Raw genomic sequence first — 72,089 nt, 5'->3', positions numbered from 1 at the left:
TGCATGATTTTATAGTTGATCTGATTTGCTTTAAACTGTACCTGTGTACTAAACCCAAGTTTCAGTTGGCCTTGTATTTATATTTTCGTCTTGTTTGTCGTTCTGCTAGTTTCACTACAGTTAGCTCTAACAACCCAGTTCAGTATTTTAATTACGGAGTGGCCTGTCCTATGCCGTGTCCTGCCACTCAAACGTATTTTGGGGGCATGAAGTGGACACCATATTCCTGTTTAAATGCACCAGGAATAATTTGTTTCATCATGTCCTGGTTTATCCATGCCAGATTCGTTGCTTCCGGAACTCTTGGTCCTTCATATCTAAAGTTTACATGTACTATAGAAGCTCTACTTTATTCTAATACCTGCTTGTGTAACATTTTGCATGGTATACTTCTAGATGGACATGTACATGCGGCATCCATCATCAACAATGATGCAGACTGATGTTCAACGGTAGAACCATCGATCATATCAACACAAAGTCAGGTATGTTCTTATCTTGTTGAACAGATAAGGGCATGATGCTTGATGGCCTTATGCTTGATGCATGTATCATTTGACACACACATTAGTAAATCTGAATTAATTTTGACATAGTTGCTTACTGATTGAATATGAGTATTGTTCCTTATACTTAAATGGAACTTTGATCTGCTGTAACTTTGAATGATTGTTTTTAAACCTTGTCGTGTATGTGAAACATTCAATGCTTATTTCTTGCTAAGTTTGTCATATGTGCCAATTTAATTCCCAGTTTTGACGAATATGCCTATTTCAGATAAGTAGAATGATCTTGTTACAATTATAATAAGTAGAATGATAAAATACTGGTGTGTCTTTAGTGCACAGTTGGCGGAACTCTAATCTTTGCTTGTTTTTACAGTTTGGTGCTACAGTTTAAACCATCACCTAATCTGTGCCTTATCTAGAAATTTTGGCATGAAATTAAATCTGGCTGCTTGTTTACATTCAAAGTCCATATATATGATGCTGAAATAAATGAACACCATATATAGAGAACTAGTACTAATTTATGTTCTGAACATGCATGGTTTGAAATGTCTAAATCAAAGTCATCTTGTATTGTTTCTGGTTGATTTTGTTGTGCTGACTGCTCACAAAAAATATATATCTTTCAGACTCGATACATAAAGGACCGCAAGAGATTATATGGCAGGATACTGGACAGTAACCGTGTCAAGTCCTCCATTCAAGCAAAGTCCAAGGATCGGTCTGAGATGGAGTAGTTTGTCCTGCCTGTGCAATGTTCTTTCCAGCATCTCAGCTGTGTACTCTAATTACTGGAGTATTCTGTAGATTCTTTTCAATTAAACTACTCCAGAGATGAGTCTTTTCCATTAACTAAATCTAAATGAAACATTAGATGAAACTTGCCAGAGATTATTTAAATATTGCAGTAACTATTTGACACACATATTGTCATGCATCAGTAGTAGCATTAGTTGAAACTTTTATAGTAGGACTTGCTGTTATAGTGGGACTTATCTCTGTAATTTAGCCAAACTTCATGTCACATGTACTAGTGTGCTAAAACTACTACTTTGTTTTAAACAAGTACTAATGTTTTGGTAGGACAAGAAGTTTCAAATTCTTATGCTGGTTTATGTTCTCTTTTTAGGTTATGAGAAGATATGCTGCTGGAAATAACTTTGGCTGATAATCCTTTGTTTTAAACAAGTACTAATGTTTTGGTAGGACAAGAAGTTTCAAATTCTTATGCTGGTTTATGTTCTCTTTCTAGGTTATGAGAAGATATGCTGCTGGAAAGATGCTCTTAGCAAACTGGAAGGGTTGCAACCAAATCCAATTGACAACATGGCAGTGGTCTCTGAATATCTAAGCTAGTGATCATCTTTTCAGCGATTCCTTTTCTGTTTGGCCTTCTCGGAGGTAGTGTACATTAGTTGTCTGTTGGAGTTATGATGGCAGTATATCTTCTTTATTGCTTCGCTGTCGTTTGATATAGATGGCATTCTTTTAGTTGCTATTGCTTATGTATAGATAATCTGATGAAGATGTACATATGATATATGATTGTACGGCGAAACAAATATTGCTTTGATAGCAAACTAAAAAAAACTCATATATTTCTCTGTTGTCCAGTCCTATGAATTAGCGGGCTCAAAATATTGATGGGTTGGAAGAGGCTTTGGCCCAAACAATGCTGGACAAAGATGCAACAAAAAAAGTCTCAAAAATAGAAAATGGACAGCAAAAAGGCTGAGGCCCAGAAAATGGAAAAGGCTTAGAAAACAAAAAACGCCATGTTGGGCTAGGCCCATGTAGCTAGCGAAAATTAACTGAAAAAAACATAAAATGGGCTGAATTAATGGGCTCGGCCCATGTAAAACCCCCAATTGGACCGGGCTGATTTTAACCAACGACCTTTTCAATTCGTCGCAATTTTGCCACGTCAGATTGCCACGTCGGATCCGACATGGCCTGGGGAGAGAGCTAGCGACCAAAACAGAAGGTCATAGGATCAACGACCTTTTGTTAAAGGTCGCTATAGTCAGTTTACGACGCCCAGCTTTTGACCTTATGTTTTTGGTCACAAAAAGGTCATAAATGGAAATTTGTGACCATTCAGTGACCAATAGTGGTGGTCATAATTTGACATATTTCTTGTAGTGTGTTCCGGGTGGCGTGAGTTGCGAAACTATTCCGTTTTGTTTCAAATGAAGACCAAACTCGTAACTCAAATATTCTCCTCCACGATCAGATCGTAGAAACTTTATTTTCTTGTTACGATGATTTTCCACTTCACTTTGAAATTCTTTGAACTTTTGAAATGTTTCAGACTTATGTTTCATTAAGTAGATATACCCACATGTGCTCAAATCATCTATGAAGGTGAGAAAATAATGATATCCGCCGCGAGCCTCAATGTTCATTGGAACACATACATCAGTATGTACGATTTCCAATAACTCTGTTGCTCGCTCCATTGTTCCGGAGAACGGAGTTTTAGTCATCTTGCCCATGAGGCATGGTTCGCAAGTACCAAGTGATTCATAATCAAGTGATTCCAGAAGTCCATCAGAATGGAGTTTCTTCATGCGCTTTACAGCAATATGACCCAAATGGCAGTGCCACAAATAAGTTACACTATCATTGTCAACTCTGCATCTTTTGTCTTCAATACTATGAACATGTGTATCACTACTATCAAGATTTAGTAAAAATTAGACCACTCATCAAGGGTGCATGAACATAGAAGATATTACTCATATATATAGAACAACCATTATTCTCCAATTTAAATGAATAACCATCTCGCATCAAACAAGATCCAGATATAATGTGCATGCTCAACGCTGACACCAAATAACAATTATTTAGGTCTAAAACTAATCCCGAAGGTAGATGTAGAGGTAGTGTGCCGACGGCGATCACATCGACTTTGGAACCATTTCCCACGCACATCATCACCTCATCCGTAGCCAATCTTCGCTTAATCCGTAGCCCCTGTTTCGAGTTGCAAATGTTAGCAACATAACCAGTATAAAATACCCAGGCACTATTGTGAGCATTAGTAAGGTACACATCAATAACATGTATATCAAATATACCTTTCACTTTGCCATCCTTCTTCTCCGCCAAATACTTAGGGAAGTTCCGCTTCAAGTGACCAGTTCCTTTGCAGTAGAAGCACTCAGTCCCAGGCTTAGGTCCAGACTTAGGTTTCTTCACTTGAGCTGCAACTGGCGTCTGTTCTTCTTGAAGTTCCCCTTCTTCCCTTTACCCTTTTTCTTGAAACTGGTGGTCTTGTTGACCATCAACACTTGATGCTCCTTCTTGATTTCTACCACCTCAGCCTTTAGCATTGCGAAGAGCTCAGGAATCGTCTTATCCATCCCTTGCATAGTATAGTTCATCACAAAGATCTTGTAGCTTGGTGGCAATGATTGAAGAACTCTGTCAATAACACTATCATCAGGGAGATTAACTCCCAGCTGAGTCAAGTGGTTGTGGTACCCAGACATTCAAAGTATATGTTCACTGACAGAACTATTCTCCTCCATTTTGCACTTCTACAACTTATTGGAGACTTCATATCTCTCAATTCGGTTATTTGCTTGAAATATTAACTTCAACTCCTGGAACATCTCATATGCTCCATGACGTTCAAACCATCGTTGAAGTCCCAGTTCGAAGCCGTAAAGCATGGCACACGAAACTATCGAGTAGTCATCAGCTTTGCTCTGCCAGGTGTTCACAACATCTGGTGTTGCTCCTGCAGCGGGTTTGTCACCTAGCGGTGCTTCCAGGATGTAATTCTTATGTGCAGCAATGAGGATAATCCTCAAGTTATGGACCCAGTCCATGTAGTTGCTACCATCATCTTTCAACTTAGATTTCTCTAGGAATGCACTAAAATTCAATGAAACAACAATACGGTCCATCTATCTACAACAACATAGACATGCAAAATACTATCAGGTACTAAGTTCATGATAAATTAAAGTTCAATTAATCAAATTACTTAAGAACTCCCACTTAGATAGTCATCTCTCTAATCATCTAAGTGATCACGTGATCCATATCAACTAAACCATGTCCGGTCATCACGTGAGATGGAGTAGTCTTCAATGGTGAACATCACTATGTTGATCATGTCTACTATATGATTCACGCTCGACCTTTCGGTCTCAGTGTTCCGAGGCCATATCTGTATATGCTAGGCTCGTCAAGTTTAACCCGAGTATTCTGCTTGTGCAAAACTGGCTTGCACCCTTTGTATGTGAACTTAGAGCTTATCACACCCGATCATCATGTGGTGTCTCAGCACGACGAACTATAGCAACGATGCATACTCAGGGAGAACACTCATACCTTGAAATTTAGTGAGAGATCATCTTATAATGCTGTCGATGAAATAAACTAAGCAAAATAATATGCATAAAGGATAAACATCATATGCAATCAATATAAGTGATATGATATGGCCATCATCATCTTGTGCCTTTGATCTCCATCTCCAAAGCACCGTCATGATCACCATCGTCACCGTCTTGACACCCTGATATCCATCGAAGCATCGTTGTCGTCTCGCTAACTATTGCTTCTATGACTATTGCTACCGCTTAGTGATAAAGTAAAGGAATTACATGGTGATTGTATTGCATACAATAAAGCGACAACCATATGGCTCCTTCCAGTTGCCGATAACTGTGTTACAAAACATGATCATCTCATACAATAAAATTTAGCATCTTGTCTTGACCATATCACATCAGAACATGCCCTGCAAAAACAAGTTAGACGTCCTCTATTTTATTGTTGCATGTTTTACGTGGCTGCTACGGGCTGAGAAAGGACCGTTCTTACCTACGCATCAAAAACCACAACGCGGTATAGTGATTACTTTTTGATCTTCAGAAAGAACCCGGTTCAATGAATCCGATTCAACTAAAGTTGGAGAAACTGACACCCACTAGCCACCTGTGTGTGAAGCACGTCTGTAGATCCAGTCTTGCGTAAGCGTATGCGTAATGTCGGTCTGGGCCACGTCATCCAACAATATCGCCGAATAAAGAAACAACTAGTGACGGCAGGCAATATGTATATACCCACGCCCACAACTCCTTTGTGTTCTACTCGGGCATATAACATCTATGCATAAACCTGGCTCGGATGCCACTGTTGGGGAATGCAGTAATTTCAAAAAAAATCTACGCACATGCAAGATCTATCATGTTGATGCATAGGAATGAGAGGGGAAGAGTGTTGTCCACGTACCCTCATAGACCATAAGCGGAAGCGTTATGACAACGCGGTTGATGTAGTCGTACGTCTTCACGATCCGACCAATCCTAGTACCGAAATTACGGCACCTCTGCAATCTGCACACGTTCGGCTCGGTGACGTCCCACGAACTCTCGATCTAGCTGAGTGTCGAGGGAGAGCTTTGTCAGCATGACGGCATGATGAAGGTGATGACGAAGCTACCGTCGCAGGGCTTCACCTAAGCACTATGATGACATGACCGATGTCGATTATGGTGGAGGGGGCACCGCACACGGCTAAGGGGTCAGTGATCAACTTGTATTTCCTAGGGTGCCCCCTGTCCCCGTATATAAAGGAGCAAGGGGGGAGTCCGGCCGGTCCTTGGAGGTGTGCCAAGGAGGGGAGGAGTCCTCCTCCTTGTAGGAGTAGGACTCCCCCTTTCCTAGTCAAACTAGGAGGAGGAAGGGGGAAGGAAGGAGAGGGAGAGAAGAGAAGGAAAGGGGGCGTTGCACCCCTTCCCTAGTACAATTCGTACTAGAGGGGGAGGGGTGCGCGGCCCTGCCTTGGCCGGCCCTCTCTCTCTCTCTCTCCACTAAGGCCCATGTTGGCCCATTAGCCCCCCTGGGGGTTCCAATAACCCCCCGGCACTCTGATAATTATCCGGTGACCCCCGGAACTCATCCGGTGTCTGAATATAGTCATCCAATATATCAATCTTTATGTCTCGACCATTTCGGGACTCCTCATCATGTCCGTGATCCATCTGGGACTCTGAACTATCTTCGGTACATCAAAAGACATAAACTCATTATATCGATCGTCACCGAACGTTAAGCGTGCGGAGCCTACGAGTTCGAGAACTATGTAGACATGACCGAGACACGTCTCCGGTCAATAACCAATAGCGAAACCAAGCTATTCATATTGGCTCCCACATATTCTACGAAGATCTTTATTGGTCAAACCACATAACGATATATGTTGTTCCCTTTGTCATCGGTATGTTACTTGCCCGAGATTCGATCGTCGGTGTCTCAATACCTAGTTCAGTCTCGTTACCAGAAAGTCTCTTTACTCGTTCCGTAATGCATCATCCCGCAGCTAACTCATTAGTCATATTGCTTGCAAGGCTTATAGTGATGTCCATTACCGAGAGGGCCCAGAGATACCTCTCCGATACTCCGAGTGACAAATCCTAATCTCAATCTATGCCAACTCAACAAACACAATCGGAGACACCTGTAGAGCATCTTTATAGTCACCCAGTTACGTTGTGACGTTTTATAGCACACTAAGTGTTCCTCCTATTTTCGGGAGTTGCATGATCTCCTAGTCATAGGAACATGTATAAGTTATGGACAAAGCCATAGCAACAAACTAAATGATCATCGTGCTAAGCTAACTGATGGGTCAAGTCAATCACATCATTCTCTAATTATGTGATCCCATTAATCAAATGGCAACTCATGTCTATGGTTAGGAAACATAACCGTCATTGATTCAACGAGCTAGTCAAGTAGAGGCATACTAGTGACACTCTGTTTTTCTATGTATTCACACATGTACTAAGTTTCCGGTTAATACAATTCTAGCATGAATAATAAACATTTATCATGATATAAGGAAATATAAATAACAACTTTATTATTGCCTCTAGGGCATATTTCCTTCACCTTTCCACCTCAAAAAAGCACTCCAGCCATTTCCGGATTTGGAGCGCAGGGCAAGTGGATGGTTTCCTCCGTCAAGGAGGACATCACCAAGCTCCGGGAAGCCGGGTACTTAGCCAAGGAAATCGCCCACTAGCTTCCAGCAACGGGGCAGATCATTCCCACCCCGTAGCCTCATGAGACGGTGGTATTCATCACCCACTTCGTCCGCGGATTGGGATTCCCTCTCCACCCATTTGTCCGCGGACTCATGTTCTACTACGGCTGTATTTCCATGATCTGCCCTCAACATCTTGGCATTTATTGTCATGTGTGAGGCCTTCCTCCGCATCCCAGCCCACTTTGTATTGTGGTTAAAGATCTTCAATGTGAAGCTGAAGGTGGTGGGTGGTCAACACGCAGAGTGCGGAGGCGCTATGGTGAGCAAGATGCCAAATGTCACATGGCCCAAAGGTACCTTCGTGGAGACCGTCAAAGGGTGGAAATACCAATGGTTCTACATCACAGAGCCTCGTGATGCCACCTGGGACGCGGCTCCCGAATTCCAGTCCGGTGCCCCGATGCGGCTCACCTCCTGGCTAGAGAAGGGCCTGGACTGGTTTTCACCGGACGAGCTGACAGCGCTTTAGACACGCATCAGGAGCATGGTGGATAAGAAAATCAAGCTTGTCAATGTGATTCAGGTGATGCTTGCTCGCCGGATCCTTCTGTGCCAAAGCCAGACTTGCCATTTGTGGGAGTTTGATCCGGCCAAGCACCAGACCTTGCAACAGTTCTTCGGCACTACGCACGAAGACATCTGGAAGGTGCTCTTTAAGGCCAACGAGACTTGGCCGGCGACGACCAAGGACCGTAGGCTTGACCTAGCCCATCCCGCCAGTTTAGTAAGTTTTTCGTATTTCAAGGTGTATCCTTTACTTGCATACTCAAGGAAGATGCCTAAGCTTCCCCATTTATTTTTTCAGGGCTGGACAAAGAAGGCGAAGCGGACCCAGTGTCCGACTCCGCTGCCCGAAAACCCAGCAATCCCTCTTCTGACGAAGATGCTGGTTCCGGCGCCCTACCAAGCATCGGAGAAGAAGGCCAAGAAGAAGGCCAAGGAGACCAGGGGTGGTCTCCGCCATAATGGCACTTCGGATGTGACGTTCGAAGACGCCGAGACCCACTCCTCCCACACCGAGGACGATGAGGAGGAGGAGGAAAGCAACTCTCCCCGGGAGGGGGAGGAAGAAAAGGGCAGCCTCCACGCATCTGGAGGCAGAGGCGTCCATGAAGGGGAAGGTCTCCTCCACGGAAAACTCAGCGTGGGACATCGATAGCAGCTCCGAGTGCCGCCCCAGGAATAAGCCCCTGGCCGAATCGTATGTACTCAAAGTCGCACACATATATCCGGCTCCTTTACTACATGGTTTTAACATGTTGAATTATGCGCTGCAGTCCATCTCGTTTCAACCTCCAGCGATCCTCATCTTCAAGGAATTCGCTGGATCCGAAGGTGATGGACATCGGGTCCCTTCCGGCAGCCTCTTCTCCCAAGGCCATGGATAAAACAGAGGTGCTGTCCCGAAGGACCTCCCTAGGCCAGGAAGAGACGCATGAGGCCGTCAGGGTGGCGCCAGAAGGTGAACCCTCGGCCGCCAGACACATGGGGGAGCAAATCCCCATGGAGACCGGCGATGGGGACCATATCCAATCAGGCCCCCAGCAGAATACAATTCCAGAGACCTATACGACTCCGGAATCTGGCAAGCAGCCTCCTTCAAAAGAAGGAGGTGCATGGATTCCACCAGTGACCTCTGTCCATCCAGATGCACCGGATACTCTACTAGAAGCGCTGCGAAGCACTTCCATTGTTGAGGAACATCGTGGTTGAGAGGATTATGTCCCTGAAGAGCAGACTGGTCGAAGCCGGCACAAGGCTTCTAACAGGCTTTAAGGTACGAAAACACAATTTATGCAAAAGGAATGTCATAGTATAGACAGTAGCCCCTGAGACACTGTCCAGTGTTCGAAAAGAAAAGTCGGATAGATGATCAACTTAATTTCGCAGGAGACTAACCATATGTGTCTATGTGAATAATCAGGCGTCTTTGCTGGCTACGACCTCTCATGTTGCTGAGGTAGTAAGCTAGTGCCACGTATGTTGGGCCGCAAACTGTGTCCATTATAATTTGATTGTTACATCAAAGCATATTTGTAGAAATAGTGCAATAAGCAACAGGCCTATTTAACATGTCAAGACAAAGGGGGAGCTGCGTGCGGGTCCTGAAAACAGGTAGATTGATCGTCAAGAAGAACATCTAGAGATTCCCCCACATGTTTGTACTACTTGCCGCCTTGGTATATCTATCCTTCAAAAGGATTGATGATCAGGCCGTCGGGGAGGGGCCTGTGAAAGAAAAGACTAAAAAATAGTAAAAAGGAAAATGAAAAGTATGTGTGGGAGCCGTATGATGGACCACAATCAAGTTACGCCTCCGTCTATGCCCATGGTATTTTGAGTGCATAGTTATGTACGCGTGGTACGTACGCCGCCATTTGGTCGGGACTAAGACGGAGGCCGAATTTCTAGTCGAGCTCCTGATGGGCTGGACTGTCCTGTTGCATAGTAGTCCGGACTCGTTTGATAGTGTCCGGGAGCTTGCCCACCGAATTAAGGTTCTGCTTGATAAGGCCGCTCTGTACTTCTGCTGCTAGGGCCGTGGTGTGGTCCTCAGTACGTAGGGAGCGCTCCGTGTTTCCATTGACTGTTATAACACCGCGTGGTCCGGGAATCTTAAGTTTGAGATAAGCATAGTGTGGCACCACATTGAATCGAGCAAATGTAGTTCATCCAAGCAGTGCTTGATAGCCACTGTGGAAGGGGGCGATGTCGAAGATCAATTCTGTGGGCCTCTACACCTAGTATTACTGCTTTAAAGGTAATTTTTGTGGGCTTGATCCTTGATGGATCGATGCCCATTTTGCAGACTGTATCTTGATAGAGCAGGTTGAGGCTGCTGCCACCGTCCACGAGGACTCGCGTGAGGTGGAATCCATCAATAATTAGGTCAAGGACCAGTGCGGCTAAACCGCCGTGATGGATACTGGTCGGATGGTCCCTGCAATCGAAAGTGATCGGGCACGACGACCATTGGTTGAATTTTGGGGCGACTGGCTCTATCGCATAGACGTCCCAGAGCGCACGTTTGCGCTCCCTCTTGGGGATATGGGTAACGTATATCATGTGCACCATTTTAACCTTGGGTGGGGGGACTTCTTCTGTCCCCTCGTGTTTGGTGGACGGGGCTCCTCGTCATCATTCTTTCTTTGCGGCCCCTTCTCCTTGTGTTCGGCATTTAATTTGCCAGCCTGTTTGAAGACCCAACAAGTCTGGTGGGTATGATTGGCTGGTTTATCAAGGGTGCCATGGATCTGACATGGACGATCGAGTATGTAGTCCAGGCTGGAAGAGCCTGAATTGTTCCTTTTATATGGCTTCTTCCGCTGACCAGACTTGGAGCCACTGAATCCGGCGTTAACCGTCGTGTCATCAGTATTGTCACCATTGTTTTGACGCTTATGCCTGTTGCGTCAGGGCTTGCCATTGCTATTCTTAGCTTCGGAGGTGCCAGGTTCGCTTGCATTATGATTGCTATGGGCTAGCCAACTATCTTTGCCCACACAAAAGCGGGTCAGAAGTTCCATGAGGGCCCCCATGGACTTCGGCTTTTCATGGCCGAGGTGTCGGGCGAGCCATTCGTTGTGGATGTTGTGCTTAAAGGCCACTAGGGCCTCGGCATCTGGGCAATCGATGATCTGGTTCTTTTTAGTTAAGAACCTTGTCCAGAATTTCCTGGCTGACTCTCCGGGCTGTTGGACTATGTGACTTAAGTCACCGGCATCCGGGGGTCGAACGTATGTGCCTTGGAAGTTGTCGCGGAAGGTGTCTTCCAAGTCCTCCCAGCTGCCAATGGAGTTTTCGGGCAGGCTGTTCACCCAGTGCCGAGCTGGTACGTTGAGTTTTAGCGATAGGTATTTGATGGCATGAAGATCATCACCGCGAGCCATATGAATATGGAGAAGAAAGTCTTCAATCCATACTTCGGGATCTATTGTTCCATCTTATGATTCGATATTTACGGGTTTAAACCCTTCTGGGAATTCATGCTCCATCACTTCATCAGTAAAGTAGAGGGGGTGTGCGGAGCCTCTATATTGGGCCAAGTCGCGACGTAGTCCGGATGGAGTCCATCTGCGGCTTTCGGCCCGGGCGTGATTATGCTTGTCATGTTTGGCTTGATAGCCGTCGTCGTGCGTCGAGGCACGCTCCCGTGATCCGTAGATTGACCTGGCCGGACCTGCTCTATTCTTTAGGTCCTAATGCAGGTCATATGTGTATCCCCGAGCCGTTATGTCTCTACCTTTACGGCGAGATAGTATGGGCCGGTGATCGGCTTGATTTGCCGTTTTGTCCCGGCCATGTGGTCGGTCAGCCGCATTACGTCTTGCTGGTACGGTCTCAAGTTCCTCGTCATCGAATTGAGGTAGCAGTTTACGCTTTGGGTAACTTTTGGTTGGGCGCACGAGGACGTATTCCTCGGCTGTCAAGACATTAGTCCATCTGTCGTTGAGTAGATCTTGATCAGCTTGAAGTTGCTGTTGTTTCTTTTTCAGACACCTTGCAGTGGCTATTAGCCATTGCTTACAGCGCTCTTGCTCGAGAGATTCCTCAGGCACGATAAAGTCTTCGTCGCCGAGGCTCACCTCATCCTCAGAGAGTGGAAGGTAATTACTATCCTCTGAGTCTTCATTTGCGGCCTGTTCATCAGGGCTAACTTTCCCATCCTCCCAATCGTCTTGTTCAGAGTTTCGCTCGACGGGGTTTTCTTGGTCTTCGGCATCGTCCGGAGTATTGTTGTCACTCATGATGGTATTGCTGTCTTTGCTACGGCGTGATTTAGAACGGCGCCGTCGGCATTTTGATTGTATCTCGGGAGGATTATCCTCTACTGGATTTTTCTCATTATCGCCGTCACCCTCCTTGGGTGTATCCATCATGTACACGTCATACGAAGAGGTGGCCGTCCAGCGTCTGGTAAACGATGGATTTTGGGCCTACTCTTCTCTGGCATCGTCGTCCATACCGTCGATGTCTTTGGAGCCGTAATCGAGCATGTCAGTTATGTCCTCGACAGTGGCTATGAAGTGGGAGGTGGGTGGGGCGTAAAATTCCCTACTCTCAGCCCCTAGTCCGGGTTGGGCGTAGTTCGGACATTGCTCCTCTATAATGACGAGGGGTCGCATCAAGTCCAGAGCCTCGCTTAAAGGCAAGGTTTGTCTAGGGAGAAGAAAATATGTGGAGTATGGCGGGAAGGGGATTCCTCCGCCAAGCTCACACGATGCTGACTTTGAGAGTTTAGAGCCAGTGTCCGGGAAGAGTCTGACTCTCCCGTACTGGGCTTAGTGGCCATAGATAGTCCGGTGGGTTTAGAAATCCCGTCTTCGGACCTAGCGACGCGCTCCGGCTCTAACGCTAGAGTAGAGGTTGGGGTCATGACTCCTTGGAACATCAAGTCTCCTCGGATGTCAGCCACATAATCCAAGTTTCAAAAACTAATCTGGTGACCTGGCGCGTAGCTATCAATCTGCTCTAGATGGCCAAGCGAGTTGGTGCGCAGTGCAAAGCCGCCGAACACAAAGATCTGACTGGGGAGAAAAACCTCCCCCAGGGAAGCATTGTTGTAGATGATTGATGGAGCCATCGAACCTTCTGGTGACGACGCAGCGGTACTCTCAATGAAAGCACCAATGTCGGTGTCAAAACCAGTGGATCTCGGGTAGGGGGTCCCGAACTATGCGCCTAGGGTCGATGGTAACAGGAAACAGGGGACACGATGTTTACCTAGGTTCAGACCCTCTTTATGGAGGTAATACCCTACGTCCTTCTTGATTGATCTTGATGAGTATGAGGATTACAAGAGTTGATCTACCACGATATCGTTGTGGCAAAACCCTAGAAGTCTAGTCTGTATGATTGTGATTATGGTTGCCTCTACAAACTAAACCCTCCAGTTTATATAGACACCGGAGGGGCCTAGGGTTGTACAGAGTCGGTTTACAAAGGAAGGAATCTACATACCCAACACCAAGATTGCCATCCACGCAAATGAGAGTCACATCCGGACACGGGAGGAAGTCTTGTGTCTTGTATCTTCATAGCCCATCAGTCTGGCATATGTTACATAGCCCGGACGCCCAAGGACCCCTTAACCCAGGACTCCCTCAGCTATTCAAACGGTTGACTGACTGCGATTGGGGGGTCCTTCCCACATGACCCAGAAATCGTCGGGGATAGGGAGCCTTGATGCATACAGTTACCCCTATAAAACTATTTCAGATATCTTAAATATCCCAAACGCTTCATCCTTGCTACTCGTTTGTGCTCGCATTGCCATTGCAGTCAGAGTTCTGTGGTTTTACCTAAAACCAGGCACATTCCATGCACGGGATTTTTCCAGGCATGTACCAAACTAGCTCTATGTTTACGATGCCTGGCTCATCACAAACAGTTCATGATTGTAAATTGTGTACGATATGTCGACAATCACACAAATTTAGTTTTCCCGCACCATTTGTGATATTGTCTGACATCACACATGCTTTGCAAACGGCCACTGTGTGCATGGTTACACAAGTTTCCTCTCCGTGAACCATGTGCGATTATGATGTATATCACACACGTTGTGCTTTATAGACCGTGTGCACCGTAATGACCTGTAGACCATAATTTCACCCTAATTTAATTGTTTCTATTTAAAATTGTACCTAATTTGAATTTGAAAGTAGGCTTTAACTTTATTTATATCCATCAGGTTCAAACAACAATGCATTATTTGATTCACAGGTACATATGTTCAAGAATTACATAAGCACCAAATAAAGAATGATGAACCAGGGTTGTATACTTGTACTATCACAGATGGTAAAGAAAGAGGTGAGACATTCTGGTTGTTGAACAAGGTGAAGCGGAATGGCCCTATTTTGCTCTCCTCGATGCAGCAGGAACACATGACTCTAGTCCAACCCCTTGTGATGGCTGCCCCGCCAATCGTGTAGTTTGAGAGGTTATCTTAAGTAAACTGCTTCAGGATCCACTGCAAAGGAAAAAAGATTCAGACATTGTCATCTAACATAACTCATTACGGACAGTAAAAAGAAGACTACAGAGTTCTTACTTACCATCCTGCAGTTCACTATTGTCTTGCATAAAGTGTAAACAAATAGTTTGATTGACATCTTTTGACCGAATTTAATAACAATCTTTATCAGTTTCCTCACTTTATGTTGGTTCATGAATATCTCATTGTCTCATACGAAGAAAGGGTCGAAGTGTGGTTTTTTGGCAATGACATATGTACCTAAGAGCACCAAGTTGATTTTAGAAGCTAAACAATAATTGCAAAATGATGTAGTACAACACTCCCTCCATCCCATTATATAAGATCTTATTACATGTATATCTAGACATCATCAGAACATTAAGGTAACACTCTTGCTTGTTGCTATGTAGCCTGGGATTGCATATTTAGTCATTCAGTACAATGCATGTTGCTATGTAGCCTCAGATATACTAAATATGGCCCTAGTTAACCTATCGATAAATGGGTTACAGATATATTCACTGAAATGTCTGATTCGACGATTAATCCCTTATCATCCCCTGGGCTATATGGTACCAGCTACCGATATCTTGAACAGTGAATACATATAAGCAATGCGATGAAACTAACCTCGATCGAAAATAGCACTGTTCTCAATATTGTCATCTATGAGTACATATAAAGGCATGTTAAGCACAACAGGCTAAACATCAACCAAATATATCCATGGAAGACAACATAATCTACAAATGATGGCTTCAGTGTGCAGGTTTAAGCATGCTTGTTAAGCAAAACAAAAGGTGGAAAGGTGTGTTAACTGCAACATGCATAACTTTTAAAAACAAGGAAATATAGTCATTCAAACTGGTAGTGTGCAGGTCTAAAGTACACTAGTTATTGTTAAAAACAAAAAGGCATGTTAACTGCAACATCCTTAACAGTAACCGAATATCGTAATTCATAGTGGTATTGTTGAAACTGTTATTAATGAAATTGAACTGCACGGCAAATAGTTGCACATATATAGCATCACATTGTGAAGAACTGGAATAAACAAGGCATCGGGCAATCTCTAGCCGATCCTTTAAAAGTTAATGAACTAAAACACTTAGTGGATATATACTCAAGCAATTTTTGGCCGTTTCTAGTCAATCCCCTAAACTTCACGTTGTAAACTTCAATTTGATCAAGTTCAAAGCAGGTTCAATGCCACCTCTTGAGCATGTGTTGGTTTTCCCTTGAAGAGGAATGGGTGATGCAGCAAAGTAGCGAAAGTATTTCCCTCGGTTTTGAGAACCAAGGTATCAATACAGTAGGAGACAACGCACAAGTCACCTAGTACCTGCACAAACAATCAAGAACCGTGCAACCAACGCGATAAAGGGGTTGTCAATCCCTTCACGGTCACTCGCAAAAGTGAGATCTGATAAAGATAGTAAAGTAAATATATTGGGTGTTTTTGTTGTATAGATTGGAAAGTAAAGATTGCAACATAGTAAATGAGATGCGATGTAAATAAAAGAGATGCAATATAATAATAAAGAGACCAGGGGGCCATAGGTTTCACTAGCGGCTTCTCTCAAGATAGCATGTATTACGGTGGGTGAACAAATTACTGCCAAGCAATTGATAGAAAAGCGCATGGTTATGAAGATATCTAAGGCAATGATCATGAATATAGGCATAACGTCCATGTCAAGAAGACCGAAATGATTATGCATCTACTACTATTAATCCACACATCAAACGCTATCCAGCATGCATCTAGAGTATTAAGTTCATAAGAACAGAGTAACGCATTAAGCAAGATGACATGATGTAGAGGGATAAACTCAAGCAATATGATATAAACCCCATCTTTTTATCCTCGATGGCAACAATACAATACGTGCCTTGCTGCCCCTACTATCACTGGGGAAGGACACCGCAAGATTGAACCCAAAGCTAAGCACTTCTCCCATTGCAAGAAAGATCAATCTAGTAGGCCAAGATAAACCGATAATTCGAAGAGACTTGCAAAGATATCAAATCGTGCATATAAGAAGTGAGAGAAGAACCAAATAATATTCATAGATAATTAAGTTCATAAATCCACAATTCATCGGATCTCGGCAAACACACCGCAAAAGAGTATTACATCGAATAGATCTCCAAGAACATCAAGGAGAACTTTGAATTAAAGATCAAAGAGAGAGAAGAATCCATCTAGCTAATAACTATGGACCCGAAGGTCTGTGGTAAAATACTCACAATTCATCAGAGAGGCTATGGTGTTGATGTAGAAGCCCTTCGTGATTGATTCCCCCTCCGGCAGATCGCCGAAAAAGGCCCCAAGATGGGATCTCATGGGTAGAGAAGGTTGCAGCGGTGGAAAAGTGGTTTCGTGGCTCCCCTGATGTTTCTAGGGTATAAGAGTATATATAGGTGAAAGAAGTGCGTTAGTGGAGCTACATGGGGCCCAAGAGGGTGTGGCGCGCCTACACCCCTAGGCGCGCCCTCCTACCTCGTGGCCGCCTCATGGAGTTCCAGGGTGTGTTTGGTTTGTGCCCCAACTAGCCCCACCAATTTTTTGGCAGGACCGAAGTGAGGGCATGGCCAAACTTTTGGTTGGTTGTTCTTGTTTAGTTTAGATCCAATGTACCTACCAATTTTTTGGAAAAATCACTGAGCTGTCATTTGGTTTGCTGCCAACTAACACAGCAAACTTTGGGAATTAGGATTAATCCATGCTTCATTTTATTCCAAGTCAAAAAAATGTGACACGCCCTGAAAAAAATATGACATGATTTTTTAATAGCTACAATACATAGAAAGTAACAAAAAATGGGCATGCAAAAGCAATGTTACATTCGTCAAAACATATATCCCTTTTTTTATTTTAGGTAAAAAGAAATTCCGTGCTTTTCAAGAGTAGTTCTATGAGGTAGGGCTGCTACTCGACTGTACTAGTATAATAAACAAATTAATTACTACTTAGCGGATTAATAAACCTACACCACTCATGCTAATTTCGTGGTAATTAGGTAGCTATCTTCCTGCATGCACATGCGGGTTTGTTGAGCCAAAAAAGGAGTACCTACTACCAAACGATGAGGGAACGGGAGAAATATGCGGATCTACAAATCGCTCTCAGGGTAAATCGCGAGTTAATTGTTGCAATAATTAAGCAGGCCACATGGAGGGAGCGGGCGAGGGCACTGCTAATTTTTTGGCGGAGCTTTTTCATGCCGCGAACTCATCCGTGCGTTGGCAAGAATTGCACTGGCCAGTTGGCGGAACGTAGGGTGAGCCAAAATTTTGGCTGCTATCCAAGCGCTAGCCAAATTTCATGGGCTTGCCAATTTTTTGGTATGGCTGCTATTGGTTGCAATCCAAACGCACCCCTAGACTTCCACTCCAAGTCTCTTGGTTTGCTTTCTGTCCAAGAAAGATCATCGCCAAGGTTTCATTCCGTGTGGATTTCATTTGGTATTCCTTTTTTGCGGAACACTAAAATAGGCAAAAAAACAGAAATTGGCACTGGGCCTCCAGTTAATATGTTAGTCCCAAAAATAATATAAAATAGCATATTAAAGCCCATTAGACATCAAAAACAGATAATATAATGATGTCTACTACACAACCTTCTTCTCGTAGACGTTGTTGGGCCTCCAAGTGCATAGGTTTGTAAGACAGTAGCAAATTTCCCTCAAGTGGATGACCTAAGGTTTATCAATCCGTGGGAGGCATCAGATGAAGATGGCCTCTCTCAAACAACCCTACAACCAAATAACAAAGAGTCTCTTGTGTCCCCAACACACCCAATACAATGGTAAATTGTATAGGTGCACTAGTCTGACGAAGAGATGGTGATACAAGTGCAATATGAATGGCAGATATGGGTATTTGTAATCTGACAATATAAAAACAGCAAGGTAGCAAGCGATAAAAGTGAGCGTAAACGGTATTGCAATCCTAGGAAACAAGGCCTAGGGTTCATACTTTCAGTAGTGCAAGTTCTCTCAACAATAATAACATAATTGGATCATATAACTATCCCTCAACATGTAACAAAGAGTCACTCCAAAGTCACTAATAGCGGAGAACAAACGAAGAGATTATTGTAGGGTACAAAACCACCTCAAAGTTATCCTTTCTGATCGATCCATTCAAGATTCCGTAGTAAAATAACACGAAGCTATTCTTTCCGTTCGATCTATCATAGAGTTCGTACTAGAATAACACCTTAAGACACAAATCAACCAAAACCCTAATGTCACCTAGATACTCTAATGTCACCTCAAGTATCCGTGGGTATGATTATACGATATGCATCACAGAATCTCAGATTCATCTATTCAACCAACAAAAATAACTTCAAAGAGTGCCCCAAAGTTTCTAGCGGAGAGTCAAGACGAAAACATGTGCCAACCCCTATGCATAAGTTCACGAGGTCACGAAACTCGCAAGTTGATCACGAAAACATACATCAAGTGGATCACGTGATATCCATTGTCACCACAGATAAGGACATGCAAGACATACATCAAGTGTTCTCAAATCCTTAAAGACTTAATCCGATAAGATAATTCAAAGGGAAAACTCAATTCATTACAAGAGACTAGAGGGGGAGAAACATCATAAGATCCAACTATAATAGCAAAGCTCGCGATACATCAAGATCGTGCCACCACAAGAACACGAGAGACAGATCAAACACATAGCTAATGGTACATACCCTCAGCCCCGAGGGTGGACTAATCCCTCCTCGTCATGGAGAGCGCCAGGATGATGAAGATGGCCACCGGAGAGGGATTCCCCCCTCCGGCAGGGTGCCGAAACGGGTCTAGATTGGTTTTCGGTGGCTACGGAGGCTTCTGGCAGCGGAATTCTTGATCTATTCCATTCTCTGATGTTTCTTGGGTATATGGACATATATAGGTGAAAGAAGTCGGTCAGGGGACCCATGAGGGGCCCACAAGGGTTGGGGGGCGCACCCAGGGGGTAGGGCGTGCCTCCTTGCCTCGTGGCTTCCTTGAAGCTTCCCTGGTGTCTACTCCAAGTCTCCTGGATTGCTTCCGTTCCAAAAAAAAATCTCCCGAAGGTTTCAGTCCATTTGGACTCCGTTTGATATTCCTTTTCTTCGGAACACTAAAATAGGCAAGAAAATAGGAATTTGGGCTGGGCCTCCGGTTAATAGGTTAGTCCCAAAATAATATAAAAGTGTATAGTAAAGCCCATAAACATCCAAAGTAGATAATATAATAGCATGGAGCAATCAAAAATTATAGATACGTTGGAGACGTATCATATAATACCATGGAACAATCAAAAATTATAGATACATTGGAGACGTATCGAGCATCCCAAGCTTAATTCCTACTCGTCCTCGAGTAGGTAAATGATAAAAACAAAATTTTTTATGTGGTATGCTACCTAACATAATTATCAATGTAATTTTATTTGTTGTGGCATGAATGTTCAGATCCGAAAGATTCTAGACAAAAGTTTTATATTGACATAAAAATAATAATACTTCAAGCATACTAACAAAGTAGTTATGTCTTATCAAAATAACATGGCCAAAGAAAGTTCATCCCTACAAAATCATATAGTTTGGTTATGCTCCATCTTCGTTACACAAAATATTGAAATCATGCACAACCCCGATGACAAGCCAAGCAATTGTTTCATACATTAGTATTCTCAAACTTTTCCAACTTTCACACAATACATGAGTGTGAGCCATAGACATAGCACTATAGGTGGAATAGAGTGGTGGTTGTGGAGAAGAAAAAAAGGAGGAAGATGGTCTCACATCAACTAGGAGTATCAATGGGCTATGGAGATGCCCATCAATAGATATCAATGTGAGTGAGTAGGGATTGCCATGCAACGGATGCACTAGAGCTATAAATGTATGAAAGCTCAACAAAAGAAACTAAGTGGGTGTGCATCCAACTTTCTTGCTCACGAAGACCTAGGGAATTTGAGGAAGACCATTGTTGGAATATACAAGCCAAGTTCTATGATGAAAATTTCCCACTAGTATATGAAAGTGACAAAATAAGAGACTCTCTATCATGAAGATCATGGTGCTACTTTTCAGCACAAGTGTGGAAAATGGATAGTAGCATTGTCCCTTCTCTCTTTTTCTCTTTTTTTTGTTTGGCTTCTTTGGCCTCTTTTTTCTCTCATTTTTTTCCTCACATGGGACAATGCTCTAATAATGATGATCATCACACTTCTATTTATTTACAACTCAAATATTACAACTCGATACTTAGAACAAAAAATATGACTCTATATGCGTGCCTCCGGCGGTGTACCGGCATGTGCAATGAATCAAGAGTGACATGTATGAAAAAATTATGAATGGTGGCTTTGCCACAAATACGATGTCAACTAAATGATCATGCAAGGCAATATGACAATGATGGAGCGTGTCATAATAAATGGAATGGTGGAAATTTGCATGGCAATATATCTCGGAATGGCTATGGAAATGCCATAATAGGTAGTTACGGTGGCTGTTTTGAGGAAGGTAAATGGTGGGTTTATGGTACCAGCGAAAGTTGTGCGGTACTAGAGAGGCTAGCAACGGTGGAAGGGTGAGAGTGCGTATAATCCATGGACTCAACATTAGTCATAAAAAACTCACATACTTATGGCAAAAATCTACAAGTCATCAAAAACCAAGAACTACGCGCATGCTCCTAGGGGGATATATTGGTAGGAAAAGACCATCACTCGTCCCTGACTGCCACTCATAAGGTAGACAATCAAAGAAATACCTCATGCTTCAAATTTGTTACACAACCGTTACCATACGTGCATGCTACGGGACTTGCAAACCTCAACACAAGTATTTCTCAAATTCACAATTAATTTAATAGCATGACTCTAATATCACCATCCTCATGTCTCAAAACAATCATCAAGCATCAAACTTCTCATGGTATTAAATGCACTTTATATGAAAGTTATTATTATACCCATCTTGGATGCCCATCATATTAGGACTAGTTTTATAGCCAAAGCAAATTACCATGTTGTTCTAAAAGACTCTCAAAATGATATAAGTGAAGCATGAGAGATCAATAATTTCTATAAAATAAAACCACAACTGTGCTCTAAAAAGATATAAGTGAAGCACTAGAGCAAAATTATCTAGTTCAAAAGATATAAGTGAAGCACATAGAGTATTCTAATAAATTGCGATTCATGTGTGTCGCTCCCAAAAGGTGTGTAAGGAAAGGATGATTGTGGTAAACTAAAAAGAAAAGACTCAAATCATACAAGATGCTCCAAGCAAAACACATATCATGTGGTGAATAAAAATATAGCCTCAAGTAAAGTTACCGATAGACGAAGACGAAAAAGGGGATGCGTTCCGGGGCATCCCCAAGCTTTGGCTTTTGGTTGTCCTTAAATTTTACCTTGGGGTGCCTTGGGAATCCCCAACCTTAGGGTCTTGACACTCCTTATTCCAAAATCCATCAAATCTTTACCCAAAAACTTGAAAACTTCACAACACAAAACTTCAATAGAAAATCTCATGAGCTCCGTTAGTATAAAAAAATAAACCACCACTTTAAGTTACTGTAATGAACTCATTATTTATTTATATTGGTGTTAAACATACTGTATTCCAACTTATCTATGGTTCATACCCCCCGATACTACTCATAGATTCATCAAAATAAGCAAACAACACACGAAAAACAGAATCTGTCAAAATAGAACAGTCTGTAGCAATCTGGATGTTTCAAATATTTTTGTAACTCCAAAAATTCTGAAAAATTAGGACGACTAGGAAATTTTTTATATTGATCTACTGCAGTGGGAATTGGTATTTTAGCTCTCTATGGTAAAAAATTAAAATTATTTTCGTGAGCGCATACTTCTGTTTTTATTAGCAAGATCAAACAATAATCACCCAAGAAGATCCTAAAGGCTTTACTTGGCTCAAACAATAATTAAAACATAAAAAACACAATCATAATAGAGATTAGATAAATTATTTATTACTAAACAGGAACAAAAAGTAAAGAACAAAAATAAAATTGGGTTGCCACCCAACAAGCGCTATCATTTAACGCCCCTAACTAGGCATAAAACTAAGAATAAATCTAGTTATTGCCATCTTTGGTATGCAATCCATAAGTGGCTCTCATAATAGATTCATAAGGCAATTTAATTTTCTTCCTAGGAAAGTGTTCCATGCCTTTCCTTAATGGAAATTGGAATCTAATATTTCCTTTTTTCATGTCAATAATTGCACCAATCATTCTAAAGAAAGGTCTATCAAGAATAATAGGAAATGTGGGATTGCAATCTATATCAAGAACAATGAAATCTACATGCACATAATTCCTAGTTGCAACAATAAGAACATCATTAATCCTTCCCATAGGTTTCTTAATGGTGGAATCCGCAAGATGCAAATTTAAAGAACAATCATCAAATTCACGAAAACCTAGCACATCACACAAAGTTTTTGGAATCGTGGAAACACTATCACCCAAATGACATTAATCATAGCATTCATAATCTTTAATCTTAATTTTAATAGTAGGTTCCCACTCATTATAAAGTTTTCTAGGGATAGAAACTTCTAGTTCAAGCTTTTCTTCATGGGATTGCATTAAAGCATCAATGATATGTTTAGTAAAAGCTTTATTTTGATTATAAGCATGAGGAGAATTTAACACGGATTGCAACAAGGAAATAAAATCAATCAAAGAGCAATTGCCATAATTAAATTCCTTGAAATCGAAAATAGTGGTTTCATTGCTATGTAAAGTTTTGACCTCTTCAATCCCAATTTTATTAATTTTTGCATCAAGATCTCAAAACTCCGAACCATTGGGATGCCTTTTAACTAAAGTTGACTCATCTCCAGTCCCATTTTTATAAAGATTCATATTGGAAAACAAAGATTTAATAGGAGTCACATCAATCACATTTAGATCTTCATCATTATTATCATGAAAACTAGAAGGACACACTTTCACAAAGCAATCTTTTTAGCACGCATCCTAGCGGTTCTTTCTTTGCACTCATCAATGGAATTTCTCATTGCTTTGAGAGACTCATTGATGTCATGCTTAGGTGGAATAGATCTAAGTTTCAAAGAATCAACATCAAGAGAAATTCTATCCACGTTCCCTGCCAATTCATCAATCTTAAGCAATTTTTCTTCAACAAAAGCATTGAAATTCTTTTGCGAACTCATAAATTCTTCAACACTAATTAATCTCAAAATCAGAGGGCATCTTAATAATATTCCCATAGGAATACTTGTAGGAATTACCATAATTATTAGAGGATTCACTAGGAAATGACCTAGAATTAAGATTTCCTCTATACGCGTTGTTACCAAAATTGTTCCTACCAACAAAATTCACATCCATAGATTCATTATTATTCTCAATCAAAGTGGACAAAGGCATATCATTAACATCTGACGAAACACTTTTATTACCAAACAATTTCATAAGTTCATCCATCTTTCCACTCAAAGCATTAATCTCTTCAATCGCATGAACTTTTTTACTAGTGGATCTTTCGGTGTGCCATTGAGAATAATTAACCATAATATTGTCTAGGAGTTTAGTAGCTTCTGCTAAAGTGATTTCCACAAAATTTCCTCCCGCGACCGAATCTAAAAGATTTCTAGAAGAAAAATTCAATCCAGCATAAATTTTTTGTATAATCATCCACAAATTCAAACCATGTGTAGGGAAATTATGTATCATTAATTTCATCCTCTCCCAAGCTTGTGCAACATGCTCATGATCAAGTTTCTTAAAATTCATAATACCATTCTTAAGAGAGATGCTCTTAGTGGGAGGAAAATACTTAGAGATAAAAGCATCTTTGCACTTATTCCATGAATCAATACTATTTTTAGGCAAAGAAGAGAACCAAGTTTTAGCACGATCTCTAAGCGAAAACGGAAATAGCTTCAATTTAACAATATGATTATCCACGTCTTTCTTCTTTTGCATATCACACAAATAAACAAAGTTGTTTAGATGGGTAGTGGCATCTTCACTAGGAAGGCCAGAAAATTGATCTTTCATAACAAGATTCAACAAAGCGGTATTAATTTCACAAGATTCAGCATCAGTAGTAGGAACAATCGGAGTGCTAATAAAATCATTGTTGTTGGTATTAGAAAATTCACACAATTTAGTATTATCTTGAGCCATCGTGACAAACAATCAATCTAACACACAAGCACACCAGGAGCAAGCAAAAAGAGACGAACGGAAGAGGAGCGAAGAAAAGGCAAAGGTTTTCGAAAATTGTTTTGGAAGTGGGGGAGAGGAAAACGAGAGGCGAATGGCAAATAATGTAATGCGGGGGAGAAGAGTTTATGATGGGTATGTAACATCCCAAATTTCCAATTTGGAATGTTATACATAGGTCATCTTATGCATATCATATTTTATTTGCATTTTGGTTTTGTGATCCTAAAATCCTATGCCACTCAAGGACCCACGGCGAGAGTTGGGGATTTTATCATTTTCATATTTGAAATATTTTTTCAAATATTAAAAAATGGATCATTTTGGTTTTATTATTTTTCTCTTCGAAAATATTTCATCTTAAAAATATATGAGAGGAGATAATATGACTTCTCCAAAGTAAATAAAATATTGGAGGAAAAATGTTAAAATCAAATAAATTATTTTATTTGAATTTTGTTGCTATTTTATTTGAATTAGAAAAATATGCATTTTTTCAAAATTGCATTTTTAGGCCAAGAAAATGTTCACTTTGTTCTAAATATTTTATTTAGATGGTGAAAATTTGTTTTGGCATTTTTAGATTTTTATTTATTTAATTAGGACTTTTTCTCAGCAGAATCATTTAAAAAAAATTGAACCGACATACGGGCCGTGCCCGAGCCGGACTCCGTCCGGCCATGCCTTTATAAGGCGAGGCCCGAGGCCGCCCCCAGCCCACCAGCCGCCGCCCTAACCCTAACCCTGACCCTAGCCGTGCCGCGCCGCCGCCTTTCCCCGCCACCGCGTTGGATCTCGCCAGAGCCTCCATTGTTGACCCCATTGACCGGTCGGTTTTCTCTCGTTTAACCACGATTTTTTTTCTAGTTTGCCGGTTTATTTTCTTAGATAGGTTTTTCATCGGTTTATTTACTTAGCGGACGTTCCTCCGTTCATTCGTTTTAATGAACGTTGTTCGCCGGTTAGGTTCAGACAGTGAACGTTCGTTCGTTAGTTTTTTCTTTTTATTTTATTTTTCGGCCAGGGACCTATCCGCAATTATTTTTATCACAGATTAGCCCCTGATCTTCAAACCCTCACCGTTTCATAACCGTTTGTCCAAATTCAGTGAAACCAATGCCAAAATATTCGTCTCGAACCCCTCTTTATGTTTAATCGACTTGAACAAGGTTTTTGACAAATTAAAATTTGGTTGCAAGCAGATTTGTATTCGAAGTTCTTTTGACCGTAGTTTTAGTTTCGTACCTCCGTTTTGTTCGAATCTTTTTGCAAATTGATCCTCTTCAGTTGAACTTTTAGATTTGATCTTCTTATTTGAAGTTTTACCCTTGCATCTTTGCTTGAGTGCTTATGTATGCTATTGTTTGTTTGCGATAGAATTCTCGGAGTGCGCAACATGCTACTATGAGTCACTAGGTTTTGCGGATCATCAGCAAGGCAAGTAACACATTGGTCATGCCCCTTTATTACCCAGTTTTTATGCATTAGTTGCAACCCTCAAACATTACATGAGTAGAATTTCTTAACATGTTGGTTTGGGAAGTAGATGATGAGGTAGAACCTATTTCCCTTTTATTATCAAATCTTGGGAGTTACTTCTACTTTATGATTATATTGACATGCTATGCTCGTAGACGTGGTTTGGGTTTGAGTGTATCCGTGACAGATGTGAGATTATTAATTAATGGTTTACTTAAGGTGGCTACTTAAATACACATCTGGGTGGATTGGTTGCGGGCACCTAGAGAATCCAGTGTTGTCCTAGGATATCCCGGAGTACCCGTATGATCATCCTATGGTTCGCCACCCAGGATCAAAGGGATCATAAGATTATTCATGCTAGAAACTTCCGTGTGCAGCCACAAGCTATTATGGGCTCTAGCATAGTTGAGCATGTTGCATGAACTCTTTCAGTGGTGGGCTAGCAGATGTAGGGGAAAGTAGGTGTAACTATCCACCCAGAGTAAAGAGTAAATGTTTCTGAAAGACTGTGTCTCGGTCATCCGTTTCTCAAACATCATGTAGTGAGAGAAATCCAGTGGAGGAGATCGTGTCTTGTGGGGAAAAGTGCGCAAACCTCTGCAAAATTGGCTTTTTGCAAAAACACTACAACCATAGAGCCTCCACCAGCCATATATGCATGTAGTGATAGCATTTACTTGACTCCTCCTTGGCGCACCCTCCCCTGGACGGCCGCCTCCTCCCCATAGTCCTTTATATACGGGGGCAGGGGGCACCTCTAGACATATAGGTGGTTGGAGGGTGTCAGTTTCTCTAACTTTAGTTGAACCGAGTGTGGCTACACCCGGTCCTTGAGAAGGTTAGAACAACACTAACTTGACGAACTATCATTGTGGTTTTGATGCGTAGGTAAGAACGGTTCTTGCTCAGCCCGTAGCAGCCACGTAAAACTTGCAACAACAAAGTAGAGGACGTCTAACTTGTTGTTGTAAGGCATGTTGTGATGTGATATGGTCAAGGCATGATGCTAAATTTTATTGTATGAGATGATCATGTTTTGTAACCGAGTTATCGGCAACTGGCAGGAGCCATATGGTTGTCGCTTTATTGTATGCAATGCAATAGCCCTGTAATTGATGTACTTTATCACTAAGCGGTAGCGATAGTCATAGAAGAAATAGTTGGCGAGGCGACAACCATGCTGCGATGGATATCAAGGTGTCGCGCCAGTGACGATGGTGATCATGACGGTGCTTCGGAGATGGAGATCACAAGCACAAGATGATGATGGCCATATCATATCACTTATATTGATTGCATGTGATGTTTATCTTTTATGCATCTTATTTTTGCTTAGCTCGACGGTAGCATTATAATATGATCTCTCACTAAATTTCAAGGTATAAGTGTTCTCCCTGAGTATGCACTGTTGTGAAAGTTCTTCTAGCTGAGACACCATGTGATGATCGGGTGTGATAAGCTCTACATTCAAATACAACGGGCGTAAAACAGTTGCACATGCGGAATACTCAGCTTAAACTTGACGAGCCTAGCATATGCATATATGGCCTCGGAACACTGAGACCGAAAGGTCGAGCGTGAATCATATAGTAGATATGATCAACATAGTGATGTTCACCATTGAAACTAATCCATCTCACGTGATGATCGGACATGGTTTAGTTGATATGGATCACGTGATCACTTAGCAGATTAGAGGGATGTCTATCTAAGTGGGAGTTCTTTAAATAATTTGATTAACTGAACTTTAATTTATCATGAACTTAGTACCTGATAGTATTTTTCATGTCTATATTGTTGTAGATAGATGGCCCGTGCTATTATTCCATTGAATTTTAATGCGTTCCTTGAGAAAGCAAAGTTAAAAGATGATGGTAGCAATTACACGGACTGGGTTCGTAAATTGAGGATTATCCTCATTGCTTCACAGAAGAATTACGTCCTGGAAGCACCGCTAGGTTCCAAACCTACTACAGTATCAACACCAGATGTTATGAACATCTGGCAGATCAAAGCTGATGACTACTTGATAGTTCAGCGTGCCATGCGCATGCATTACGGCTTAGAACCGGGACTTCAACGACGTTTTGAACGTCATGGAGCATATGAGATGTTGCAGGAGTTGAAGTTAATATTTCAAGAAAATGCTCAGATTGAGAGATATGAAGTCTCTAATAAGTTCTACAGCTGCAAGATGGAGGAGAATAGTTCTGCCGGTGAACATATACTCAGAATGTCTAGGTATAACAATCACTTGATTCAAACGGGAGTTAATCTTCCGGATGATAGCGTCATTGACAGAATTCTTCAATCACTGCCACCAAGCTACAAGAGCTCCGTGATGAACTATAATATGCAAGGCATGGATAAGACAATTCCCGAGCTCTTCACAATGCTAAAGGCTCCGGAGGTAGAAATCAAGAAAGAGCATCAAGTGTTGATGGTCAACAAGTCCACTAGTTTCAAGAAAAATGGCAAATGGAAGAAGAAGGGGAACTTCAAGAAGAACAACAAACAAGTTGCTGCTCAAGAGAAGAAACCCAAGTCTGGACCTAAGCCTGAGACTGAGTGCTTCTACTGCAAGCAGACTGGTCATTGGAAACGGAACTTCCCCAAGTATTTGGCAGATAAGAAGGATGGCAAGGTGAACAAAGGTATATGTGATATACATGTTATTGATGTGTACCTTACTAATGCTCACAGTAGCACCTAGTTATTTGATACTGGTTCTGTTGCTAATATTTGCAACTCAAAACAGGGGATACATATTAAGCGAAGATTGGCTAAGGATGAGGTGACAATGCGCATGGGAAATGATTCCAAAGTCGATGTGATCGCGGTCGGCACGCTACCTCTACATCTACCTTCAGGATTAGTTTTAGACCTAAATAATTGTTATTTGGTGCCAATGTTGAGCATGAACATTATATCTGGATCTTGTTTGATGCGAGACGGTTATTCATTTAAATCCGAGAATAATGGTTGTTCAATTTATATGAGTAATATCTTTTATGGTCATGCACCCTTGAAGAGTGGTCTATTTATATTAAATCTCGATAGTAGTGATACACATATTCATTATATTGAAGCCAAAAGATGCAGAGTTGATAATGATAGTGCAACTTATTTGTGGCACTTCCGTTTAGGTCATATTGGTATAAAGCGCATGAAGAAACTCCATACTGATGGACTTTTGGAATCACTTGATTATGAATCACTTGGTACTTGCGAACCATGCCTCATGGGCAAGATGACTAAAACGCCGTTCTCCGGAACAATGGACCGAGCAACAGATTTGTTGGAGATCATACATACTGATGTATATGGTCCGATGAATATTGAAGCTTGCGGCGGGTATCGTTATTTTCTCACCTTTATAGATGATTTAAGAAAATATGGGTATACCTACTTAATGAAACATAACTCTGAAACATTTGAAAAGTTCAAAGAATTTCAGAGTGAAGTGGAAAATCATCGTAACAAGAAAATAAAGTTTCTACGATCTGATCATGGAGGAGAATATTTGAGTTACGAGTTTGGTCTACATTTGAAACAATGGGGAATAGTTTCGCAACTCACGCCACCCGGAACACCACAGCGTAATGGTGTGTCCCAACGCCGTAATCGTACTTTACTAGATATGGTGCGATCTATGATGTCTCTTAGTGATTTACCGCTATCATTTTCGGGTTATGCTTTAGAGACGGCTGCATTCACGTTAAATAGGGCACCATCAAAATCCGTTGAGACGATGCCTTATGAACTGTGGTTTGGTAAGAAACCAAAGTTGTCGTTTCTTAAAGTTTGGGGCTGTGATGCTTATGTGAAAAAACTTCAACCTGATAAGCTCGAACCCAAATCGGAGAAATGTGTCTTCATAGGATACCCAAAGGAAACTGTTGGGTACACCTTCTATCACAGATCTGAAGGCAAGACTTTTGTTGCTAAATTTGGATCCTTTCTAGAGAAGGAGTTTCTCTCGATAGAAGTGAGTGGGAGGAAAGTAGAACCTGATGAGGTAACTGTACCTGCTCCCTTATTGGAAAGTAGTTCATCACAAAAACTGGTTCTTGTGACACCTACACCGATTAGTGAGGAAGTTAATGATGATGATCATGAAACTTCAGATCAAGTTACTACCGAAACTCTTAGGTCAACCAGAGTAAGATCCACACCAGAGTGGTACGGTAATCCTGTTCTAGAGGTCATGTTACTAGACCATAACGAACCTATGAACTATGAGGAAGCGATGATGAGCCCAGATTCCGCTAAATGGCTTGAGGCCATGAAATTTGAGATGGGATCCATGTGTGAGAACAAAGTGTGGACTTTGGTTGACTTGCCCGATGATCGGCAAGCCATCGAGAATAAATGGATAATGTTACTGTCTACAAAGCTCGACTTGTTGCAAAAGTTTTTCCACAAGTTCAAGGAGTTGACTATGATGAGACCTTCTCACCCGTAGCGATGCTTAAGTCCGTCCGAATCATGTTAGCAATTGCCGCATTTTATGATTATGAAATTTGGCAAATGGATGTAAAGAATGCATTCCTGAATGGATTTCTGGAAGAAGAGTTGTATATGATGCAACCTGAAGGTTTTATCAATCCAAAGGTGCTAACAAAGTGTGCAAGCTCCAGCGATCCATTTATGGACTGGTGCAAGCCTCTCGGAGTTGGAATAAACACTTTGATAGTGTGATCAAAGGATATGGTTTTATACAAACTTTTGGAGAAGCCTGTATTTACAAGAAAGTGAGTGGGAGATCTGTAGAATTTCTAATCTTATATGTGGATGACATATTGTTGATTGGAATTTATATAGAATTTATGGATAGCATAAAAGGATACTTGAATAAGAGTTTTTCAATGAAGGACCTCGGTGAAGCTGCTTACATATTGGGCATCAAGATCTATAGAGATAGGTCAAGACGCTTAATTGGACTTTCACAAAGCACATACCTTGACAAAGTTTTGAAGAAGTTCGAAATGGATCAAGCAAAGAAACGGTTCTTGCCTGTGTTACAAGGTGTGAAATTGAGTAAGACTCAATGCCCGACCACTGCAGAAGATAGAGAAAATGAAAGATGGTCCCTATGCTTCAGCCATAGGCTCTATCATGTATGCAATGTTGTTTAACAGACCTGATGTGTGCCTGCTATTAGTTTAGCAGGGAGGTACCAAAGTAATCCAGGAGTGGATCACTGGACAGCAGTCAAGAACATCCTGAAATACCTGAAAAGGACTAAGGATATGTTTCTCGTTTATGGAGGTTACAAAGAGCTCATCGTAAATGGTTACGTTGATGCAAGCTTTGACACTGATCCGGATGATTCTAAATCGCAAACCAGATATGTGTTTATATTAAATGGTGGAGCTGTCAGTTGGAGCAGTTCTAAACAAAGTGTCGTCGTGGGATCTACGTGTGAAGCGGAGAACATTGCTGCTTCGGAAGCAGCAAATTAAGGAGTCTGGATGAAGGAGTTCATATCCGATCTAGGTGTCATACCTAATGCATCGGGACCAATGAAAATCTTTTGTGACAATACTGGAGCAATTGCCTTGGCAAAGGAATCCAGATTTCACAAGAGAACCAAGCACATCAAGAGACGCTTCAACTCCATCCGGGATCATGTCCAAGTGGGAGACCTAGAGATTTGCAAGATACATACAGATCTGAATGTTGCACACCCGTTGACTCAGCCTCTCTCACGAGCAAAACATGATCAACACCAAGACTCCATGGGTGTTAGAATCATTGTTGTGTAATCTAGATTATTGACTCTAGTGCAAGTGGGAGACTGAAGGAAATATGCCCTAGAGGCATTAATAAAGTTATTACTTATTTCCTTATATCATGATAAATGTTTATTATTCATGCTAGAATTGTATTAACCGGAAACATGATACATGTGTGAATACATAGACAAATAGAGTGTCACTAGTATGCCTCTACTTGACTAGCTCGTTAATCAAAGACGGTTATGTTTCCTAGCGATAGACATGAGTTGTCATTTGATTAACGGGATCACATCATGATGATAATGATGTGATTGACTTGACCCATTCTGGTAGCTTAGCACTTGATCGTTTAGTATGTTTCTATTGCTTTCTTCATGACTTATACATGTTCCTATGACTACGAGATTATGCAACACCCGTTTACCGAAGGAACACTTTGTGTGCTACCAAATGTCACAACGTAACTGGGTGATTATAAAGGTGCTCTACAGGTGTCTCCTATGGTACTTGTTGGGTTGGCGTATTTTGAAAATTAGGATTTGTCACTCCGATGGTCGGAGAGGTATCTCTGGGCCCACTCGGTAATGCACATCACTGTTAGCCTTGCAAGCATTGTAACTAATAAGTTAGTTGCGGTATGATGTATTATGGAATGAGTAAAGAGACTTGCCGGTAACGAGATTGAATTAGGTATTGAGATACCGACGATCGAATCTCGGGCAAGTAACATACCGATGATAAAGGGAACAACGTATGTTGTTATGCGGTTTGATCGATAAAGATCTTCGTAGAATATGTAGGAGCCAATATGAGCATCCAGGTTCCGCTATTGGTTATTGACCGGAGACATGTCTCAGTCATGTCTACATAGTTCTCGAACCCGTAGGGTCCGCACGCTTAAAGTTTCGGTGACGATTGTATTATGAGTTTTTGTATTTTGATGTACCGAAGATAGTTCGGAGTCCCAGATGTGATCATGGACAAGACGACGAGTCTCGAAATGGTCGAGACATAAATATCGATATATTGGACGACTATTTTCGGACACCGGAATGGCTTCGGGGAGTTTCGGACATATACCGGAGTACCGGGGGGTTACCGGAACCCCCCGAGGAGTTTAATGGGCCAAGATGGGCTTTTGTGGAGAAGAGGAGGGGCGGCTAGGGCAGGCCGCACGCCCCCTCCCCCTCTAGTCCGAATTGGACAAGGAGGGGGGCGGCACCCCCCTTTCCTTCCTCTCTCTCCTTCCCTTCCTTTCCCCTCTTACTCCAACTAGGAAAAGAGGGAGTCTTAGTCCCGGTGGGAGTAGGACTCCTCCCTGGCGCGCCCTCCCTTGGCCGGCTGCCTCCTCCCCCCCAGTCCTTTATATATGGGGCAGGGGCACCTCTAGACACAACAATTGATCTCCTGATATCTTAGCCGTGTGCGGTGCCGCCCTCCACCATATTCCACCTCGATCATATCGTAGCGGTGCTTAGGCGAAGCCCTGTGTCAGTAGCAACATCATCACCGTCACCACGCCGTCGTGCTGACAGAACTCTCCCGTGAAGCTCTGCTGGATCGGAGTTCATGGGACGTCATCGAGCTGAATGTGTGCTAAACTCGGAGGTGCCGTATGTTCGGTACTTGGATCGGTCGGATCGTGAAGACGTACGACTACATCAACCGTGTTGTGCTAATGCTTCCGCTTTCGGTCTACGAGGGTACGTAGACAACACTCTCCCTTTCGTTGCTATGCATCACCATGATCCTATTTGTGCGTAGGAATTTTTTTGAATTTACTACGTTCCTCAACAACATTGCCATAGGACGCATTGGCGAAGTTTATCACAAGGATCTTAAGGACACCATCTACCAAATATGTGGGCACCGAGATGAGCAATGGGAGATGATCAGCTCCAGGAAGGACAGGTCCATTGCAGCTTACATCCACGAGTTAAACCAGCACATTCGACACCAGGAAAACCAAATGTGCGCAAGCATGATAGACTTGAAGAAATTGATGACTAGGAACATGGAGCTACAAGAAGAACTCAAGTCTACCTGTGACGGATACGTGGAGGAAATCACAATACTAGTGGAGATGAATGACGACCTGACAAGGAAGCTAGGAGTATTCATGGGAGACCCTGCGCCATGAGGAGATGACGACCATCCCAAGGACTACATCATCATTGACGACACCGACTCCAACCCCAGTGATGATGATTCTGAAGACGAAGCTGGAGCAGATATCATAGAGTCTTCTACCGATCAAAATTTCTAGTAGACCACCATATTATTAGTAGTATTTTCCGCATGTACATATTAGTAGTTCGAGCACTGTAACAATAGTTAGATCGATTGTATTCCCTTGCTTGAAATTGTTTTGGAGTGATATGTTTGTGTTTGTCTCATGTGCATATGGGTAGTGTTTTCTCACTAGACCTCATTCTATTCTAATTCTCTCCCCTCTAAACCCATCAGATGCCTCCGAGACATCACCCCAGATTTGCTTTCCCACCAGAGCTCACTCAATTGATCCAACATCAGAATACACTGATGCAGTTGCTAGTTCAGAATCAAGGCAACAACAACAACAATAACAACAACCCACCTCCACCACCAGTTGACAACTTAGCCTGTTTCCTGAGGTTACAATCGCCGGTGTTTTCTAGTAGCACCGAGCCCATGGTTGCATATGACTGGCTACACAGGATTGGAAGGGAGTTGACCACTGCAGGTTGCACAGATCCTGAGAAGGTGCGTTTTTTCGGCACACCAATTGGATGGACCTGCAGACTCATGGTGGGAGAATTACACAGCCACCTTCCCTATAGCCAATGTTACTTGGGAGCAGTTTCAGCAAACATTCCGCACTGCTAATGTTTCAACTAGAGCTATGAGCATGAAGAATCATGAGTTTCGCAACTAACGCCAGGGCAACCGTACTGTAGGGAAGTATGTGGAGGAGTTTAGCAAGTTAGTTCGCTATGCCTCGGATGATGTGGCCACAGATGTCGTGACGCAAGAGAAGTTTATGGAAGGGATGAATGATGAGATGAGTGTGCAGTTGATTGTGGCAACATTTAACAACTACCAGGAATTGGTGGATAAGGCCCTCATGATTGAAGGAAAGCAGCAGCAAATTGAGAGCCGCAAAAGGAAGTATGGACAAGGGAAGTACAATTCAGGAGCTCAGCAGAAGCCTCGTTTCGCCCTGAACTTGGGAGGATTTACCCATAAACATGGAGGCCATACCCATAATGGAGGAATTTTGCATAACCACAGTGGCCCCAAAAATGGAAACGGGAATGGAGCAGGCAGCAACTAGAACCGCTCTAACCCATGCATGCACGCCAAGAAGGATTTAAGTCACATCACTTGTTTCAAGTGCGGGAAGACTGGACACTATGCCACCGAGTGTTTTGAAGCAAAGAATGGAAATGGCAATGGAAGCTCTAGGAAGAAGCCCAACCCTTTCAATAGGGGACAGGTGAACCACATGAACGTGGAGGAGGTTGAAGAGAAGCCCGATGCAGTAATAGGTAAGTTTTTGGTTAAGTCATTTACTGCAATTGTTCTTTTTGATACTATTGCATCGCATTCATACATTTCAAGGGGATTTGTGGATAAGTATAAGTTGCCCACCAAAGTTCTTAGGACACCTATGTTAGTAAGCTCGCCAGGAGCAGAGCATATGGCAAGCGAAGGATGTTTTCAGGTGCCATTAACCATATGTAGGCATATTTTCCCCTCCGACTTGATAATTTTGGAGTCACGAGGATTGGATGTGATATTGGGAATGGATTGGCTATCGATGTATGGAGGAAACATCGATTGCACCAGTAAGTCAATTCTACTTACCACAGTGGAGGGACAAAGGATTAAGTATGTATCCGGGCATACACCAAACAGGACCCACGTAAATTCTCTCACGGGAGTTGTTCAGGAGGAAGTTCCTATAGTTATGGATTACTCAGATGTATTTCTAGAGGAGCTACCAGGCATGCCGCCGGATAGAGACATTGAGTTTTTGATAGAGCTGTTGCCAGGCACTGGACCAATATCGAAGAGAACATACCAGATGCCCGCGAATGATCTGGAGGAGATTAAGAAACAGATTGAGGAGTTATTGGAGAAAGGTTACATTCACCGAAGTTCATCACCATGGGGAGCCCTAGTGCTCTTGGTTGAGAAGAAGGATAAATCCTTGAGAATGGTTGTTGACTATCGTGCATTGAATGAAGTGACGATCAAGAACAAGTACCCACTGCCGATGATCAATGATTTGTTTGACCAGCTGCAAGGAGCTAAAGTATTTTCCAAGATCGATCTTCGATCAGGATACCACCAGCTGAAGATCCGAGAACAGGATATACCTAAGAAAGCCTTCACCACAAGGTACGAGCTATATGAGTACACGGTTATGTCATTTGGATTGACTAACGCCCCTGCCTATTTCATGAGTATGATGAATAAGGTTTTCATGGAGTTCTTGGATAAATTTGTTGTGGTATTCATTGATGACATATTGGTATACTCGAAGAATGAAGAGGAACACAAGGAGCATTTGCGATTAGTTCTTGAGAAGCTCAGGGAACATCAGTTATATGCCAAGTTCAACAAATGTGAGTTTGGTTGAAGGAAGTTGGATTCCTTGGGCATGTTACATCAAGAGAAGGTATAGCTGTAGACCCTACTAAGGTTCAGTCAATCACTGAGTGGTTGGCACCCACCTCACTTGGAGAGATCCGCAGTTTTCTTGGACTCGCGGGATATTATCGGAGCTTCATTGAGAATTTCTCTAAGATTGCGAAGCCTATGACGGACTTGTTGAAGAAGGACACCAAGTTCAAATGGACAGATGAATGTGAGGCAAGTTTCCAAGAGTTGAAGAAATGTTTGGTTACAGCCCCAATACTGATTCTGCTAGATATACGCAAGGATCTCCAAGTGTATTGCGACGCATCTCGCTTAGGACTTGGAAGCGTACTTACGCAAGATGGAAGAGTTGTTTCGTATGCCTCACGTCAGCTTCGACCGCAGAAGTTGAATGATGCCACACATGATTTGGAGTTAGCAGCTATAGTTTATGCACTCAAGACCTAGAGACATTTTCTTATTGGAAATCAGTGTGATGTGTACACGGATCATAAGAGTTTGAAGTACATTTTCACACAGAAGGAGCTGAATCTCAGGCAAAGGAGATGGTTGGAGCTCATAAAGGATTATGATTTGAAGTTGCACGATCATCTAGGCAAGGCTAATGTTGTACCAGACGCCTTGAGCCGGAAGAGTTACACCAATACCCTCACAAGAGGAGGATTTCAAAAGGACTTAACCAAAGATCTCAGGGGACTATGTTTGGAGATAGTCCCTAGAGGATTTGTTGCAGCATTAGAAATTCAATCGACACTATTGGGGAAAATTCGAGAAGCTTAGAAGGATGATAAGGAAATTGTCGAGATAAAGGAGAAAATGAGCAAAGGAAAAGCAAAGAGTTTTCGTGAGGATGAGCACGGCACATTATGGTTTGAGGACCGTGTTTATGTACCCAATAATGCAGAGATCAGGAAGTTGATACTTTAGGAAGCTCATGACTCGCCATACTCGATACACGCTAGAAACAACAAGATGTATTTGGATTTGAAGGAGCGTTTCTGGTGGACTGGTATGAAGAAGGATATTGCCGAGTATGTAGTCGTATGTGATGTATTGTTAGGACCCCGATTCTAAGTCACACTGATCTAGCTTGTAACACCTCATATCACTTTGTGGCCTCACGCACGGTATTCCCACGGGTGTCGCCATACCATGGCTCGGGACCATTTGCGCCTTTTGGCTCACGTATATGATGGTGTCGCTAGCATCTATATGACAGAGAACCCGGGCTGACATGAGTAGTCATGAACCCAAAGTGGCACTAACTTATGGGGACAGGCATACATGAATCAACCTCGAGCATGTCGGTCAACAGCATATGAATCTGGGCTGTAGCAACTGGGCTAATAGGACTCGAGGAACCCGGGCTGTAGAAGGCTAACAAGACTCCGGATGTCTCCGTGTGACATTTCCCCAAAGGGACAGACACAGGAACGAAGTGAATCACATGCCGGCCAGTCAAGTGTTCCGAAGCAATAGTGCTAGGCTAGCAGGACTCCGGTGAACCGGGCTGTAGCGGACTACTATGGCTCATGAAAGCACAAGACTACATTTCCCCATAAGAGAGGCTACCAAGGATAAACAACTAGGTTGTCGGATCCCACACATACCAAGCATTTCAATCATACACACAATATGCTCGATATGTGTAAATACAACATGGCATCACAACAAAACTCTACGAATCAAAGTTATCATTCATCAGGTTCCGAGGAGTGAGATATTACAAACTTGGGTCTCATGACCCAACATTCAGAGCATACAAGTCAAAGAACATGCGGAAGTTTAACATGTCTGAGTACAGACATCTACAAATGAAAAAGGCTGAGAAGCCTAACTATCTACCAGATCCTGCCGAGGGCACAAGATCATAGTTGAGGTATTAAGCTAACCGCCGAGGTTCACACGGAACTACTAGCGAGAATGACATCTCTGAAAAACATAAAATAGGCAAACGTGAGTACAAATGTACCCAGCAAGACTTATATCAGAACTAGCTACATATGCATCAGTATCAACAAAGGGGGTGGTGGAGTTTAACTGCTGCAAGCCAACATTGACTCAGTGGCTATCCTATACTACGATTGCAAGTAACTCTTTTGAGGTGGCGCACACGAGTCCAAATATTCACCAATCAATACACCACTATGGATCCGCTCCCGTCTCCTTACGAGAACGCCATCCATAGCACTCACGCTTATCTTGCGCATTTTAGAGTATCCACTTTCACTTGTCTATGAACTGTATAGGCAACCAAGTAGTCCTTTACCGCAGACGCGGCTATTCGAATAGATGATGTTAACCCTGCATGGGTGTACTTCTTGATACACGCCCTCACTACTTACCATCGTTTACACGACATGTACTCGGTAACCTTCAAGCGGAAGCCCAATGAGGGCGTGGGCCACGGCCTACCTAAACACTCAAGTATCTAGTCCAGGTTTATCACCTTTCCAGGTTCCATCCGCAGGGAGTCCGGCTGAGGTTTCCACATACGGCCCCGAATGACGTGTACAAGGTTCCGAGACACCAAACGGGCGCCTGGTATACCTGGCCACGGTGTATCTACCGCATCATAGCCCACCCCTAGGGTCAGCGCTACGCATGGCCGCCAACACATATCCTATAAACACAAGAAACTAGTTGCATGTCCTGTACAGAAGACTAGGGTGGTTAAGAAGCCGAGAGGGTCATTGGTTCTTAAATCACACATACAGATCTCGGTGCTTAAGGACGGTTCCAATGAAACAACCCACCATGTACTCCTACATGGCCTCTCATCGATATCTTTACCAAAATCGTGTTCACACACATAGCTCACACACAGTAGGACATGTTCATCACCATTCCAATCCATCCCCGATGAATCAGACCTGACTCAACTCTAAGCAGTAGCATGCATGACAAACAAGCATGAATGAGTAGGCACATCAGGGCTCAAACAACTCCTACTCATGCTAGTGGGTTTCATCAATTTACTTTGGCAATGACAGGTCATGTAGAGGAAAAGGGTTCAACTACCGTAGCATGTAACAGTTGAATCGTTGTTGTCCTAATGCAGTAAAAGAGAGTAGGAGCGATAGAGTGGGATTGTATCGGAATGAACAAGGTGGTTTTTGCTTGCCTGGCACTTCTAAAGATAGTATAGCTCTTCAACGGTGTCATCAAACTCATCGTCGGCGCCACGTCTATCGAGAGGGGACAACCACCGGCAAACAAGACGGAACGCAATCAATGCAATGCACAACATGATGCATGATCATGACATGTCAATATGCTATGATTTGAGCTAATGCAGCTAAGAACAGAAGGGTTTGAGTTGATTTGAACCAAGGGTTCAAATTCAAAATCAAACTAAGAACTTATAAGGTGCATTATCATGTTTTGAACTAAACAGTGAGGTTAAGTTGTTTAAACTTGCATGAAACCAGTACAGATGGATAGATTGGATTTTTCTGATCATTTTTCATATATAAATCTTTTCAAACAGAGTTATAGATTATTTTCTATGATTTTTAGAAGTTTTGGTTATTTTTATGAAATAAATAAATCATTTATGATTTATTTAAATTCCAGAAATGGATTACTGCATCAGCATAGGGTCAGCATGACGTCAGCAAGTCAAAGGCGCCAGCCCAGGTCAAACTTGACGGCCGGGACCCACTTGTCAGTGAAGCAACTAATTAACAGGGTTAAGTTAATGCTAACTAAACTGTCAGTGGGGCCTGTGCCCACGAGTTAGTGACTTAGTTGGTTAACTAAAAGTAAATTAGCACTAAGCTAAAATTAGCAGGGCTCTGGGCCCATCTGTCATTGACCCAGGGGAGTCAAACAGGGGTCAAACCCTGCTCAGCGGGGTCAACCCTGCCGGCGACTCGACGCCGGCGTAAGCAGAGGCGGCGGCGTTCGTCGTTCCGGTGATTCCGGCGACGGGCGCAAGCGAGGCTGGTCCCGTTGGAACGGCCATGACGCGGCGCGTCCAACGGTGGCTGTGTCTTCAGCTAGGGTGGCCGGTAGCGACGGCGAGGAGCTCGACCGCGGTGGCCGGAACTCGGGCGTGAGCGCGGGTAGTGCCGAGGTGCGCGAGCTAGCGAGCTGAGGCGCTAGCGAGGGCCTACACAATGCGTTGAGTGTGTTGGACGCGTCGGGCGGACCATTTGGTCGCCGTAGTCGTGTAGGCGGTGAGCGCAGGCGGCGGCGGGTTCCGGCGTAGGCGGTCCGGTGGCTACGGCGGCCTACGAGGAAGAAGAGAGGGATGGACGGGGTCAGAGGCTCACGGCGAGTCGGACGAGGAGGTCAGCGAGCTCGGAGACGATACAGAGCAGTTGGGGCGGCAAGGAGGATCTCTGGCAACCCGAGGAGGAAGAAGGGGTCGGGGACGATGCTTCAAGGCGTCCTGCATTGCGTAGCTCAGCGAGGAGGTCGAGGACGACACGGCGGAGCTTCTGGACCGCTCGAGAGGACGAGGGACAGGCGATGGCCGTGGTGGGGCGAATGGCGGCGGCGGGCGTGCTCGGGTGTGCTGCAGGGAGAGAGCAGATGAGGGGAGAGGAGCACGGGGAAAGTGCGAGGCGGCCTGGGAGGTTGTGTGGCGTCTCGAGCCAGGCTCCAGCATCGGCGGAAGCAGGAGGTCGCTCGGGCGCGTGCCGGCGTGCGGCGACCACGCGCGCGGCATCCTACTGGCGCGGGGAGGAAGATGCCCCTGCCCCTGGTGGGCTGGGCTGTCTTACCGGGCCGCCAGCTGGCCAGGTAAGTGGGCTGCCAGGTCAGTTTCTCTCTCTATCTCTCTTTTATTTTCTGTTTTCTGTTTCTGTCTTTGTTTCTGGATTTAGTAAAAGATACTAAATCATTAAATATAATCCTGAAATAAATTGTGGGCACTGTTGGAATTATTTCCAGCAGCCCACAACCACTTCCAGAATTATTTGGGCATTTTAATTATTTATAGCAATTAAATGCCCAAATTCAAATACTCTATGAGTTCATTCAAAAATACAAATTGATCTAGAAAAATGTGCACCATTTTTGTCAGAGGTGCTGGACCAATTCAGAAATGATGAACATTTCTAAAGAGCATTTTGGGTTCAATGAAAAGATTTAAGTTTGAACATAGTTGAGTTTCATTTGCTACTAGGGTTTATCAGTCCCCATTTCAAATTAAAGAAGTAATTTAGACATGATGCGTGGATGCTTGTGCCACTAATTGCAAACAATGCTAGGGCTGTGACAACTCACCCCCACTAAACAAGAATCTCGACCGAGATTCAGGTGTAGGGTAAGATGAAAGGGAAACGCAAACTAACACAATTTTCACGATCCAGGTTGCATTTTGTAAGAACGTTGATTCGTCACCATCTTTGTCTCGACGTCTTGCTCTGAGAACTCCAACCAACATGACAACGAGAGGAAATTGAAAAACTCTATAAGGATCAATCTTCTCGACGATCGATCAACCGATAATCAACTCGCGGAATGAGACATTGAAACATCTCTCGAGCTGAGACATGAAACATACATCCAGGGGGGTGGAGTGTAATAGATGACTAAGGTTCACTAGGTAGACAACAATTTCATGCTTAAGAAGGTGGTGAATAGTTGTCAACGTAGTTTGGAGTTGAGTTGCCATGATACCATAACGAGACATCCCAGAGGAAGGTGACTCGAAAAAATATTCCCTTAAGTGGCAAAAAGAATTACTTTTGATTCCGAGATCATTGAAACTCTTTATACCAGCCTAAGGCAAATCACAACAATCGTTTGGTAGAGTACGAAGGGATGGCATACCCGGACTAGAATGGATGATGTGGACTACCTTGTTGAAGACAACGCAAGGGATGATTTTTTATTATCATCGGAAATGGATGGAACCCGTGGTAGGACCACTTTGAAGATGATCCTGATCAGTAATTACTGAGAAGGGTAGTCCATAGTAGGATGACACAATGGCGGTGCAAGCTGGGAAGAAAATGCAAATGCTAGGAATGATTCTAGTAACTGGGGAGAAACCCAACAGTAGAGAGAGATTCCACAATGGGAAAGGTTATAGCATAAGCAAGGAAACTGAGAGCGGATCCTAATTAATTCCGACGATAAATCCTAGTGATTGCGCATGCTCTCAAGAACTTGAGCATTCCCATATTCAACAAGTTTTAACAATATCCGTGTCAAGAATCCTGGCAACACAACATACTACCATGATGAATAATGGTGGAGGATGCAGATTTAAAGAAAGATAACACTTTCTCAGATTTCACCTTAGCCGGTAACACCTCATATCACTTTGTGGCCTCACGCACGGTATTCCCACGGGTGTCGCCTTACCATGGCCCAGGACCGTTTGCGCCTTTTGGCTCACGTATATGATAGTGTCGCTAGCATCCATATGACAGAGAACCCGGGCCGACATGGCTAGTCGCTAACCCAAAGCGGCACTAACCTAAGGGGACAGGCATACATGAATCACATCAAGCATGTCAGTCAGCAGCGTGTGAATCCGGGCTGTAGCACTGGTCTAACAGGACTCCGGGAACCCGGGCTGTAGCAGGCTAGGCAGGACTCCGGATGTCACCGTGTGACATTTCCCCAAAGGGACAGACACAGGAACACAGTGAAACACATGCCGGCTAGTCAAGTGTCTTGAGCAGTAGTGCTGGGCTAGCAGGACTCCAGTGAACCGGGCTGTAGCGGACTACTATGGCTCATGGTAGCACTAGACTACATTTCCCCATAAGAGAGGCTGCCAAGGATAAACAACTAGATTGTTGGATCCCATACATACCAAGCATTTCAATCATACACACAATATGCTCGATATGTGTAACACAACATGGCATCACAACATAACTCTACAACTCAAGTATTTATTCATTAGGCTCCGAGGAGCGAGATATTACAAACATGGGTTTCCCGACCCAACAATCATAGCATACAATTCAAGGCACAAACAGAAGCTTAACATGTCTGAGTACAGACATCTACAAAGAAAAAGGCTAAGAAGCCTGACTATCTACCAGATCCTGTTGAGGGCACAAGATCGTAGGTGAGGTATCAAGCTAAACGTCGAAGTCCACATGGAACTACTAGCGAGACTGACGTCTCTCTGCAAAACATAAAATAGGCAAACGTGAGTACAAATGTACTCAGCAAGACTTACATCAGAAGTAGCTACATATGCATCGGTATCAACAAGGGGGGGTGGTGGAGTTTAACTGCAGCAAGCCAGCTTTGACTCAGTGGCTAACCTGAACTACGACTGCAAGCAACTCTTTTGAGGTGGCGCACACTAGTCCACATATTCACCATTCAATACACCACTATGGATCCGCTCCCATCTCCCTACGAGAAGGCCATCCATAGCACTCACACTTATCTTGCGAGTTTTAGAGTATCCACTTTCACTTGTCTATGAACTGTTATAGGCAACCCAGAAGTCCATTACCGCGGACACGGCTATTCGAATAGATGATCTTAACCATGCATGGGTGTACTTCTTCACACACGCTCTCACCACTTACCGCCGTTTACACGACATGTACTCGGCAACCTTCAAGTGGAAGCCCAACGAGGGTGTCGGCCACGGCCTACCTAAACACTCAAGTCTCTAGTCCAGGTTTATCGCCTATCTAGGTTCCATCCGCAGGGAGTCCGGCCGAGGTTTCCACATACGGCCTCGGACGATGTGTACAGGGTTCCGAGACACCAAACGGGCGCCCAGCATGCCCGGCCACGGTGTATCTACCGCATCATAACCCACCCCTAGGGTCAGAGCTACGCACAGCCGCCAACACATATCCTATAAACACCAAAAACTAGCACTACTAGGGAAAAGCCTATACACAGAATTTTACCAGTAGCGCTGTACAAAATAAACCGCGCTACTGCTATGACTTTAGCAGTAGCGCGTACTAGCAAAAAGCGCTGCTGCTACGTTTGAACTGGGCGCACATGGCTAGCCCAACCTAGCAGTAGCGCGTATAATGGCCCAGCGCTACTGCTAATCTCCTTTGCTGCAACGCGCTTAAGTGTAAAGCGCTGCTGCTAACGGAAATAAAATAAAGTGAAAAAAGGCAAAAAAAGGAGAAAGTAATAGCAGTAGCGGGTTTCAGTAAATGCGCTATAGCTAACTTAGCTATAGCGCGTTTCCGGAAACGCGCTACCGTTACATTTCACTTAAACAGCGGTTTCCCTCACCCCGCCCCCCGGCCACCAATTCTTCCCCAAATCGTCCCTCACCCTCGCCGCCGTCTCCTCACCGCCGCCGCCCGAGGCCGCCCTCCGCCTCGCCGCCGCCGCCCAAGGCCGCCCTCAGCCTCACTGCCGCCGCCCGAGGCCGCCCTCAGCCTCACCGCGGCCGCCCGAGGCCGCCCTCAGCCTCACAGCCGCCGCCCAAGGCCGCCCTCCATGTCACCGTCGGCGCCCTCCACCTCACCGCCGCCCGAGCCCACCCAGGACCGCCCTTGCCCATACCCGAGCCCGCCCTCTCCGCCCCTGCCTCCATCACCGAGCACCTCCCCGCCACCGTCTCTCCCCTCTCTGTAAGTCCCCCCCCCCCCCCCCCCCCCCCTCCTTTTCTTTATTTTAGAGAAAAAAATTAGATGTTAATTAGATGTTTTTTAGTTAGGGCACTAGAGTTTTGCTAGGTTAATTAGGTTAGTAGTGCTGCTAGTAGTATTGGTACAGTAGGTTAATTAGGTGGTGTTAAATGAATAACCTAAATGAATGAAATTAGTAGTTAACTGAATTTTTTTTCCTTTCATCATTATAGAGCACTAAAGTTAACTGAATATTGTTCTATTAGTAGTTAAATGAATTTTCTTCCACACTTTGTTTTTGAATTAGCTTGCGAAATTTGGACATGTGGTTGCTCGTGTATATTTGGACACTATTTGCAGGGAATGATGCTTAGTGGCCCATGTTTTGCCGGAATGTTGATTCATTTATTTTCCGGCAAATTTCAGGTTCTCGATTTGTCCACTTTTTAGCAAAGCTCATGCTGAAATTTTCCGTCAATTTCGGCCTGACTTGTGCTACAAACTAGGACATATCGAGTGCCCGTGATTTGCCGCACCAGGAAGGAGTCAACATTCCTGCAAAACAATAGGCCTTTTTTATGTCATTATTCATTTTATTAGGTCTAGAATTAATTGACTAGATTTAGTCATAGGAAACATGGCTAGCAACGATGAAGGACAGGGTTCTGGTGATTGCGACAACGCCTACCGGGCGGCAGACGAATTTTTTAGCCTTACCGATGATCAACCGATGTTATTGCTGGGCCCACCGGTGGCATCGGGGACTGAGACCGACACGCAGACCGGTGCTGAGACTCAGACCGACATCGAGACCGGCGCTGAGACTGAGACCGGCGCTGCCTCGGGGAGCAGAGCCGGTGTAGAACCGAAAGCAAAGAGGCAACGGGTTCCTAACAAACTCAGGACTACTAGAGTGGTGGTCACGGAGGTGGATGACGACAATTTTGAGCCAACGGCGCCCGACGAAGCGCGTTGATGCTACGGCAATCAAATAGGCTGCATCGTACGGACAACCACCACCATCAACAATGAGAAACTACAGAAGATAGAAAATATGAGGAGCTCCCTCCTAAAGAAGTTTCACCAGATATTCTTATTCCCGGGCCGGAATGAGAAGGATTATAAAGATCCAGATGAGGACCCGGCAATGAAGAAGATAAACAAACACGCCATGACCAAGTTTAGCGATGCGTTGGCCGCCTGGAAAAATCGAGTGAAAGCAAGGATCATCGACAAGAAGGAACCCTACTCCAAGATTGTAAAGGATAATCCGGCAATCACGGAAGAGCAGTTTCAAATATTCAAGGAGGCTTGCGAGGCCGAAGATGCCAAAAAAAGTCTAAGTACATGAAGGGGCTTCAAGAGAGGAACATTGGGAGCCACCACCTCGGAAGTTGTGGTTACGGCGGAAAGATGTCCAAATGGGCCAAGGAGGATGCGGAAGCCGCGAGTCTGGCATCCCAGACCCCTTGGCGGAGTTCACCGTCCCGCAGGAGCGTGACGTCCTCAAGGCACGGCACCGTTGGGACCCAGTGAAAAAGGTTTACGAGACAACACCAGTCATTACGGAGTTCATGAGACTACTGGTAATTTTAGTTTCTGATCAATTCGACTGCACACATTAGTCATATTTGTAAACAATCGTTGTGCCTTTTGCCGAGAGAGCAGCACAGGATTGCGGCCGAAAGCGACTCACCGTCTGAGGCATTGGCGAGGCCCAAGTGGGACACTCCATTCAACCGGGCATTGAACATATTGAAACAACAACCGGTGGATACTCGACCATCGTATGGATGCGTGCACGGTGTCGGAGACGACGCCACGTGGAAGAAGTACTACCGTGAGACCACGGAGGAGAGAAAGGAAAGACGGAGGTTAAATGAAGAAAACTTCGACAAGAGGGTTGAGATTGTGGTTGAGAAGAAATCAACTGAGACAGTCGCAACAGCGGTAGCTGCCGCAAAACAGGTGGCTTTAGATATTTCTACTACCTTGGTTCCGGCCGTTTTCAATTGGACCAGGCAAAATCCAAAAAAAGATGCAGCGGACTTTCCCCTTGCTGACTTCTTGGCGGGGAGCATCTCGACTAGCGTTCCACCAGCACCTGCAGCTGCACCTGCTCCCGCACTGGCTCCCGCACCGACTCCCGCACTGGACGTGCTAGGCGGTGCTTCGTCTTTGGCTGAGCTCGACGCCCTCACGGTGTCTGTCACACCGGCCCCCTTCAATATAAATGTATAATCTCTCGTTTTCGTTGCCTTTCGGATGTCTCACGTCGCAGACTTTTCTTTGCAGGCCGACGAAACCCCGTGCACCATATTGTACACCATCGGCGACCAGAAGGTGGATGTGGGGAAGGCGACGATAATATAGCCGAGGGAACCATTGTTCCACAGCCGGCCGATCCCCCCGAATGTCTTCAAGGTTTTCGTGGCCAGTGTCAAACCGGGCCACGAGAATTTTCCTCCTCTAGTACTACTGGGGGATGACGATGAGACACCGGGGCGGCTTGGTGATTGTTGCAATGCTGGGTGGTTCCTGTTGTGGCCAAAGAGTCTGCTTCATCTGGAGGCGGCTGGGAGCACACCCACGAGCACGCAGCCTCAGCATGGTATGAACATCAACACCCCACCCACCCAATTATCGTCTGGTGTCGGGTTGGGTGATAGCGGACGGGGTAAGGAGGAGGCTCCATTAGTCGCTGATGACGTCGCCATGGATGAGGATGAGGACGACGATGGCGCTGCTGAATAGTATGTCTATACTGGCGCCTCCTCAGGGTTTGAGCGTCATGAGTCGGTGCCTGAATTGCCGTCTCAACATACTATGGACGACCTTCCGGTAGTAAAGAAGTTTAGGAAGAGAGCGAGGAAAGGCAAAAAAGCTGTTTCTATGATCCAGCCGCCTCAGCAGCGTCGGCTTCAGGACCGTATAGATATCCCCGGTGCGGATAAATGGCATATCCCCGGTCAACCAATCCTACCTGCAACAGCGCTACGGGCCAGATTCGGCGATCTAAAGAGACTTCGTGACGATGTGCTGCGGGTAGAGAAAGACCTCATCGCCTCGAAAGATCCAGGATACCCACTCTACGTGGTTAATGTTCCGCGGAAAATGTCATACGTCGACAGCTTCCCCGCGAATAAGTTCTTCCTCCGATTCGATTACATATTCAACATGTTTCACGTGAAGAAGATGGATTTTACGTTTGTCCGCCTTTATGCCTTGCACATGAACTACATCATCTGGGTTGAGCAGATATCTCATATCTGTGTCGCTGACCCGTACTACATGCACGAGGGCTTCTTGGGAGTCTGCGCAAATCACCGTGAATACGCGAGGGATTACATCGTCAGTTTCTTGCTCACCAATAAGGACAAGGGGGCAATTCTCGTGCCTTATCATCCCGTGTAAGTCATTTGCGCTGCTATCCTTCCTTCGCTTTCAATCATTCATTTGCACGGTGGAGGCTAATTAATTTGAGGACTTATTTTGTGCAGCGGCGGGCGCGCCGTCCTCATCATCCTCTACCCCCGATTCTCCCACGCTCTTTACTTGGACACGTCAAAGAACATTCACAAAAAGGATTACACCCACATCAAGGATGTTCTCGACAGTGCTATGTATCACTACCAATCACTGGGCGGAGAGGTCAGGGACAAGAAGATGAGGGGCGGCAGGGTCGCCTTCGGCCATAAGACCAACTTCTGTTGCATCCAGCAACCGGACGATTCTCTTAATGATGGATTCTATGTCCTACACCACATGCTGGAGTATAGACGGGATCACCAGAACCTTTGCATGGCACATTCTTCCAGCGATGCCCATATTCTGCAATGGGCAAAGGACATAGGAGATATCGAGGATCATCGACTTCGAGTTGAGTTCTATAACATCCAGCGCGAACTTGACCAAATCATCATGAAGGAGGTCGTCGGAAAAATAGGGATGTTCTACGGAGAAGGACAAATGTTGCGGGAAGATGTCCGAACATGGATAGCCTCTCAGTGTCTCGACCTGAAGCCTTTCACTAGGCTCGGGGACTATCTCCCTGACCTGGATGGATGGAACGACATGTTGGAGTGATTGTCGATATATGACAATGTGTCCGTTTAGTCCATACTTTCTGTATGACAAAACTTTGAGTTATGCACGGTGAAACTTTATTTGTGATGTAATTAAACCGTCCTCCTCCTCGACTAGCGAAAATCACTCTAGTTAGGGCATTTTGGGGTACGATGAACTTTGTTAGTTATGCTTATGATATGTTGTTTTTATTTTTGCCAAGTCTGTCTCTTTCTGTTGCTCAACTATATATGTTGCATATCATCGACTGATGTGATGATGCAGGTGCATAGATCATAGATGGCGAAGAAGTGCTATGCCAGGAGTATATATACGACAAGTGGCCGGAGTGTCAGGCCCTTCCGGTTTCCGAGCGACAGGCAGTAGTTAGTTTAGAGGTTCACGCTAATGCGAAAGAGGGATACGAAATCATGTTCTCAAAGTGATAGCTCTTCTCGCGTATATCATTGTTTAGATGGATGACGATGTATTTGCATATCATTCGAGACTTGTATCGCTATTTTCGAGATGATGACGAGAGACCACTTTGTGTTGGATGATGATTATGATGATGACATGATTTGATGAGACTAATTGTATGTATATGCTATGATTACATTGGTATGTGTATGATATGCTAAAGATTATTGTATAAAGCATATTCAAATACAAAACAAATACAAAACAAATATGCAGGAAAAAACTAATAAATAAACTAGTAGTAGCAAGGGGGGAAATTTAGCAGTAGCGCCGCATTGTCAGTACCGTGTCCCAGCAAACAGCGCTGCAGATAATATGAGTAGCGCCCTTCCCCAAAGAGCGCTACAGCTATTCATGTATAGCAGTAGCGTGGGACAACCAGCGCTACTGCTATACGTTAGTTGTAGCGCCTTATTAGTAGCGCCGGTGCCCGCGCTACTGCGAGGCCCAAAACCCTCGTTGCTGGTAGGCTTTTCCCTAGTAGTGTAGTTGCAACTCCTGGACAGAGGACAAGGGTGATCAAGAAGCCGAGAGGGTCCATTGGTTTCGGGCCCAATGCGTGGTAGTAACTATTTCATGGATCACAAACACAGAACTCAATTCCTGAGTACGGTTTCAATGAGACAACCCACCATGTACTCCTACATGGCCTCTCACCGCTACCTTTACCAAATCATGTTCACACACTTAGCTCTCAACAGTAGGACATGTTTACACACCTCCGATTCATCCCCGATGAATCAGACCTGACTCAACTCTAAGCAGTAGCAGGCATGACAAACAAACATGAATGAGTAGGCACATCAGGGCTCAAACAACTCCTACTCATGCTAGTGGGTTTCATCTATTTACTGTGGCAATGACAGGTCATGCAGAGGAAAGGGGTTCAACTACCGCAGCATGTAACAGTTGAATCGCTGTTGTCCTAAAGCAGTAAAAGAGAGCAGGAGCGAGAGAGTCAGATTGTATCAGAATGAACAAGGGGGTTTTCCTTGCCTGGCACTTCTGAAGATAGCATTGAGTCTTCATCAGTGTCAACGACCACAACGTCGAAACAACGTCTATCGAGAGGGGACAAAAACCGGCAACAGAGAAAGAAACACAATCAATGCAATGCACAATATGATGCATGATCATGACATGCCAATATGCTGTGGTTTGAGCTAATGCAACTAGCAACATGTTAAATGGAGTTGGTTTGAACCCTAGGTTCAAATTCAAACTCCATATGTGAGAGTTTAAATTCCATTTATGTGAATTGGCCTAAACAGCAGCCATAAGTTGTTCTAACATGCATGAAAATGCCATAAACAGATTCCTTGAATTTTTCTGATAATTTTTCATATATAAATTATTTCATTTGGAGTTACGGTTTAATTTCTATGTTTTTTTAAGTTAAAGTCATTTTCTGGAATTTCCTGAATTGTTTTAAAATAGAAATTAATTACTGCGTCTGCATGACATCGTCATGACGTCAGCAGGTCAACGGGGCACGATCCAGGTGAAACCTGACCAGTGGGACCCACTGGTCAGTGACCCAATGACATTTAGTGTCACAGACAGGTGGGTCCGGTCAACGGCCATGTCAGCGAGGTCAACGGTGACGCGTGGGGCCACTGCGTTTAGATTAATCTTAATCTATTTTTGTTAGCTGGTTAGTTAGGCAGCGGGGCCCGCATGTCAGTGAGCCGGGGGGTTAGTTAGTGGTTCAAATAGCCGCTAATGACGCGTCCACGTCATCATCGCCGGCGTTATAACCACCGGCGTAAACAGAGCATGGCGAGGTTGCTCGTCCGGCCAACTCCAACAACAAGAGGTCGCGTGGCCAGGCGCGTTGGAAGTGGCGCAACGAGGCGCGTCCGTTGGTGGCCTCGGGCGGCTCTCGGGTGGCGTGCAACGGCGGGGACGGAGAGTTGGGCGGCGGCCAGAGTACGGCGTCGATGGGGATCAGGTCTAGGGGATGAAATTAATAGAGAGGAGAGAGGGGAAATGACGGCGGCCTCACAGGGAGTAGAACTGGGGCTCGAAGAGCTCGGGGACGTTCGGCAGGCGACAGATCGATGGCGGCTCCCTCCGGTGGCTGACGTTGAAGACGAAGACGATGGCGAAGGAGCAGCGTGTCCCGAGCTCGCTTGCTTCGACGGATAGGCCCGCGACGTCTTGGCGGAGCGGTTTGACGGCTAGGGAGGCAAGGGGTGGCCTGTGGCCGCGAGGGCAGCGAGGGGCAGCGATGGTGGCGCTCGGCCGGTGAGAGAGAGAGAGAGAGCCAGGGGAGGGGAGAGGTTGCGGGTGAGGGAGAGAGAGAGGTCAGGGGGTCTTTGGGCGTCTCCAAACGTGGGATCAGGGAGAAGGACGGGCCTCCAGCGCAAAGCAGGAGTTGGCCGTAGCTGCGCGTGCGTCGACAAGCACCTGCTCCTACTGGCAGGAGGAAGACGACGCGGTGGGGGTAGGTGGGCTGGACCAGGTAGATGCGGGTAAGAGGCCCGATGGGCTTCCATTCTTCTTTTGTTTCTGTTTTGTTTTGTTTAATTGCCACTGAATTCAAATTCAAACAAATTTGAAAATAGTGCCAAAACTCCCCTGGATAATTTTATGTCACTTAAGGTCTACTCCTCATATACATAAAATGTCTCAGGGCATTTGAAAATATATTCATTATACATTATGAATATAACTCCAAATTCAAATAGAATATTGATTTAAAATCAGAGCCCAAATAATCCCTTAGAAATGTTCCAAAATTTTGGTTTGATTTATAACTCTTGCCAAAATTGTCAGAGCTATTTCTAGGGCATTTTGGATTTACTGATTGCAATTTTAGGGTTTCTTGCCCTTTTATTAAAATGATTTCTGAGGCTTTCAATTTCCTCATTTCAACTTTCGGAATATAGACATGATGCACACATGAAGCTAGCCTAGAGCATTACCAGAAGCTAGGGATGTGACAGCTCACCCCTACTAAACAAGAATCTCGTCCCGAGATTCAAGCGTAGGGTAAGATGATGCGGGAATGCAACTAACGCAATCCTCACAATCCAGGTTGCACTTCAAATGAACGCTGATTCAATCACCATCTTTGTCTCAATGTCTTGCCCCGAAAACTCCAACTAACATGACAATGAGAGGAGAAGGAAAACTCGAGAGGGATCGATCTTATCGAAGGTCGAACAACTCAGGATCAACTCACGGAGTGAGACATTGAAACATCTCTCGAGCTGAGACATAAAACACATATCGAGAGGGGAGGAAAGAAACAAATGACGAGGTTTCAATTTGGCAGGTTAGAATTCCACACTTGACTAAGATGGAGCATGAATTTCAAGTACCAAGGAGATAATTTCCATGATTTCGTAACGTGATACCTTAAGGAAGGTGACTCGTGGAATTATCCCTTAACTGGCAAAAAGAATTACTTTTGATACAGAGATCATTGGAACTCTCTATACCATCCTAAGGCAATTTACGAGCGATCGTTTAACGGAGTTCGGGAGAGTGACACACTCGGGTTAGAATGGATGATGTGAACTACCTTGTTGAAGACAACGCAAGGGATGATTTTGCTTGCGCGTGCTCTCAAGAACTTGAGCATTTCCATATTCATCAAGTTTCTACCAACATCCGAGTCGAGGATCCTGGCAACACATCTTACTACCTTGACGAATAGTGATGGACAATGCAGATGCATAGAAAGACAACCCTTTCTCAGATTTCACCTTAGCGAGGCCAAGGGAATGAAATCTGGATGATCGACCGAGAGACATTTAGCACTCCGCTTCTACTATTCTCCTTGATGTACTAGTTACCACGGTCATGCTTTAAAGCATCAGCATAGCCATCAAGTAGTGGTCGGACTTCGGAATACAATAGATCCATAAGGAACAACTTCTGGAGTAAATCCTATGAAATCCTTATGGGGAGGTGGCCAACTTCCTCAATCAAGATACTACAATAATAGGTCTTCCGGCTGGGTGTATTGGCCACGACATCCACTTTACCGGTTACAAAGAGACCAATATTATAGTTCTTGGAGTGTGTTCCAACCATCATATCTGCCTGAGATTCAGATCTTGTTGGTGTCAGGATATTCCAGACTCATCAAGTCTAGAAAGAAAAATGAAAGTTTGCAACACAAATCGACGAGATGATGTTGCGAGACTCTCGGGGAAATGAACTACGGTAGTAAGCTCCAAAACATGAGCTGGTTCTGCTAAACACATGTGAACACGCTGTCCCAGACAAGCATGACCACATAGTAGTCTTATGATAAAACACTACCGAGTTCAGGTTGGGAACCATCATCGAGGATATCGAAGTCTTGTGCATTAGCATGGATTAGCACTTAACTCCTTCTCCTTGAACAAATCAGTCAGTGGCTTGGTGTGCTAGGGAGACATATGGACTGGAGGTAGCGAGCCTATCAAACCATAGAATACTTCACACATGCATGACTAACTTGGGATGATTCCAAGGAAGCAGAACAAGCTTTCTTGTATCCACGGCAGCAACTTTCACCAAATGCACGTGAATCAGAGGTAGTCACTTCTTTCATCCAAACATATGCTTCATGAGCTACCATGAAGAAATGCTTTCAAAGTTTCCAACGCTAACTTAGATGTTCAACATGAATCATGGACAAGATGATAATGTTGTCAATGGGCTCAACAAACAACCATCTAGGCTTCCATATAGATGGAATTCCACAATTAAGTGAACACGGTGATAGCATTGGTCAGAACAAAGGATGTAATTGTGTATGCCCGAGGAATCAACCTCGAGTAGGACAACATTACGAACATCGTTGGTTCTGATTTGATTTGAGGATAGCCCACACTCAAATAAGAGTTTGGACAAGGCAATAGATCCAATAACTGATCACGAGGACCAATCGATGAAGATATCATCTTTCTTCAACACACACACACAAAAGATATCCCTTAACACGAGCTAAGCAAGACAAGCTTTTATCTTCCAACTCTCCAAGTTGTTGTTAAGCTTAACCAACTAGCTCAGGGGTATCCAACACAGATTCTTGGGGAAAAGGGTGGCTACAAGAAACCAACTTGATCACGAACTCAACATAGCGATCAGGTGACAACCTCGTGATACTTCCAAGAAGATATTTGGAAACTCACAACCCACCGATATGTTATTAAGCTCGAGAACAATCTTGCTTTGCGAGGCAAGACGATGTGATCAATAGAGCAAGGGTTTGACACAATCCTAACTCATTAATCGAATAGTGCTCCAGAAATAAGGACTAGGTAGCACGATCAATCTTAGAATGATGATTCAATAACCAACACGCTAAGAATGAGTTTATTGTCCATTCACTACCAAGCAACGGGGTTGCTAGGAGTATTAATTTCACACATCACAGTTCACTTGTCGGCATTCCGGTTACAACAACACGGAACCGAAGAATGAATAATGATGGCGATAAGTATCACTGCATCAAGAATTCATAAGAGGTGGTGCAATTCTCATGACATTCTTGACATAAATATGGTAACACTCCATGGTAGAATAGAGCAAAAGCTGGGTTGGCTTTTTGATCCATGGAATACAACTACTTTGACCCAATCCTAGATATGGATAAGGTACTGGAGATTGTTTCTCCTAGTCATTCTGGAATAGAATGGCTTGACGGACCACAAGAATAGCAGGCATCGATGAACACAAATGCACACATACTCTTGGCTATCAACTGATAGAAGATGGTTGGGATACAACTGAAGAGGAACAACTCGAGGAACATATAATTTTCTGAGTTGTGGATGCATAGATTAGTATGTCGAGCAAAGCTTAACATTTCTTCTGGACAACCCATGCAGAAAGGTAGGACTGGTAGATTCACAATGCAGAATGGAGAACTCATCAAGAGCACTCTGGTTGTGATCTTTTAATCCAACAAACTTCTGCCATAAGTGGTTCATAGTATTTGGAAGAAGGAAATACCACAGACCTCGAGAACTATCGCAAAGGTTACTAATATCCTAAGGGAACTAGCAAAACTATCAACATGAGATAAGTAGGGTGAATCTCGGGTTCAAGAACCCATGAATAGAATACCTACCACTACATGGCATCACGGGATGCTTTCAAGAATGGTGGCCAGAATCATCACACCAGAACACAAAACATGGCTAGATTACTAGATGACTCCCTAAAACACCTAGGGTTATAGTAATAGCTTCAACATATATGTCGAGGCAACAGAGTACCTCAACTCACCGATTAGTGTGATTAATCTGGCCCAAATGGACATCAGGAATAGGAGGAAGGGGTTTGCAAATGCATCAGACTACTTAGAAACCTGGGATGACTCGGACAGCATAACGGCTGTAAATGCTCAAAAAGATTTGAGACATCGTGCAAAATGGTGGCATAACCACTCAACATCACAATATCAAGGTTCCGGGACCAATTATGAACACACGGAAGTACTGGAAACTGAACTTCGGCATGAATCCATCAATCCTATAAGTCAACGGGTTAGTAACATGTCATCCTGATAGATAGATGAGAAGAACTAGTTTCTTAACCCCATAGAAAAGATAAGATGACTCAGATCAGAAGGGCATAAGGTAAAGGAGTAAAAAGAGCCTTACGTTCCCTTCCACACAAAATTCCCTTATATAACTAAAGCATTTCTAGACTCAACTTTGACCAGTTTGGCTCTGTAATCCTACAGGCAGTCAGGCTCTGATACCAAAACTGTCAGGACCCCGATTCCAAGTCACATCGATCTAGCCGGTAACACCTCATATCACTTTGTGGCCTCATGCACAGTATTCCCATGGGTGTCGCCTTACCATGGCCCGGGACTGTTTGCGCCTTTTGGCTCATGTATATGATAGTGTTGCTAGCATCCATATGACAGAGAACCCGGGCCGACATGGCTAGTCGCTAACCCAAAGCAGCACTAACCTATGGGGACAGGCATACATGAATCACATCGAGCATGTCGGTCAGCAGCGTGTGAATCCGGGCTGTAGCACTGGGCTAACAGGACTCCGGGAACCCGGGCTGTAGCAGGCTAGGGAGGACTCCGGATGTCACCGCGTGACATTTCCCCAAAGGGACAGACACAGGAACGCAGTGAAACACATGCCGGCTAGTCAAGTGTCCTGAGCAGTAGTGCTGGGCTAGCAGGACTCTGGTGAACCGGGCTGTAGCGGACTACTATGGCTCATGGTAGCACTAGAGTACATTTCCCCATAAGAGAGGCTGCCAAGGATAAACAACTAGATTGTCGGATCCCATACATACCAAGCATTTCAATCATACACACAATATGCTCGATATGTGTAACACAACATGGCATCACAACATAACTCTACAACTCAAGTATTTATTCATTAGGCTCCGACGAGCGAGATATTACAAACATGGGTCTCACGACCCAACAATCATAGCATACAATTCAAGGCACAAACGGAAGCTTAACATGTCTGAGTACAGACATCTACAAATGAAAAATGCTAAGAAGCCTGACTATCTACCAGATCCTACCGAGGGCACAAGATCGTAGCTGAGGTATCAAGCTAAACGTCGAAGTCCACACAAAACTACTAGCGAGACTGACGTCTCTCTGCAAAACATAAAATAGGCAAACGTGAGTACAAATGTACTCAGCAAGACTTACATCAGAAGTAGCTACATATGCATCGGTATCAATAAGGGGGGGGTGGAGTTTAACTGCAGCAAGCCAACTTTAACTCAGTGGCTAACCTGATCTACGACTGCAAGCAACTCTTTTGAGGTGGCGCACATGAGTCCACATATTCACCATTCAATACACCACTATGGATCCGCTCCCGTCTGCCTATGAGAAGGCCATCCATAGCACTCACACTTATCTTGCGAGTTTTAGAGTATCCACTTTCACTTGTCTATGAACTGTTATAGGCAACCCAGAAGTCCATTACCGCGGACACGGTTATTTGAATAGATGATGTTAACCCTGCAGGGGTGTACTTCTTCACACACGCTCTCACCACTTACCGCCGTTTACACGACATGTACTCTGCAACCTTCAAGCGGAAGCGCAACGAGGGTGTCGGCCACGGCCTACCTAAACACTCAAGTCTCTAGTCCAGGTTTATTGCCTATCCAGGTTCCATCCGCAGGGAGTCCGGCCGAGGTTTCCACATACGGCCCCGGACGATGTGTACAGGGTTCCGAGACACCAAACGGGCACCCGGCATGCCCGGCCACGGTGTATCTACCGCATCATAGCCCACCCCTAGGGTCAGCGCTACGCACGGGCGCCAACACATATCCTATAAACACCAGAAACTAGTTGCAACTCCTGGACAGAGGACAAGGGTGATCAAGAACCGAGAGGGTCCATTGGTTTCGGGCCCAATGCGTGGTAGTAACTGTTTCATGGATCACAAACACAGAACTCAGTTCCTGAGGACGGTTTCAATGAGACAACCCACCGCTACCTTTACCAAATCGTGTTCACACACTTAGCTCTCAATAGTAGGACATGTTTACACACCTCTGATTCATCCCCGATGAATCAGACCTGACTCAAGTCTAAGCAGTAGCAGGCATGACAAACAAACATGAATGAGTAGGCACATCAGGGCTCAAACAACTCCTACTCATGCTAGTGGGTTTCATCTATTTACTGTGGCAATGACAGGTCATGCAGAGGAAAGGGGTTCAACTACCGCAGCATGTAACAGTTGAATCATTGTTGTCCTAAAGCAGTAAAAGAGAGAAGGAGCGAGAGAGTGGGATTGTATCGGAATGAACAAGGGGGTTTTTCTTGCCTGGCACTTCTGAAGATAGCATTGAGTCTTCATCAGTGTCAACAATCACAACGTCGAAACAACGTCTATCGAGAGGGGACAAAAACCGACAACAGAGAAAGAAACACAATCAATGCAATGCACAATATGATGCATGATCATGACATTTCAATATGCTATGGTTTGAGCTAATACAACTAGCAACATGTTAAATGGAGTTGGTTTATGTGCTTTGGCATAAACAGCAGCCATAAGTTGTTCTAACATGCATGAAAATGCCATAAACAGATTCCTTGATTTTTTCTGATAATTTTTCATATATAAATTATTTCATTTGGAGTTACGGTTTAATTTCTATGATTTTTTTTGAAGTTTAAGTCATTTTCTGGAATTTCCTGAATTGTTTTAAAACAGAAATTAATTACTGCGTCAGCATGACATCGTCATGACGTCAACAGGTCAACGGGGCACGATCCAGGTCAAACCTGACCAGTGGGACCCACTGGTCAGTGACCCAGTGACATTTAGTGTCACAGACAGGTGGGTCTGGTCAACGGCCATGTCAACGAGGTCAACGGTGATGCGTGGGGCCACTGCGTTTAGATTAATCTTAATCTATTTTTGTTAGCTGGTTAGTTAGGCAGCGGGGCCTGCATGTCAGCGAGCCGGGGGGTTAGATAGTGGTTCAATTAGCCGCTAATGACGCGTCCACGTCATCATCGCCGGCGTTATAACCACCGGCGTAAACAGAGCATGGCGAGGTTGCTTGTCCGGCCAACTCCGGCAACAAGAGGTCGCGCGGCCAGGCGCATTGGAAGCGGCGCAATGAGGCGCGTCCGTTGGTGGCCTCGGGTGGCGCTGGGGTGGCGTGCAACGGCGGGGACGGCGAGTTGGGCGGCGGCCGGAGTACGGCGTCGATGGGGATTGGGTCTAGGGGACGAAATTAACAGAGAGGAGAGAGGGGAAACAACGGCGGCCTCACAGGGAGTAGAACTGGGGCTCGAAGAGCTCGGGGACGACCGGTAGGCGACAGATCGATGGCGGCTCCCTCCGGTGGCCGACGTTGAAGACGAAGACGATGGCGACGGAGCAGTGTGTCCCGAGCTCGCTTGCTTTGATGGATAGGCCCGCGACGTCTTGGTGGAGCGGTTGGATGGCTAGGGAGGCAAGGGGTGGCCTGTGGCCGCGAGGGCAGCGAGGGGCAGCAATGGTGGCGCTCGGCCGGTGAGAGAGAGAGAGAGCCAGGGGAGGGGAGGGGTTGTGGGTGAGGGAGAGAGAGAGGTCAGGGGGTCTCTGGGCGTCTCCAAACGCGGGATCAGGGAGAAGGACGGGCCTCCAGCGCAAAGCAGGAGGTGGCCGTAGCTACGCGTGCATCGACACGCACGTACTCCTACTGGCAGGAGGAAGACGACGCGATGGGGGTAGGTGGGCTGGACCAGGTAGGTGCGGGTAAGAGGCCCGGTGGGCTTCCGTTTTTCTTTTGTTTCTGTTTTTCTGTTTTATTTTGTTTAATTGCCACTGAATTCAAATTCAAACAAATTTGAAAACAGTGCCAAAACTCCCGTGGATAATTTTATGTCACTTAAGGTCTACTCCTCATATACATAAAATGTCTCAGGGCATTTGAAAATATATTCATTAAATATTATGAATATAACTCCAAATTCAAATAGAATATTGATTTAAAATCAGAGCCCAAATAATCCCTTAGAAATGTTCCAAAATTTTGGTTTGATTTATAACTCTTGCCAAAATTGTCAGAGCTATTTCTAGGGCATTTTGGATTTACTGAATGCAATTTTAGGGTTTCTTGCCCTTTTATTAAAATGATTTCTGAGGCTTTCAATTTCCTCATTTCAACTTCCAGAATATAGACATGATGCACACATGAAGCTAGCCTAGAGCATTACCAGAAGCTAGGGATGTGACACTAGAACATCAAGTAAAAGGTCGGTCTTCGGGAGCACAAGAATTCATAAGGAACAACTAGGGAGTAAATCCTACGAAATCCTTATGGGGAGTTGGCCAACTTCTTCAAGCAAGATACTACAATAATGGGTCTTTCGGCTGGGTGTGTTGGCCAAGGCATCCACTTTACCGGGTTACAGTGAGACCAATATTATAGTTCTTGGGAAACGTTCCAACCATCACACCTGCCTGAGATTCAGATCTGGTTGGTGCAGGATAATCTAGACTCATCGGTCTAGAAAGAGAAATGAATGTTTGCAACACAAATCGACAAGATGACGTTGCAAGATTTACGGGAAATGAACTACGTTAGCAAGCTCCAAAACACGAGCTAGTTCTTCTACATACATGTGAGCATGTTGTCCAAGACAAGAATGACCACATAGTAGTCTTATAATATGACACTATCGAGTTCAGGCTAGGATCCATCATCAAGGATTTCGAAGTCTTTATGCGTGCTAGACTTCTTTGCCTTGAACACGTCAATCAGTGGCTTGGTGTGCTAAGAATACATATAGAATGAAGGCTGCAAATCTCCAGACCACAGAATACTTCGCACATATGCATGATTGGATTGGAATGATTCCAGGGGAATAAAAATAAACATTCTCGAATTCACAGCGACAACTTGCATCAAATGCACATGAACTAGCGGAAGTCACTTCTTTCATCCAAACATATTCTTCGTGAACGGGCACAAAGATAATGGTTACACAAGTTTCCAACACTAGCTTGATGTCCGACAAAATCATGGAGAAGATAAGGATGTTGTCGATAGGCTCAACAACAAACCATCCAGGCTTCCATATGGATGGAATTCCACAATTAAGTGAACACGATGATAGCATTGGTCAGACCAAAAAGATATAATGGTGTATACTCAAGGAATCAACCACGAGCAAGACAACATTAGGACATTGTTGGTTCTGATTTGATTTGACGATAGCCCATACTCAGATCAAGCATTGGATAACATAATACCACTGACAACTGATCACGAGGATCAATCAACGAAGATATCATCTTTCTTCAACTAACACACAACACAAGGATATCCCTTTGAAACGAACTAAATTAGGTAAGCTTTTATCTTCCAACTCTGCAAGTTGTTGTTTAGCTTAACCAACTAGCTCAGGGGTATCCAACACGGATTCTTGGAGAAGGAGTGGTTTACAAGAAACCAACTTGATCACGAACTCAACATAGCGGTCAGGTGACAACTTGGTAACACTTTCGAGAAGATATTCAGAAAATCACAGACCACCGATATGTTACTAAGCTCGGGAACAATCTTGCTTTTCAAGGCAAGACAATATGATTAAAAGAGCAAGGGTTTGACAAAATCCTAACTCATCAATTGAAGAGTGCACCAACAAAAATGGACTAGGTAGCATGACCAGTCCTAGGATGGTGATTCAATAACCAACACGCTAAGGATAAGAATATTGTCCTTTAACTACCATGCAATGCAGTTGCTAGGAGTATTGATTTCACACATCATGATTCACTTGTCAGTATTCTGGTTGTAGCAACACGGGAACCGAGGAATGAACAACGATTGCGAGAGGTATCACTGTATCAAGAATTCATTAGATGGTGTGCAATTCCCATGACATTCTTGACATAAGACGGTAATACTTCAGGGTAGAACAGAATAAAAGCTGGATTGGCATTTGAACTGTGGAATACAACTACTTTGACCCAATCCTAGAAATGGACAAGGTACTGGAGGTTGTTTCTCCTAGTCATTCCAGAATAGAATGTCTTGACGGACCACAACAATAATAAGCATCGATAACACGGATGCACAATTACTCCTGACTATCAATTGATAGACGATGGTCGGAATACAAATGAAGAGGTACATCTCAAGGGACATATATCTTTCTGAGTTTTGGATGCATAGATTAATATGTCGAACCAAGTTCAACAGGTTTTTTCCGGATAACCCATGCAGAGAAGGTAGAACTGGCAGAGCCACAATTATGAATGGAGAACTCATCGAGAGCACTCCTGTTGTGATCCTTTGATCATTTGATCCATAAGTGATTCATAGTATTTGGAAGAACGAAATACCACAGACCTCGAGGACTAATGCAAAGGTTACTAATAACCTAAAGGAACGAGCAAAGACTATCAACATGAAGTAAGTAGGGTAAATCTCGGGTTCAAGAACCCAGAAATAGAATACCTACATACTAAATGGCATCACAGGATGCTTTTGAGAATAATGGCCAGAATAATCACACTGGGAACACAAAACATGGCTAGATTACTAGGTGATACTCTAGACACCTAGGGTCATAATAATATCTCCAACATAAATGCCGAGGCAGTAAAGTACCTCAGCACACTAATTAGTGTGGTTGATTTGGCACAAAAGGACATCGAGAACTGGGAAGAAGGATTTGCAAATGCATCAGATTCTTCAGAAACCTGGGATGACTCGGACATCATACGGATGTAAATGCTCAAAAAGATTTGAGACATCCTCCAAAAATGGTGGCATCAGCACTTAACATCCCAATATCAATGTTCTGATATCAACTGTCAACACACAGAAGTAGTAGGAACCGAACTGGTGCTTGAAACTATCAATCTTATAAGTCTACGAATTAGTAATGCGTGATCCTGATGGAAGATGAGAAGCCTAGTTCTTAATCCCCGTAGAAGAGAAGAGGATGACTCAGATCAGAAGGGCATAAGGTAAAGGAGTAAAAAGAGCCTTACTTTCCCTTCCACAATCAATTCCGTTACATAACTAAAGCATTTCTAGACACAACTCCGACCAGTTTAGCTTGGTTATCCTACAGGCAGTCAGGCTCTGATACCAACGCTGTCAGGACCCCGATTCTGAGTCACAATGATCTAGCATGTATCACCTCATATCACTTTGCGGCCTCACGCACGGTATTCCCACGGGTGTCGCCTTGCCATGGCCCGGGACAGTTTGCGACTTTTTGCTAACGTATATGATGGTGTCGCTAGCATCCATATGACAGAGAACCCGGGCCGACATGACTAGTCGTGAACCCGAAGTGGCACTAACTTACGGGGACATGCATACATGAATCAACCTCGAGCATGTCAGTCAACAGCGTATGAATCCAGGGTGTAGCAACTGGGCTAACAGGACTCCGAGAACCCGGGCTGTAGCAGGCTAACAGGACTCCGGATGTCTCCGCGTGACATTTTCCTGAAGGGACAGACACAGGAATGAAGTGAATCACATGCCGGCCAGTCAAGTGTTCCGAAGCAGTAGTGCTGGGCTAGCAGGACTCCGGTGAACCGGGCTGTAGAGGACTACTATGGCTCATGGAAGCCCAAGACTACATTTCCCCATAAGAGAGGCTACCAAGGATAAACAACTAGGTTGTCGGATCCCACATATACCAAGCATTTCAATCATACACACAGTATGCTCGATATGTGTAAATACAACATGGCATCACAACAAAACTCTACGACTCAAAGTATTTATTCACTAGGCTCCGAGGAGCGAGATATTACAAACATGGGTCTCATGACCCAACATTGAGATCATACAAGTCAAATCACATGCGAAAGTTTAACATGTCTGAGTGCAGACATCTACAAATGCAAAAGGCTAAGAAGCCTGACTATCTACCAGATCCTGCCGAGGGCACAAGATCGTAGCTGAGGTATTAAGCTAACCGCCGAAGTCCACACGAAACTACTAGCAAGACTGACGTCTCTCTGCAAAACATAAAATAATCAAACGTGAGTACAAATGTACCCGGCAAGACTTATATCAGAACTAGCTACATATGCATCCGTATCAACAAAGGGGGTGGTGGAGTTTAACTGCAGCAAGCCAGCTTTGACTCAGTGGCTATCCTATACTACGATTGCAAGTAACTCTTTTGAGGTGGCGCACACGAGTCCACATATACACCAATCAATAAACCACTATGGATCCGCTCCCGTCTCCTTACGAGAACGCCATCCATAGCACTCACGCTTATCTTGCGTATTTTAGAGTATCCACTTTCACTTGTATATGAACTGTACAAGCAACCAAGTAGTCCTTTACCGTGGATGTGGCTATTCGAATAGATGATGTTAACCCTGCAGGGGTGTACTTCTTCATACACGCTCTCACCACTTACCGTCGTTTACACGACATGTACTCGGAAACCTTCAAGCGGAACCCCAACGGGGGTGTCGGCCATGGCCTACCTAAACACTCAAGTCTCTAGTCCAGGTTTATCGCCTATCCAGGTTCCATTCGCAGGGAGACCGGCCGAGGTTTCCACATACGGCCCCGAACGATGTGTACATAGTTCCGAGACACCAAACGGGCGCCCGGTATACCCGGCCACGGTGTATCTACCGCATCATAGCCCACCCCAAGGGTCAGCGCTACACACGGCCTCCAACACATATCCTATAAACACCAGAAACTAGTTGCAACTCCTGCACAAACGACTAGGGTGGTTAAGAAACCGAGAGGGTCCATTGGTTTCGGGCCCAATGCATGGTAGTAGCTGGTTCTTAAATCACACATACATATCTCGGTGCTTAAAGACGGTTCCAATGAAACAACCCACCATGTACTCCTACATGTCCTATCATCGATATCTTTACCAAATCGTGTTCACACACTTAGCTCACACACAGTAGGACATGTTCATCACCATTCCAATCTATCCCCGATGAATCAGACCTGACTCAACTCTATGCAGTAGTAGGCATGACAGACAAGCATGAATGAGTAGGCACATCAGGGCTCAATCAACTCCTACTCATGCTAGTGGGTTTCATCAATTTACTGTGGCAATGACAGGTCATGCAGAGGAAAAGGGTTCAACTATCACATCATGTAATAGTTGAATCGTTGTTGTCCTAATGCAGTAAAAGAGAGCAGGAGCGAGAGAGTGGGATTGTATCGGAATGAACAAGGGGGTTTTGCTTGCCTGGCACTTGTGAAGATAGTATAGCTCTTCATCGGTGTCATCAAACTCATCTTCGGAACCACGTCTATCGAGAGGGGACAACCACTGGCAAACAAGAGGGAACACAATCAATGCAATGCAAAATATGATGCATGATCATGAAATGTCAATATGTTGTGATTTGAGGTAATGCAGCTAAGAACAGAAGGGTTTGAGTTGATTTGAACCAAGGGTTCAAATTCAAACTTAAACTAAGAACTTATAAGGTGCATTTTCATGTTTTGAACTAAACAGTGAGGTTAAGTTGTTTAAACATGCATGAAACAAGTACAGATGGATAGATTGGATTTTTCTGATCATTTTTCATATATAAATCTTTTCAAACTGAGTTATAGATTATTTTCTATGATTTTTAGAAGTTTTGGTTATTTTTCTGAAATAAATAAATCATTAAAGATTTATTTAAATTCCAGAAATGGATTACTACGTCAGCACAGGGTCAGCACGACGTCAGCAAGTCAAAGGCGCCAGCCCAGGTCAAACCTGAAGCAACTAATTAACAGGGTTAAGTTAATGCTAACTAAAATGTCAGTGGGGCCTGAGGGAGTCCTGGATTAGGGGTGTTCGGGTAGCCGGACTATACCTTCAGCCGGACTCCTGGACTATGAAGATACAAGATTGAAGACTTCGTCTCGTGTCCGGATGGGACTTTCCTTGGCGTGGAAGGCAAGCTTGGCGATGCGGATATTTTGGATCTCCTACCATTGTAACCGACTTTATGTAACCCTAACCCTATCCGGTGTCTATATAAACCGGAGGGTTGTAGTCCGTAGGCAATCAACTCCATACACAACAATCATACCATAGGCTAGCTTCTCGGGTTTAGCCTCCTTGATCTTGTGGTAGATCTACTCTTGTACTACCCATATCATCAATATTAATCAAGCAGGAGTAGGGTATTACCTCCATCGAGAGGGCCCGAACCTGGGTAAAAAACATTGTGTCCCTTGTCTCCTGTTACCATCCGGCCTGGACGCACAGTTCAGGACCCCCTACCCGAGATCCGCCGGTTTTGACACCTACATTGGTGCTTTCATTGAGAGTTCCTCTGTGCCGTCGCAATCAGGAAGGATGCCTCCTCCCATCTTTAAAGACAGCGCCGTTGCTAAGGGAGCCTTGGCTGTCGGCCAAACCCTCCGGCTAGGTGGTTTCCTCATGACCGCCTGTTCGGCTGTTGCACCGACGGTGACCTCTCGGGTCATCAGAAGCAACCTACATGTCAGCTCGGAGCTTGTCGAGCAGCTAGATCCAATGGAGCTCTCTTCCGTAAACGAGCTCTTGGATCACATCGCCGCCCTGGGGGTCGCTACGGATTACGACCAAGTTGGGCTTAAACCCGATCTAAGAGAAATTAACTCTCCCCAAGTCACCCACCACGTTGCCGTGGTAGAGGAGTAGTCCGGCGACCCTTCATCTATTTTAAGGACTAGCTACGTCCGAATTCCCGACTCCTCCAAGCCGGATACCTGCGGAGAGGAGGATGTAACTCAAGACCTGAGCTTAGGATCAGGCAACGGGCTAGATCCGTTGGACAACATCCAAGAATCCGAACTTCAGAGTTCGGAAACTCTCCGGCCTCCGAATCTTGGATTGGGTGAGGTTTCAGATTCAACGACACCCGCCCACCCGAACATAAGCGATCTCTCCCAAATCAGGCAGAGGCCCGAGGAAACAGTACATCATTACTGGGCCAGATTCCTCCTGGTTATGAATAGGATAAAGGATTGCCGCGAAGGAGACGCAATCTCAATTTTCTGCAGTAATTGCACGGACGAGGGAATCCTTAACGTCGTAAGTCGTCGTGATATTACACGCTTCGCTGACTTGGCGTCCATAGTACAAAAATACTGTGCGATGGAAAGCGCCTGGAAAACCGAAATAAAATTTTGGGATAATCCGGCCTTGAATAGTAATCCCGTCCGAACTAAGAGGGTGCATCATCATAGGACACCCGGGATAAACACCAAAAAGCCAAAACCCTCTACAGGGCATGGAACCGTACTGCATAGGTGGCTTGATGGACCCTGTAGAATTCATAGTACAGAGGACGCCACACCAACTCACAGCCTTAGAGTATGTGGAATACTCCGGCAGGTGGCCAAAATTGGCGAGGACCTCTTAATTCTGGAGGCCGCAGAAAGCCAGTCCGAGGACACCAGTATCGTTCTCACAGTCTTCGAGACTTTCGCATCAAACAATATGCGAAAAAGAACACTCCGCAGCCTCGCCGAAGTCTATCAAGTTGCAACAATAAATCCATGGAGCGACACTGCTATTACCTTCAGCGCAAGTGATGAACCTAGATTCCGAACAGCCCAAGCACCAGCCGCATTGGTCCTCAGTCCCATAGTGGACGGCTTTTGCTTCACCAAGGTGCTCATGGATGGAGGCAGCGGACTGAACCTCATTTATGAGGAAACCCTTCAAAAAATGGAAATAGACTGGAACCGCGTTGAGCGAAGCAGCACAACCTTTAGAGGAATAATCCCCAGTTGGGAAGCGCGCTGCACAGGAAAAATCACAGTAGATGTGGTGTTCGGCACGCCGGATAATTACAGGTCTGAAGAAGTCACGTTTCAGGTGGCCCCGTTTAAGAGCGGATATCACGCTTTACTAGGGCGGGAAGCATTCACAATCTTCCAAGCAATACCCCATTACGGGTACATGAAGCTTAAGATGCCCCGGCCGAATGGAATTATCACTCTAGCTAGTGATCCGAACATAGCACTCTGCGCCGAAAACAAGACGGCCACATTAGCCCTTGAGGCGCTATCCGAAGCCTTAGCGGCCGAGGAACTGACTGCGCTGTGCTCCACGGTTAACAGGGATGATGTGATACTCGATAGGAGATCCAAATCCACATCCTTCAAGCCAGCCGACGAAATAGTCAAATTCCAGGTCCATCCGACGGACCCCAGTAGAACAGCTTCAATCGGGGCACGACTGAACTCTGATGCAGATGCCGCACTGCGAGAGTTCCTACGAGAGAACTGGGACATCTTCACCTGGCACCCTTCAGACATGCCAGGGATCCCACGCAGGCTGGCCGAACACATCTTAAATATCCTAAAAGGTTTTAAACCTATCAAACAAGCCCTTCGGCGTTTTTCCGAACCCAAGAGACAGGCTATGGGAGAGGAGCTAGCCAAGCTATTGGAGGCCGGATTCATCAGAGACATAAAACATCCGGACTGCCTAGCAAACCTGGTGATGGTACCAAAGAAGGACAAATCATGGCGCCTGTGTGTGGATTTTAAAGACCTTAACAAGGCTTGCCCAAAGGATCCCTTCCCCCTCCCCCGCATCGATCAAATTATTGATGCCACCGTAGGACATGATTTGTTGTGTTTCCTCAATGCATACTCCGGTTACCATCAAATTAAGATGGCAGAATCAGACCAAGCTGCAACAACATTCATCACACCATACGGCCCATTCTGCTTCACCACAATGCCCTTCGGGCTGAAAAACACCGGCGCAACATATCAGCGCATGATCCAGACATGTCTGGCAAATCAGATCGGCAAAACAGTGGAGGCGTATGTGGATGATGTGGTCGTCAAATCAAGACATGTCGAATCTCTAGTAGACGACTTGAGGCTTACATTCGATAACCTCCGAAAATACGACATCAAGCTCAACCCGGAAAAATGCGTCTTCGGCGTTCCAGCTGGAAAGCTCTTGGGCTTCATTGTATCTGGTAGAGGAATTGAAGCAAATCCAGCCAAAATCCGAGCTTTGTCACAATTGGATATCCCAAAGGACCTCAAACAAATACAAAAATTAACCGGATGCGTGGCGGCTTTAAGCCGCTTCATCTCCCGCTTGGGAGAAAAGGCACTACCCCTCTATCGCCTCCTTCGGCGCACCGAACACTTTGAGTGGACGGAGGCCGCCACGGCCGGACTTGATGAAATAAAAGTCATATTGGCAACAAACCCAGTCCTGGCCGTGCCGAACACCGGCGAACCAATGTTATTGTACATTGCAGCAACACATCACGTTGTCAGCGCAGTACTCGTTGTCGAGCGGGAAACGGATGGACACAAATTCCCCCTTCAAAGGTCGGTCTACTACGTATCCATCGTCCTCACTCCATGCAAATCACGGTACCCGCATTATCAAAAGATTGCATACGCGGTATTCATGGCATCCCGGAAGCTACGACACTACTTTCAAGAGTGTTCCATAACAGTAGCCTTGGAAGTACCACTCAACGATATTATCAACAACCGCGACACAATATGCCGGATTGCAAAATGGGCCATCGAGCTTCTCCCGTTCGATATAACCTATAAGCCACGGCGAGCTATTAAATCGCAAGTTTTGGCCGACTTCGTTGCAGAATGGATGGAGGCCGAGCTCCCTAAAGAGTATGGCACATATTCAAACTGGATTATGCATTTCGACGGCTCCAAAATGTTGGCCGGACTGGGGGCTGGCGTCGTCCTGACGTCCCACACAGGAGACACAGCCCAATATGTGCTCCAGATCATGTACATGGATTGCAACAATGCAGCCGAATATGAGGCCCTCCTACATGGTCTCCGGATAGCAGTATCCATGGGTATCCAGCGCCTAGAGGTACGCGGGGATTCAAACCTCACGATATCCCAAATAAATGGAGACTTCGACGCCAAGGACCCAAAAATGGTAGCTTACCGCAACGCCGTCCTAAAATTGTCAGCTCGGTTCGAAGGGCTGGAGTTTCACCATATAGCCCGAGAAAACAATCAAGCTGTGGACGTCTTGGCACGCATCGGAGCAAAACGCGATGGAGTCCCCCCCAACATCTTGTTGGAAAGATTGTTCAAGCCATCCGTAGCATGGGAGGGGGAACCCGCAAATAACAGCCCGGACCCAGCCGCACCACTCGACGCCGAACAATCTGACACAATTGGAGGCTCTGCCAATGAAATTACACCTTCAACCCACGTAACAATGGCGGTCATCGCCCCGTGGACAGAACCATTCCTAGCCTACCTTACTAGGCAGGAACTCCCAGAGGACCAAAATGAGGCCCGCTGCATAGTGCGGCGATCTAAAGCCTATAGAGTCCATGAGGGAGAGCTTTATAAGAAAAGCACTACCGGAGTCCTCCAAAGGTGCATCTCCGAAGAGGAAGGGCGGAACCTTCTGGCTGAAATTCATGCTGGACTCGATGGTCACCACGCCGCTGCTCGGTCCCTTGTTAGCAAGGCTTTCCGTACAGGCTTTTATTGGCCGATGGCCCGGGCAGACGCTCAGGACCTAGTCCAATGATGCGATGGTTGCCAAATTTTTGCCAACCAAAGCCATATGCCACCCACTGCACTCCAAACTATACCCATCACCTGGCCTTTTGCGGTCTGGGGGCTTGACATGGTCGGACCCCTTAAAGGTGGGACCGATAGGAAAAAATACTTACTGGACATGGTGGATAAGTTCACCAAATGGATAGAAGCCAAGCCTGTTAAAACGGCCGAATCTAGACCTATGATAGACTTCATATCCGGGGTTGTACACTGGTATGGCGTCCCCCACAGCATCATAACCGATAACGGTACAAACTTTACCGCCGACGAGGTAAAACTCTGGTGCAAAAACATGGGCATCAAGCTCGATTATGCTTCCGTCTATCACCCACAAACCAACGGCCAGGTAGAACGCGCAAATGGTCTTATCATAAGCGGCATTAAACCCAGACTGGTGCGGTCCCTCAAGGAATCTAACACGCACTGGGTAGAGGAGCTCGACTCCATGCTATGGGGGCTGCGGACCACGCCAAATCGCACCACCGGATACACACCATTTTTTATGGTGTACGGCGCAGAGGTAGTTCTGCCCTGCAACATAATTCATGACTCACCTAGAGTGCGCATGTACGAAGAAAGAGAAGACGAGCTCGATCGGCAGGACAACTTGGACGCCCTAGAGGAGGAGCGTGACGTGGCAAAAGCCCGTTCCGCATTTTATCAACAGCAGGCCCGAGGATATCAAAGCAGAGAAGTACGGGCCAAAAATTACAATGTTGGCGAACTAGTTCTACGCCTGCCGGATAAGAAAAAGGACAAACTCAAGACCAAGTGGGAAGGTCCATTCATAATCGACCAAGTCCTGACTGGCCGGGCGTACCGCCTGCGAGATGCGTCGGATAACCGACTCGAGCCGAACCCGTGGAACGCCACCCGTCTCCGAAGATTCTATGCCTAGCGCCAGACTCTGTGTTCGTCTCCTTCCTCTGTCCATTTTTTGCATTTTTCTGTCTTACATTTCTCTCCTTACCCTCTTTTCTTTTATAGCCCTTCAAGGCTCATCTAGTGATGCGCCACTCGCGCTCATTAAACCTGGGGGCTTCTTTAACAGAAGCTTATTTATACGGGCTTCACGCCCAACACATGCGTCAAACTTCCGCATGTACCTTTTTCTTCACCATTATATGCATCGATATGACTTAAGTTTTGGCCAAGCTAGGTTGCCTGGCTCTTGTGCTTACCCCTACGTTCCCGATTGTTTGGCTAGGCGGTAAAGGGAGCACCTCTGCGATTGTTACTGGCGGGTCAGCCGGATGTGTACCTCAGACTGGGTGAAGCCAAAAGCTAGCGTTCTTAAGGGAATATTCAGTTGGTGAGATAAAAGATGATCTTTTTACTCATTTTATGCG

The sequence above is a fragment of the Triticum urartu genome, chromosome 1, assembly GCF_003073215.2.
Source record: "Triticum urartu cultivar G1812 chromosome 1, Tu2.1, whole genome shotgun sequence".
NCBI classification, from domain to species: domain Eukaryota; kingdom Viridiplantae; phylum Streptophyta; class Magnoliopsida; order Poales; family Poaceae; genus Triticum; species Triticum urartu.
This window is presented reverse-complemented; position numbering follows the sequence as displayed.